The following is a 72089-nucleotide window of genomic DNA, read 5'->3' on the forward strand; positions in this document are numbered from 1 at the left end:
GCACACGTTGCAAAGACAGACACAAGGACAAGAACTGTCCTGTTGGCATTTGCAAGCACCAAGGCAGCCTGTAGTGTTAATTAAGTTAGCAGTGCCAGCAGACAGATTTAAGTTTCCAAAACCCAAAGAGCTGCTACTATCATCACCTTATACTGTGTTACCACAGTAAACTAATAAGCAGTGTCAGACTTTACCTGTTCTCATTTTAAGTTCTTTTTTTGAAACGGAATGGCATCAGCTGCCTAATATTGCTTGTGTCCTTAAATGTTCTACAGGGAGGTCTTTGGAAAGTCTTACGCTTTTGCTAAGTTATTTCCTGTAATATTGTGTGCGATGAGTCTGGAAGATAGTAACATAGATTAGCACTTCAGTGTCTTGCGTGCAGAAAGACGCTCTGTTAAAGATGGGGGATGGATCTCCTGTTGGAGGACAAGCGTTCAAGGCTCTGTTTCACAGTAGGCTACTTGCATGGTTTGGAAACATCACTTAAAGGCAGATATTTGTGTGCTGTCATCACTGCATACTGGTGTGTATATCCTTCTCTCTTTTAAAAAATTAATCTGGTCTTTGCACACTTTGTCTGTGGCTGTATCTCTGTGCCTTTTTTTTACAGAAGAAGAAAGTCATGCTCTGTACCCAAGGCATGTTAGAGAGAAATACATTAAGGACTGTGAGGTCATCTGATGCTATTTTAATAGGGACTCTATAAGCATTTTAAATAATAGATTCTATTAGGCTCTGAGACCAGACTGCGTTTTTTTAAAATGAATTTTGATTGTAAAGTCAGTGAAGTAAAAACGTGCTACACCCCTCAGAGAGACCTAAAGTACGCTTCAGGAATGAGGGAGGAAGGCTATTTTATGGTGTTGCAGAAGTATCATATTAGCTCATTAGGGATTTATCCTGATGGAGCTGCCTCTGGTGACTCTTGTGTGGCAGACCTCAGAAACGCTAGTTTGCCAGGTCTTTGCAGGTAGTTTTTTGTGAGACCCTACCACAGGCTTCCGTGCTGCTCCAAGGTGTGAAGGGAGCTGCATTGCACCCTGTACCGAGCCACCTCCGTTTGCAAAGTCATTACCAGCTCCAACTCTTACCAGAACTGATGGTCATGTTATGAAGTCCAGCTCCTTAACAAGTGGCTGATTTAGTTTATGGCAACAAAATGGGAGCTGTATGGCATGGCCTCAGCCTGCTCCCAGACAGGTCAGGGACGATGCGTCAGCAGCGTGCCAAATCTTACGAGTGGTGATGAACAAAGAGCAATCCTAGGTTATGTGATAGTATTGCACCATCTTAACTTATGTGACAGTGGGTATTGCAATGTCTTATCTTTTGCAGTTCACAGAAAATAAAAAAAACAAAACAAAACCATGATTAGTCTCAATATATTTAGATATTTCAGTAAATATTGTGATGGTTTTTCCAATTGTTTGGCAATAACTATACCCTGGCCTTGTGGGTTATGTTTTCTTCAAAGTTGGAGTTCATTTAAACCTTTATGAAAATAATATATTAATCACTTGATTATAATTTTTTACTTGCCATTTTTTACTTTAGCCGTGAAGCTTAGCATGGAAAGGGCTGCTTCTCTAAAGCCAAACAATCTCTCCCCATTTCTACCTTCCAGTCTGAGAGTGTATCAGTTACGTGTCCTCACCAGAACCAAACTTGTCATGGGGAGAAAGCAGAAAGAAAAGAAGAAAAAAAAATACTGAAAATCTTAGACTGAAACTCCTTTGTGCAGACGAGGGCAAAGGAAAGCTCACAGACTCAGGTTTTAATAGTGATTTTGACACTTTAGTTTGCATCTCTTTTGATACTTTCACCAAACAACCTTTCTGTCTCATTGCAATGTATTTTAAAAAGAAAAATGGAGAGAAAACTTTAAAAGTAGTACTGTGGCTCCACTGCCTCTATCTAATTAAAATGTAGATAAAAGACTAACCAGTGGATAAGCAGAGGCCATGCTCCTCCAGTTCCTGAATTATCCTGTGATCCAGTCAGATCCTTTCTAGTAGCCTAGTTCCCCCATCCAAACTTTGATGCCATTTCACCTGATCATGCCTGCCTCTGTTGGGCCTCCAGAGTCTCCCTCTGTCTCCACGCTTACAGTGAAAGCTAAATGGTAGAAGATGTTTTCTAGTGCACTTGCTTAGACGTTTCTGCTTTGGAGGTTTTAGAAGTGGTAAATAGAAAGCCTGGCTTCTGAAATAAAATAGGTGACAGTATACTCTTCCATGGAAGATTTTTTCCTGTGGCTGTGAGACCCTATTCATCCTCTCAGATTGTGCCTGCACCTGCTGCGCATCTTGTTCACTGTTTGTGAGACCAAAATGAAAAATAGTAATTAAGCAGCCTGGATAAAGCATTGCATTATTGCTATTGACAGTCTTGGAGAGGTGATAGAGAAAGCATTTTTTTCTGAGGAAAGTTTGATGTATTTGCTCTAGAAGAAAAAAAGGCCAAAAAAAAATCTATACTTTTATTGACTATTAAGATTTTAATTGTCAGCTACCACTGAGCACTCATATTTGTGTGGGTTTTGTGTAGCAAGGCCTGATTTCTGGGTAGGTTATGGCCAGAGGTTGGTTGTTGCTTTCTTTTCTTTCTCCTCCTCTCTTTCCCTCTTTTCACATGCAGAGAGAAATTTGAGGGACTGAAATATGTCAATGAGGCAAAGCATTAATTGGTGATCTACTTAAATTATTCGTAACTCTCATTTCTCACTATAAATACAGTCCTGTTTTATTGCATCCATATGAACATATTCTTGTTTAGAAAGAAAAACTGTTAAGTGTTATCAAAGGCTATTCCTCCTACTGAAATCCAATAAGCTTTATCACTGTGCCATCTCCATTACTTTTAATAAAAATTATTGTTTAATTGAAGTCATCTTGCTACTTTTGTGTACACTGTTTTGGCTGTCACGGAAATCCATACTCTGTCTCAGACTGCAGACTTACAACTATGTTAACAGTTACCTAATTCGATGTTTGTACGTGCACTATTACTCACTGTTAGATGGCATCAGTCCTTGAAAAAGCTGTTAAAAATGTGTCTAAACAATACAGGGTAATAAATCTGGGCTATAGTCTTTTGTAGTAGATCAGCTGATATGTCAACAGTTGGGGAGTTTGGTAAATCAGTTCAGCCAAGTGAGCCAGGTTACCGCAAGGATTTTAAATACTTTGCTAGCCAGTGAAAACTGAGCCAGAACTGGGTTACACTACAACGTTAGCAGCTTCTCGAGAGTCCTGAGATTTTTGTAATAAACAGCAGCATGACTGAAGTACAATTAGGGCATTTGCCTATGTCCTCAGACTGGTCCAAGCAGCACCTATACTGATAAGGAACAGATGCAGCCTTCTACCTAGTGACGGGAGTATTCTGAGGGTTCAGGCAGAAATTAACTTTTCCTCTGGAAATTTTATATAATATCCTAGCACTTCTTCTATGCTAAAAACCAAACCAAATCAAAACACATATTTCCGGACCAAAATCTGATTTTTCCATAGCACAAATCTATGCCTAGGTATTCCAGCTTAACATATCCTCAGGGATATCACTTTTTAAACAGGGGGACTAACGATTCCTTCTTTAATAAACATTTTGTGTGGGAGCACATCTCTTTCCGCAACACGCAGGCAGGCGGATACTGGTAAGTAGAGGCAGCTTCTCAGCTCTTGACAAGGACTGTTGGGGGAAGCACTTGGTGGCAGGACACTGGAGACGAAGGTTGAAAGGAAGAAACTAGATTGCAGAAAAATGCATAAGCATGCGACAGAATGCGCAAATGATGGCCAAGAGGCAGACTGGCAGTCCCGAGAAGCGGTCGGGGCCAGCTGGGAGAGACTCAAGAACAGGTCAACGCACAAAGCCCAGCACTCCCGTTACCTGCTGGTATCACCAGGAGAGGCTCAGCTCCTTACCAGCCGCTGCGTTTCTCGCCAAGGCTGATGCTACTAACAGCAGTCACGGCTGGTGCACAGGGGTTGAATTTCTCAGCCGTTTTCCAGCATCGGCATGTTAAACTGACTTGCCCATCTTGAATTTTAAACAAAAGTTTCTGACTCCAACTCCACCACTGCATGTTGCTCAACAAATAGTTTTAATTACTAAATTTGCAAAAAAAAAGAGAGATTTTTTGATAACCTGCGAACAGAGAGAGGCAGCTTTCTCTGCTTATTAATCTATATGTTACAAATCACTTCTAGCTGCTGTTAAAAAAAATCCAGCTTGACTGATGAAAGTTCATGTTTCACACCTTTTTTGGCAACACAGGAACAAGATATAATTTTACTTATTAAACCCAAACTCTGTTGTAATTTTGTTATTCAGAAAGCTTTGCAGTAAATTAATCATCTGAAGAATTACTGGGCTGCTTTGTTTTAAATCAATCTAAGGAGTACCCAGAGGCTTTTTTAAAGTGGTTTTTTTTCAGAGCACACTGTAGATTCGGATGACTAAAGAAATATTTACTAAGAATATTAAAAAAAGGCATTTGTTTTCCCCTCTCAGAATAAAACAACCCCCTGCCACATCTTCATGAGGACCCCACGCCCCAATAAGTAGCACCCATGACTCGCCTCTTCCCTTGCACCTCAATGAAGGGTTTTCGTGTGGAAAATAACGAACAGGGTGTCTTCAGCTGCGTCAATATCTAGCATCTCCGTCAGCACCAGGTAACACTGCTCAGATACATCTCATAAATCTTGCTGGAAGTCACAGGAGAAGGAGCAGAAGCGCAGGGCCATCGGCCATGGGGAACTGAAAGGAAAGACCCGTGCAAACGCCAGCGCCAGCTGAGCCACCCGCTCGCCACTTCACATGGCGCCTAATCCAGCCCACACCAGTCCAGGCAGTTTTACAACATATTTTTGCCAGCTGTGTGCTAGCAGTCTGATAGCAAAAAATGCCACACTGATGTTCATATCGCCAATGCACTGGTTGCCACTGAGAGGAAGAAAGATATTGCCACCTGGATGTCTCTGTTGCTCGAGAGAACAGGCACTTTCTGCTTCTCCAGTTTCAAGACTCTGACATGGCAAATTGTTCTTTTTTTTTTTCTTCTTTTCTTTTAAATTAGCCTTATTTAATAAAGGATTTTGCTGGATTACTAAATGCAATTGCATTTAGTGATAGTTATATTCCATTTTGCAATGTATTGTAAGTAGGTAAATATGTAACTAAGCATTTTAAAAAATGAAACCATAAGAAAAATTTCAATTGCAACAGACAGACTCTTGCCTGCCTACACACTGTATTTGTTTAATGTCGATTTCTCTTCCCGTAGTAGTGAAATGCCACATTCATATTTAAAATCTGAAGTATTGACAAAATCTTATGAGCACATAAAGCTGTTTTGGGAAAATAAAAGAGTGCCTGCCGTGCTGCAGCTACAAAAATGAAACAGCTCATCAATTTAGAAAAAATCTGCCTACAGACAAGGCATTCTCCAGCCTTCAGGAAACCTGATGCTTTTCTCACGCAGGAAGAAATCCTCACCACGCCGAAGTCAGTGAGAAACCTCCGCTGACTTCAATAGAGCCAACTGCTATGAGATTGACAGGGCTATCATTATGCTTTAAAATTAAGCTTATGCACTTGCATTCACGAATAGGAACCGTAACAGCAGAAAGCCTTAATGCAACAGTTATAAGGGAAGTGAAAAATCCAGAAAGAATATGCTGCAGTTTGAGATTAATGTGTTACGAAAAATCTGATTTTAATAGAAGGTCAAACCTTTAAAAATTTTTTTTCCTTAGCATGTCAAAATCTCACATTTCTTCAGCTGTCACAGAGCACGGTTACAAATGGAGACAGAATCTGCTGATTGAATTAAAGTGTGGTTTCTCAGAGATCGAACCAATATTTATTTTGAAATTACTCCTAAATTATTAATTACCCACTTAAAAGCATAAGCAAACCTTTGGCCTCACAGCATCTCTATAATCTTTCACAGTATAAAACCAAAAAGTTTCTGATATCTGTAATTACTTACCAAAATAAAGGACTTTTTTGTGTGGCAGTTTTGTTTGTAAATGTTTTATTAAAAAGAAAAATCTTTTAATGCTATTAGTCAATACATGTGTAATAATACTTAATAAAGTATCACGTAGTAGTAGGTATTTTGGATTCAGGAATGCAATGGTTTTAACTAAATCATCAGAGCTCTGTTCCGCTCCAGTCTCTTCTAAATTGTCATTTTTTTCCAGAATTTAAACAAACTCATTCTTTGTCAAGGTACGTCATCCTTAAGGCCTTGCAAACTTTTTAGTGATTGAACCAAAACAAAGAGAGAGCTCGGCTTTCTTGATCTGAAGACCACGTTGCTCTTGAGCTTAAAAAGGTGCCTGCGGTTTTCAAGCAGTTAGTGGCAAATCAGCAAGAAAGAAATCAGAGAAGAAGAAGGGGCACTTGGAAATCAAAACAGTAAAGTGCACAGTTATACTGTCCGAAATTGTATTAATCTGATCCAAAGAACTTGCTGGACTGTGGATATTTAATACAATTTGGCTTGCATGGAACATACAATCACAATCGGACAGAAAGGATATTCTTTTTCTTCCTGAAGTCATCTACAGGATTTATGGAATTCAATTTTCAAGGGTAACATACTGCAGCTCTTTGGATATTGATCGGTTTCCTAAGTCCACAAGGAGATGGAGAAGGGGGGAAGGTGTGGAGGGTTGCAAGGTGTCCTCGTGCCTTCTCTGTTTTGTTTAGATGCCAGTACTCTCCAGTTCCCCGTCCTCCAGCCCTAATGCAGCATGCGACCTAGAAATCATAAAGAGTTTCTCTTTATTTGTGTACTGTCTTTGAGTTTGCTGGGATTGCTCCCCTGTTTGTTCTCTGCTGGTAGCCTTGAGGGGGTCCGTCTTCTCAACAGGTTCCTCCTCACAGTCCTGGATTTTACTGGCTGGGGTGTTGGCAACTGACTCCAAGGAGGTGCCTGCCTCCTCCAGGTGGCTGTAGCCCTTATTGCTGCTGGAAGGCTCAGACTGGGAGCTCTGAGAGTCCATCCTGGCGATGGCAGGAGGGGCTGAGGGGGGCGACCCCCCCAGATCCAGAGATTTGGAGTAGCTAGAAGATGCCTTTACCAAGAGGCTGGAGTCTGGGCCTCTGCTGACAGCCGGGGACCGAGGTGGCTCAGGGAAAACGGGACACCTGGCATCGGGCAAGCAGCTGGTGCTCTGCCGCCTGAGAACCAGCTTGTGCCTCCTCGTCCCACAGCCTCCCTCGATGTAGCTGCTGCTGAGGTCGGTCAGGCTCAGTTCAAACTCCCCCCGTGGGATCTCCCGGGCTCCCCGCTCACCAGGGGGCCTCCGCCAGCCTCCCCCTCCGCCGCTCGGCGCCAAGGGCAGGAGGGCGAAAGCGCTCAACGAAGAGCCGACGATGGAGCTGGCCGTGCTGCGCCGTCCCCAGCTCTCCGGCGGGCTGCAGGGTGGGCTGGCGACAGCGCGGCCAGCAAGGGCAGCACGCTCCCGGTAGATGCTGTACACAGCCTCGGCCAGGCTGGGTGGCTGCGGTGGGGTGCAGAAGGAGGAACGCCGCGGCGAGGACGCCAGGTCTGGCGGGGAAAGGGAGACACCCAGTCCTGGTGGCCAGGAGCTCTTGGCCAGAACGGCCGCAGCACCCAGGCCTTCACCGCCAGGCTTTAGCTCCAGGCCCCGGGACTGCACGTAGTTGACAAAGCCGTTGAGAGGGGCTGAGGCCGGGGTGCCTCCGTCCTTGGCCCGCAGACTGTGGGCATCGATGACGGTGGAGTAGAGGTCACGCAGGTTGATGATCTTGGTCTTCTTGTCGCGGTTCTCGTGCAATACCGCATTGGCGCAGATGAAGAGGAAGATGCCGATACCCATGATGAGGGGGCCCAGCACCTTCAGCTTGTCTGAGTGCAAGTAGCTCGAGAAAAGACGGAAAAGGAAACCCACCGAGGCCTGTGAGGACGAGGAAGGTGGGGGGGACTGTGGGGACCCCCGGGTGGCAGCAGTGGTGGAGGTGTTGGCTCTGGGGGGTGACTCTGGATGGATCCCTGCTTGTGCCCCTTCCTGGCTCCGGGAGCGGTTCTTGGGGGTGCCACCCTGCGGTGCCAGGTGCCGGCCCCCGCTGAAGCTGCCTTCTCTGTATACCTGGCTGGGCTTCGGCCAGTAGCCCACCACAGCCAAGGCGATTCCCACCAGCAGTACCAGGATGCCACAGAGGGCAATGAGCCCCGAGAGGGAGCACAGCTTGAGCTTGCCTTTCACCACCACCACGTCGTTCTTGCGCTTCTTTTTGGCCTTGCGTTTGCGTCTGGGGACTTGGCTTTGGGGTCGCAAGGGGTCCTGTTTCCTAGCTGAGATCCTCAGGAGGCCTCCAGTGGCGATCATGGCTGGCTATCCAGAGCACTGCCCCCTACGGCCACTCCAGCTCCTGTAGTGAAAGGGAGAAGAGAAGAGAAGAGGATGAGGACCAGGGTCAGACGTGCAGCACAAGAGGTGTCTCTGTTTGCTGCTCCTCGTTCAAACTCCTGCTAATTAAAACCCTCAACAACTGGGACGGGGGTTGACACCAACAGGCCGATCTCCCTTGCCCACACAGCTCCTGCGTGTGAGAAAGAGACAGGCAGACTGACAGCATCGAAGCAGCCATGTGCCCCACTACACTCTTGCCAAACAGCTAATTAATTTCTTTACACTCCAGGTAAAGGACTGAGGGAGTGGTATTTGCTGGTATAAACAAAAAAATGATCTTGCTGGTCTCAGAAGGAGCTTGCAAAGCACCGGAGCTCAGAGGATGCTGAGCCCCACTCCCTAACAGGGTCTGGGGTTACACTGCACGCTGACTGCGGTTAGTGATGTCATGCAGGATTTGAGGGGATGGGGGAAATAAAAGCAGGAAGGCAGTATATTTGATCTATAGATAACATTTGCTTCATTACATTACTTACACATTACTGGGGGGAGGGTTAAACATATTACTTGCCTTTCTTAAATGAGCGGGAAAGGAATTACTGTGAAATGCACAAGGGAAACATTTGAACACTGGAAAGCGGTGCCCTGTGAAAGTTTCCTCCTAGCCATTTGCACTCGATCTGCAATATTACAGAAATTCATCTCCTGCCTGCGGTCCAGAGGCATCCCTGGTTTGGGAACATGTGCAATGCTCCAGGTAACCGTTATGTAACGGCGGCGAATTCCTTCCCCGCCCCCAGAAAGGGGAGATCGTGGCTGGCAGGTAAGAGATGGCATGTCAAATCTTATTAAAGGAGGAACAAACCCTTGCGAGTCACCTGGGGAAACTGGCAGGGGACTAAACATTGAGCATTTATGGCTTTTGTTTTACTGGACCATCAGAAGTCATCTCTCTGTTACAGTGATCTTAGCTACAAAATGCAGTGTGTAGGAGCAATTCCTGCACTGTTGCGATTCTTTTTGGAAGATATTCCTTCATGCTACCGGGGAGCAGGATCACCTCCCCCCTTTCTCTTTCTGAGTGTCCGATTATTTTTTCCTTGAGGGAGCAAAAGATGACAACACCGAATATAACACGATTCGCAAAGTTCAATTAATTGCACTGAAAGGCGATTAAGTAAGCACCTAAAAAAAAAGAATCTTGCTCTCCTTCCCCCGTTCAGCTTTTAAATCTCATTTCTTTTCTGTTCTATTCCCAGATTTGCCACGTATGCGGTAATTTTGTGTCCCATTTGCTCCGTCTGTATTTTCCCCAGAAAAAGAAGGGTGCTGTCAGCGAGGACATTGTTAAATTACTCTCCGAGGTACTGCACGCTCAAAACAAAGAGCAGAGACTTGTCTTCTCTTTCCTATCGCTGAACTATTTATTTAAAAGGCAAAAAACAAAAGAGAGCATTTTTTTGTTGATGCAAAAGTGTAATTATCGGGGCACGCTTTGCTTTAATTGCCGTTTCGTTGATCTCATTCTTTCTGCTGCCCACTAGCCAGCAGCCCGTCTCCTCTACCACGGCGAAAACAGATGGCTATCGGCTCCGAGGAACCTTCCCAGTTCGGCATCGCCTGGCACTGAGTTTTGGCGACGGAGAGAGCAGAGCTCGGCATGCGAAGGAGGGCACCGTCGGAGCGCCGGCCATTGCCAGTGACCGCAATGCCATAAAACAACCCGGGACTCGCAGGGGCTGGAGCCACGTTTCGCACGAACCCACCGCGACCTCCATCCACACCCCAGCCCGCCGCCGCCGGCTCCTCAGGCGAGCCCTCAAGCACTACCCCGACCTTGCTCGGTAAAGACCAAATACAGCCTTAACGGTATTAACAGGACCCGGTTTAACCCCTTCCCACCCCTCGGGCGGCACAGACGGGGCTCGCCGGGCTCCGGCTGCCGGGGAAGGGGCCGCCACGCACCGTTTTAAAGAGGCTCCGGCACCAGAGCCCGGGGTTGCCGCTGCCTCCGCTGGGTGCCCCGCGGGCAGGGCGGGGGCTCCGCGCCGGCCGGGCTGGCCCCGCAGCTCCCCGCCGTCGGGGCAGGGCGCCGAGCCCCGCCGGACGGCAGCCCCGAGCTCCGGCCGCTCCTCCTCGGGGCGTCGGTCGGGGGTCGCCGGCGGACGGAGCCGCCGCTGAAGACGGCAGCGGCGGGGGAACGCGGTCACTTACCGAGGAGGACCGGGGAGAAGTCCGCGCGGGAAGCGGCCGAGCCGCCGCGGGGAAGAAACTTTCCGGCCCGAGCGGGCATCCCCGCGCGGCGCCCGCCCCGCCGCCGCCGCCGCCGCCGCCGCCGCCCTCACGGCCCCGGGCGGGCGGGCGGCGGGGCTGGGCCAAGCGCCGGGCGCCCCCTCGGCCCCGCCGCCGCCGCCGGCCGCCTCAGAGAGCTCGGCGGGAGCGCTGCCCCCTCGCCATGCCGCATCCTTCCCGCCGCGGGGCCGCCCGCCGGCAGCGCCCTCGCCGCCGGACCCGCCGGGCCGGCGGAGCCGCTGCCTGTGCCGCCGCCGCCGCTGCGGGCGGTGCGCGGCTGCCGCGGCTGCCGGCCGGACTCGGCGCCGTTGCTAGGAGACGGGAGCCGTGACACAGGGAAATTGCGGCAGGATGGCCGCGGCCGCCTCCCCCGCCCCCGCCACCTGCGCACCTGCGCCCGCCCGCCGCCGCCCCGCCCCGCCCCCCGGCGGCCCCGCCCTCGGAGGCCCCGCCCTCAACCGCCACGCCCCGTCCTCAACCGCCCTGCCCGGCCTCGCCTCGCCTTGCCCCGCCATGTTGTGCGTGCCGAGCCGCGCCGTGCCCCGCCGCGCCGTGCCCGTTGACCTTTTCTCCCCCGCCCCGTCCGATAAGTGACTGCCCGCAGGCGAGGTGCAGCTTCTCTTCTCCTCCCTTCCTCCCCGATGTCGACCCTCCCCCCCGCCCCCGGGGCTGTCTTCTCCCGAACCGCGTGAGGTCCCGTCTCCTCTCACCACCTTAGTCCTGCCCGGGGTTCACCAGGTCTCCCATTTAGGAGCTCCGTAATGGGAAGCGGGAAGACCCTCGGTCTCCTTTCCACCAGTGATGTCTCAGCAGCCTCAGGCTCAGCCACCCCACCCTTGGTTTTTCCCCCCCCAAGTTAGCAGGAATGCCTAGGGAGAAAGCCAAGAAGCAGATGAAAAGATGAAAAAAGAGGATGAAAGAAGAAAGTGGCAGCTGAGATTCGTCAGTGGTGTCGCCCAGGATCTCTCGTTTTCAGCAGAGACCGGGAAACGATGTTCCCTTCTGAGCTGCTTCGTGAAAACTGATTAAATTGAAGCTATCACCTAAGTGAGACATAATCTAGCGTGTCCCATCACACTGTTTCTCTTATTCACGAGAGAGATTACTGCTGATTGCTTTAGTTGAGTCTTGTTACAGGTCTACTGTGAGCTGGAAAGGCAGATCTCAGGCAGGTATCTCAGTAAATACAGAAAACTCATCCTGTGGCTTGGGTTTGCTCCTAACGTAGATTGCGTGGTTTTCTGGGGTGGATAGACAAAACCTGCCTTTTTGTACAGTGGCCTTAGATTCCTCTTGAAGCTGGAGTGTGACCTAGCCTGGGCCAAACCAGCTCTCTTCTACCTCTGCTTGACCTCTTGTGTGGGAAGACTATGCTGTGTCTAAAACAGCCTGCCAGAAACCAAGGAGCAGTAAAGAGAACGTTTATGGTGTCAAACTGTGTTTTTAAAAATAAAGGATCCAACACGGGTTGGGAAAATTGTCAGAGATTATACATATTCAGTTAAATTGTATATATTCCAGCGTCAACAATTCTGCGATTCTGTGTTCACCCAGACTGTGCTATTATGTGTCTTTCACCCCAACTATCAGTGCCTGGTTTGAGAACAAACAAATCCTAAAGCTGAACATATGCATTTTAATGTCACTTGCAGTCTGTCTCAGCAAAATCCCTTGGGACGCATTTCTTTTAGTACGTATATAACTTTTGGTTATGCAACAGGCTTGAAATTTAAGATTTATTATTTAAGAATTTCTTTTAAAAGTGTGCTTTGAACGGTCTCAATGAATCCGAGTCTTCTGACATTCAGTAATTTGCTTTGTGTTCAGCCCAGACTATCAGAGAAAACCAAACATATCACATCTGTTTCCACTGGAGACCTGTATCACATCAATAATGCAGCATCACCAGACTCTCCCTGAAAGGCTCCTGTGTTAGAGAAAGAGGAAGAATGAGAGTGATTTTTTTAAAGGGCAAAGAGCTCTTTTCCCTATCTGAGTCATATTTTCTATTTCTGTCAAACTAAACCATTCTATTTAGCTATCTTTTTATACAACAGCCTTTCCGTATTTTCATTGCTAAAGTTTTGAGTGATTAGGCTATCATCACATTCACAGTTTTCAAATTACTCTTAGCAAAATGTGTTGTAGGTGAGGCCAAATCCTGGAAAATAAGAAATATGTTCTTGGATGAAAAGCTGCTGAAGGTGGTGTTCCGCAGTAGCTAGCAATGCAATCTTAATTTGCTCTACATGGTAAGGACCCGTTGTACAATGGCAGGCTGAATCCCTCAGAGCAAGTTACCTTGCCGAGTTGTATATCCCTACCTATCCTACAGATTCTTGTTCTTGTTTAACAAATGCATTGGGAGCTTTAGTGAAACATTTATTTTATTTTTAGTTGATATGGATTTTTGTGTTCCCAGAAGTAGAATGGTTGCAAAAGGCAGCTTTCCTATTGGTCTGGTTTACTGGTTGCCTGAGTTAATTTGTAACTGTCGGTGTTTGCATTGACTACTGAGCACTGCTGGCAGGCTCAGCTCCTGCCTTATTTGTATAACTTTCTACACGATGCCATGCATTTATTATTAAACTGTGGTGGACCTAAATAATTATTAGGAATTGCAAACAGTTATTGGACCTGGGTTTTCTTTTCTCCTTTCTCCTTTCTCCTTTCTCCTTTCTCCTTTCTCCTTTCTCCTTTCTCCTTTCTCCTTTCTCCTTTCTCCTTCCTTTCTCCTTTCTCCTTTCCCTTCCACTTTTCTTTTTCCCCTTCCCTGTCCTTTTCCTTTTCCCTTTCCCTCTCCCTTTACCTTTTTTTTCCTCTCCTCTCCTCTCCTCTCCTCTCCTCTCCTCTCCTCTCCTCTCCTCGCCTCGCCTCGCCTCGCCTCGCCTCGCCTCGCCTCGCCTCGCCTCGCCTCGCCTCTCCTCTCCTCTCCTCTCCTCTCCTCTCCTCTCCTCTCCTCTCCTCTCCTCTCCCTCCTCTCCTCTCCTCTCCTCTCCTCTCCTCTCCTCTCCTCTCCTCTCCTCTCCTCTCCTCTCCTCTCTCTGTGTATCTATATAAAAATCACTAATTTTTAAGCATATAGTTGCTTTTGTTAGGTTGTTTGAGCATGAGATGGTAACCTTCATGTGGTCTTTCTTGGGACATGCTTCAGTACAACAATGCCATCAATTTTAGTATATCTACTTGAATAGGTTCCACCCCAGGCTGGCTGGGTATGTCAGCTCTAGTCCAGGAGATGTGTAGCCAAGTTAATACATCTCAGCCCTCAGCAGGCCCAAGGTCCAAAAACAATTCAAAGGACAACCTAAAGTACTTGGTGTACTTATCTGAAATACCGTAGCATCTATGGGTTCCAGCCATGGACCTGCGGTTCCCAGTGTAGAGACCCTACAAAACAAAACCAGAGAGAAGGCCCTTACTCGATATACTTGCAGTCTGAGCACAAGATTAAAAGGATAAATATGAAGGATTCTTAGAAGAGTAGTATTAAAAGCGTAAGAGAGACATTTTGCACAGGCTTCAGGTTTTCCCCAGTGATTTATCTTTACAATTTCTCAGACACAGAGTAACAGAAGTATCGAAGGGTCATTGCCATCTTAACCTATATCCTGCTAGCAGAATGGCTTCCAGTCATAACAGTGGCTCTAGCCTGAAAGCCCGTTTTAATTGTAGCTTTAGCTATTTTTAATTAGCTAATTGATTACATTAATAAAAATAAAAGCTGATGTACATTTTGTACATACGCTTCACAGTATATTGTGCTACAATCCAAGGTTTCCTGAGTCTTTATTGCTGGAATTCAGAGCTTCATCTTATTCGATAGCTAGGAAAGTTGTAAGACCATCACTCCCAGTCTGGCCACTGGTCTCAGAGTAAGTGTTTGTTTTGTCTTATCTTAGCCCCATATACTTTTTTTGTTTGTTTCCCATCGCAGTGGAGATTCTGATATGATTAATGGTGGAGACTCTGGTATGATTAATGATGATTTGATAACTGATGCAGAGGAAAAGAGCAGCACTGTGAGTGAACTATGAGAAATCATCCAGACTGAGAAAATATATGTTTGAAATCCTGACAGGCCTACACCAAACACAGAGAATCCACATTGTGTATTAGATTCGTCCGGTTTATTTGATATGTGGTAGAATCAGAGGCAACTTTTCTTTTCATTGTGTAGCAAGCCTGAGTCTAGATAATCCACTGAGAGCAAATGGCAATTTGCATGTCTGCTCTTCTTTCAAAATTAATTAGAGCAGAGATACACATTGCTGGGAACATTTGCCAGGGTGAAGGAAATACACAGCCATGAAATCTGGTGACTGAAAGGTAAAGGGAATCAATACTTTAAGATGAGCAAGCTTTTTCACAAAAAAAAAAAAAAAAAAAAAGAGGAACTACTAGCTTATCTCACTTCAGTACTTACTGACATTCTCTGTGAATAGATTTATATTTTAAGGCATTAATGACACTAACCACTTTATAAACACATACATTTTTAATTGGCATCTTGCAAAAGGCTTGAAACCAGAGGAGACTGAATGTGAAATGCTCCTGGGTCAGTTGTGACATATTGCAGGAAGTCTGTGATGGTCGCACCCTCAGGTTATGAACCGTGCTCAGGGGCAGATGTCGCTCAGTTGCTTTTAAATGTTCTGCGCATGACTTCTCAGCTGGCTTAAAAAGAAGTAGGAACCATTCAGCCATGTTATTTGCCTTCACTTTTGATTTGTTGATACAAGACAACTGCAAATAACTGCAAAAAACTGTGTCTGTTATTTGTGGACACAAACTCACATAAAGGCTAATCAAGAACACTTCCCAAACTATCTGCCTGGAAGGTAAGACCAGTGTAGCATTTCCCCCAAATCATTGCAATTAAATTTTTTTTTAATGTCGTTCCCCCTCCGCTTACCTCATTGCTCTACAATGTAAGCTCTTTGAGATGGAGGCCATCCCAAAGCAACTTGACCCTAGCTGCAATGAGATATCTGTGTACAACTGTTTCATGATTAGCACCTTCTTATTGTTTAAATATTTTTGTTGTCTATTTGAAGGTCTACAGCAAATGATGTGAATGTATATTTTGTGAGACAAGTTCATAAAATAGCTTATTTTATCTTCAAGCCTTAGAAATAGTATTTTGAGTCAGTGGGACAGCACTTGTCTATGAGAAATAATGACGAAGTATATTGGACAGAGGGTTGGAAAATGTTTTTATTGTAAGTGATATTAAAAGTACATTACTTGCATGCCAAAGCACTTGTTGTAGGAGGGGAACATTAGAATGCACCAATAACATATGGCTCCCGCTGTCTTTTTTTTCTTCTAGGGCAGTAGGTGCTAGGGAGATTTTTAGCCTTGGTAATTTAAAATTGTAGACGTTCAAAAATAAACTTGATACCAGCATTTTTGCAATTCTGTGCAAAGGTTTTTCAACAAGGAGAGAGATGCTCATGCCTTTTATCTGCATTGCTCATTGCAAGTCCCGACATCAGAGAGTTCTGGCGATATGAAAACAGCTCAATCAAGAAGTGGTCAGGGAGGAGTGGCGGGCAGTTTGCCTCCTCTGCATGGGGATAGGACGTCCATGAAGCAGAGTTAGTCCACCCAGTCCATGAGCTGGGTTAGTCAGCCACAAGGACCCACCGTCACAGAGAGCCTGACTAGTTAGCAGATATTCTACAATTTTAATGATGTCAGTGTTTCCCCCTGTTTCTTGGGGGTGCACCTGCTGCTTCCCAGCATACCCTCAGGCTGCTGGGGAGCAGGGCTGTCTGTTCATTATACAAAATACACAATGCCTGCGTTAGATGGGGAAATTCCTGACTGGTCTGGTGAGACACTGGAACAATGCAATCAAGCATAATCACACTTATAATTAATAATAAGATGATTTGCAGCAATCTACATGAAAGCACACTCTATCAGTCAGGAGAATAAAACAATGATTGCATCCTTCCTTTTTAAGAGAAGGGTTTTCTCAGACCAGCACTCTCTGCATACTTACATATTTGTGCAGTTTGATAGGTGTCTTTGCCCTACATTACTAAAGGATTAACTTAGCATTTAATAAATGGAAACTATTACAGTATCTTTTTTATATGCTGTCAAGAGAGATTAACCCAAATTTTTGACCTGTTTTTTTTTTTTTATTTCCCTTCCCCCGTGACCTGCAATCACAGTTTTTTACTCTACACTGGACATCTGATCATCGCTGTGGAAAGACAACAGGCTAACATAGAGTAGTCATCCAATAGAAATAGTTTTTATGGACTATTAACACAATTTGTCACAACCCTGATGAATGGTCAAGGTCCTTAAAGCTCCATGCTTCGTTGCTATCACTTTCAGAGTGATACAAGATCTGCTCAAAACTGAAGGTCAAATTTGCCCAAGATTTAATAGTACATCTTGGGAACATAAAGGAACCCAGAAAACATATTAAGACTCTGATGGAGGAACCCTTGGGTTGGCAGAAGAAGAGAGTTGTCTTCTTTCTGTCAGCTCTTCCACAGCTTCTCTTTAGAGAAGGGACATTGGGTTAAAGTCAAGGGGACATCTTAAATGTGCTAGGTACTGTTACTAACCAGCATAGGTGTGAACAGCCTGTGGATTTCTTGCCTGTGACAGGAGCTAAACCGTTTCTAGGCTTAAGGTAGCACAAAAGTGAATGGTAGAGTTCTTTGAGCTCTGCCGTGCTCTGGACCCAAGTGCCAGGGTCAGTGTGCTCATATATATTCTCTTCAGTCACACTTAAGTTATGTTTTAAATTATTCTAATTGACAAAGGTAGCAAAGGATATTTTCATAACTTAATGTTAAAACAGTGAACTTTGCCCTAAAGTTGTAGAATGGTGATTTAATAGTGATCAGAAGGTGCTAAGTCCTAAAAGTAGACAGAAATAAAAAAATCATCCTATTCAGAACTAGAACTTGAACTCTGTAGTTAAATGACACTTAGGGACTCAGATCGTAGGCCATTGTTTATTAAATATAATTCATAACACTTTACATGGAGGACTTGATCACTATTCTTTTGATATTCATGAGACATATTGTACCTCTGCTTTGATTTTGAATGTTACTGTTGCAACATTCAGTTATGTTAGTCAAATGCCTGGTATTACACTAATCGTTCTCAATCAGTTTCATAACTTTAAAGGTATCAAATTATATAATTCAAATAAAGTACGACTTGCTAAATTGCTTTTCTGCATTGATACAAGCAAGCTGAATTTACAGAATGAAGTGGACCTACAGGAAACATAGTGGTTTTGCCAAAGCTGGGGAATATTCACAGCAGAAAGCCATATTCTTTTCTTTATTATAGGAAACTTTACCACGGAAGAGTGAAACAGAATAAATGAAAAAGAATGAGCAACATCACAGTGCTTGCTGTTCCTTTTGCTTTCATTACCAAATAACTCTCTTTCCTTAAAGAGAAAAAATAAGGGAGCCTTTTAATTGTGCAGGCTATAAGGATGTTGCTTGCTCTGATCTTTTCAACGCTCCCACTGGGGTAGGTTATGACCTAGTTAATCTATATATCTGAACAAAAGTCAATTAACTTGCTATAGAGTTTCACCAGAGACACTGAAAGGAAAATTTGGCCTGCAGGTGCTGTGGGATTATGTATGTGAGTAAAGCAACCAGGCTTTGGCCCCAAATGTCAGGCACTAACTCTACTGTCCATGTAGCAAGGTAAGAGCTTTGGGAGCCTCTACAGGCTTGAGTGTTCCTGAAAAACACAGATATTCCAGGCAGGAGGAAAATGCATGCCTGATCTTGTGATGTAGAACATAGCTGATTTTCAGTCTGTGTTTATATCTTTAGTTATTTTTAGAGAGTTACTTTGCTGAGTTTTGTTTATAGATATTAATGGTGCAGAGAAGGTAATTGTGCCCTAAAGCACTCAAAAAGACAGAACCTGGAATAATTTTTGTTTTTCCTGAAATTTAACTGTGAGTAGATTGGGCTATTGAACAGAAGGATGGGAAGGGCCTTTTCATGCTCTTTTTTCTCTTTGCTGGTTTGAATATTTTGGGTGTGAAATGAAGCTTGTCACGTACGCTGGTTAAAAAGCCTCAACTCCTCCATTTATTATGCATTCTTTTTTCGGTGAATGCTTATTACTCATGCATAGCCAGGAGTATGAGGATCACAGATGCATTAAGAACTGTTTATTTAACTTTAGAGTAACCAATCACAGCTTAAGAAAATATTAAACAGATATTTCCAAGTAATACCTGCAGGTATAAATCAGGCCATGGCTAAACAAGTAACTGTCTCTATCACAGCTTCTGATGAGGACTCAACCACAATCAGAGCACTTACACTCTTGGTTACTTTTGCTGTTCCTAGGTGTCCTCACCACAAAAGGCTGTGTCAGTTCCTGTCTCAAATATAACATATTGCATCACAAGTGGGTGGAATTTGTCTCACCTAACTTTGGAAGGCTGTAACATGCCTACATCACTTCTAGAGCGTGACAGATCTGGTCTTCTGTAGGAGTGGCAGTTTGAGAGGAGTGGTTTTCTGCAACTACCTGTTTCCTCTTATTGATTATAGCAGAACTCTGAACTCTAGATTTCGATGTTGCAGATTTTCACATTGCAGACTTTTCCCTCTGCTTATCTGTACTATTTACATGACTCCCTCTGGAGCATTTTTGCATAGCATCATGAGAGTTCAGCAAAGTACTAGATCTCAGGGTCAGGTTCCCCAGATTTCTATTCTGCTTCTCATAACGCTTTCTCCATCACAGTATCTAGCTATGTACACACTTCAGTGTCTTCACGCGTTTCTTTTTACTTATGGGTCCTTGAGGGAATTCTGCATCTGTCTTGTAGATTGGCTATCTTTTCCCTCTGTATTCAGAAATTTAAATTATTCCTGATTAGAAATTCAACTGATGGGTGTGCTGAAGTGTAGACAAAAATTTTTGAGGGAGATGAATGGATAGGATAAACACTTCAGAAGAATGAGAGGTTGTTGCATTTCACTGAGCAACATTTTTGAGAACAGCAAATAACTCCTGAGTGGCAGGATCACATTGTAGTCATAACTTAAATAACAAGAAGCGGTTGCAGAACATTTGGGTGTGAAAAGACATGTCCTTGAAGTTGTATGATGAGCTTGCCTCAGCACTTCAGCACAGATACCAGAATAAGAGGTGCTTCGCTAACAGGGAAAATTGCTTTGACTGCGCTCTGAAACCCTGCTATCCTAATCTACTGTTGCTCAGTAGGCAGTATGCCTGAGGTTGGGAAAGCTATGGAGGAGGTTGTAGGTAACCATGTGTGTAAGACCGCTAAGCATATCCTTATTCACAAGGCTGTGATCCTGGAAGTGTTTCACAGAGAAATTTGAAGCAGTGATTATTCTGAACTGAGGTAGGGGTAATACCAAATGTTAGGTGTGGCCTACGGACACCTACTCTGGTTCTGGCATTCCTCACATTATCCCAGTTATTCATCCACTCAGAGTCCTCATTCCATCATTAGGCACATGCTGCTGAGTTGCCAGAGTTAGTTTACTCACTATAAAACTGCAAAAAGAAGGTGCATAAGGTTCATTTTAGCAATAAATGCGCAGGCAGTGTTATTCTTTCTTGATTGGCATAAGCAACATATCAGGGACTCAAATGCCTGCAGAGATTCTGAAATGTTTACAGTATTCTGCCTAACTGAGGAGGTAAAAAGGAAAAAAAATCCCGAAAGATCAGGTGTGATCAGCTGAAGAGAGTATTACAGGACTTATCAAGCAGGAGACAAGCCACACTCTCCTCATCTGAAAGGCAGCATAACACGCTGACCATGAACTATGGGTGACTAAACTTCATGTAATGGATCTAAACTCAAAGACTGCTGAACTTAAGCTTAAATCTTAACTCTCTTAACTTTAGATTTTGATATTTGCATGATTCTATGTATGCCCTTTCCCACCACGAAGGTAGACAACATCAACTTTAGTTAAATGCATCTTGAAAGAGACAGAATCTGTTAGTTTGCTTAAAGGAGAACTCATCACTTGGGACTTCATGGTGACAGGGTCTCCATCTGAGCACCATTACCTGTCTCCCAAAGTCAGGCTGGTTCCCGAGGGTCCCATGACTGCATCTTCCCTAGAGGTACCTCATAGCACAGAGGGCCATGCTGGCTTGCAGCAAGTACAAGTATTTTATCTCTGTATATCAAGAAACCACGCTCTTCGTCATTCTGGTTATAGGGATAAAACTCTGACTCCCTTTCTGGTCCCTCTGTGGCTGATGCTTCTCTGTTTCAAATATAACATAGTGGAGAGGCTGTTTTTCTTCCATTTTCAGTTTTTAAAGAGTTTCTCAGTACTAATGGTTGGAAAAATCTTACTAAGTATATTATCTTAAATTTTGCAATAAAAGATCATTTTGAAATTGTCAAAAGGACATGCTTACCTAAACTTGTTAAATAAAAAAAAAAAATTTGAACCAATTATTGCCTAATAGTTTTGATTTTGGAGACTTTATCGCATTCACTGAATAACTATCCCTCCCCCATCCTTAAAATGCTCCTGCAGCTGATCTGGACCCAGACTCACCCCGTCTCGCACATAGGCCTGTGAGTGCCTAAGGCAAACATGCAGAGGAATTGTCTGAGGAAACTGAAGGGTCATGAAAGGGACCAATACTCTAATTTGAAGTCTAGGTGGAGTCCCCATTTAATTGAAGTATAGAATAATGGAGCAAGGCTGATTTGGATAGACTTTCTGATGGATTCTGAAAATGGGAATATACTAGTTCATTAAACATAGCTATGTTGCAAGCAAATTAAGCTGATTTGGGTTCTTTATCAGTGGAAGTAAAGACAAATGTCTTTCCTGTGTGTTGAGACAAAAGGGATGCAAAAATATTATCTGAGCAAGGAAAACACATCAGAGGGTATTAAACTCTGTGGTGACAAGATACTGGGATGGATTTCTATCCTCCAGAGCTTTGTGCAGATATTTCATAGTTAGTAATAAAATAAATAGGATGCTTGGCATTTACAGAAAGGTGATCTGGGAACCAGTGGAATAGATACGAAATTTCTTTTATCAACTTTTCACTAATTGATGTGAAAAATCAGGGAATGGATTTTGTTCCTAGTCATACCTGCGTAAATCTTCAGTAATCCTGGTCTCAATGAATGATGAAATTGACGTAACAGAAGGTGGCCTTTGTGTTTCAGAGAAGTGAATCTCAAAATCTGTATGCTATTAGTTTAACTTCTTGTAACACCTGCGTTTGTAATTTATTTATTTTACCTAGAGGACAGCTTAAAATGTTGTATGTCAATCTACACACCACTCTAAACTCACATCTGGGATGAACGAAATTTAAATATGAAACAAACTGAACTGAAGTTATTCTAAGTGGACTATTGCCGTATTAATGAATAATAGATGAAATGAACCTCTCTGTGGGCTATAATCACCCAACAGAGTGGAAACTTTGAGGCCAAATTTCTAGAAGATTCAGCTGAAATTTACGGCTCCCATCTAAACAACCCTGTGGACTGCATAAAGCCTTTCCGCCCTTGACACTGGCAGGCCACATCCATCTGCAGAAAGCCCAGGGTAATCCATGCTGTTATGAGACCCACAGTATCGTATGATCCTGGTACATACAGTCATCCTAAACCTTCTGCCACTGTAGTGTGGAGGTAAAGCTCATGTTAACATGGGCAGCGCTGCTCTGTTGAAGCGTTGTCAGTGAAGTTGCAGACGGTTCATGACATGGCAAGTGACCAATTTCTAGCTTGTTCTTCCGCAGCCAATCTACTCATTTCAGAGTATCAGCCATGAAGAATTTCATATATAGATATAATGAGGATATCATGGAACTGGCAATTTCTAATTCCACTCTCACACTTCTCTAGAGCTGTTGCTGTTAGCTCCCACTTGGAGACAAATGTCCAACACTTCATACGTAGTTGACATGAAAAGAACTGCAGACATGAAGCAGAAACCTGACTGGGCTTGCAATCTAATTTGCAGCAATTTCTCAACCACACAAACTACAAAAACCTATTAACAAACAGAGATACAAAGTCAATAGAAAGCTGCTGTAAAGGTGTTCTACACCACTTTGTAAGACATAGCTGGGATTTGTCTAGTAAACCAACTAGTTAAAACTAGAAGTAAGGGAGTATTTCAATTAATCTTTCGTGAGAAGTAGAACACTGTCTTGAAAAACAGAGAGCATGTCCATATTTTTTCCAATACTTTTCTCTAAGTGTTTAACCAAGATTTAATAACACTGTACATTTTGTCATTATAGTTTGGCTTCAAAGAATCATAGAATGGTTTGGGTTGGAAGGGGCCTTTAAAGATCATCTAGTCCAACCCCCAATGCTTCCTTAAAGCATGGGTTTACAAAATGCTCAACAGGCCTGTTGTCTACTACTAGACAAAGAGGAAGACTGAGATTTAAAAATGGATTAAAGCTATCAGTTTGGAAAGCAGCTAAAGCTTCCATTGGGCAGATGCTCACATATTTTTAAAGCATAATTTGTATCTGCAAGAACTTACCAGTTTAGCCAGCCTCTATTGAAGAAAATGTAACTGCTCCCTACATTGCTGATAAACGTAAGAAAGAGTCAAGCTTCTTTTGAATCCATTAACCAAAACGGTTGTTTGTAGCCTCCAACTTAAACAAAAGCACCCATAACCATTTAAATCAAGGGGATTTTTCTGGGTATTGTTCAGTGTTTTTGTGCATATTTGTTTGTGTGGAACAAGCAGAAGAAACAGAAGGTGCCACAGAGAAGCAGAAAATGATCGACCAAAGCCAAGGGACACAGTCTGAATAAACATTGAGAATGTGACCCTAAAATGAATGCAAGCCTACAGCAAAGCCTTAGGATTAATGCCAGCTGGAAAATGATCTGGAAGTAAGGCCAAAGTGCTAGTTTCCTTCTTTCAAATATCTGTTTCATGCTTTCCAATGTAATAGCTTGGGGTCAGAGAAGGGTCTGTTTGCTTATTTAAATAGAGGACTTTTTGTTATGAGGAAAGGAAAACTTAAGAAGTGATATAGAGCCTTTAAGCAAACGTAGTAACCCTCCTGCAGATGCTGTAATAATGTGAGATTTTGTTATTGAATTTGGACCATCTACAATTAGGAGCTTGGTATTTACCTTACATATTTTCTGTGGTTTGTTTGTATCAACAGAACTGTGCAAAACTCATTCATCTTCAGAAGGTGACTCAAAGGTAATTACTGCCCCAGCTCTGAAATTATCCTTCCAACTTTTGTCTTCCTGTGGCTATTTGCTTGAATAGACACACTCTAAACACAACAGAGAAATTAATACATGATATTATTGCAAACATTTGCTGCACCCATTTCTTGAAAGCATGGGTGAGTCAAAATTAGGTAGCCCACAACAGAGCTAAATATCATTTAGTTTTGAAAAACAATGCATGGCATAAACATTCAAGATCAGAGCTTGAATAAAAGGTTAACTCCCAAGGCAAGACTTTTAAAATCCCAACAACTCTTACTGACACTGGGATTTTAATAAGACAAAATCTTGCTTGTGGAAAATAATAAACATGTGGGCAACAATGACCCTGCTATCGATATATCAGGTATGACACCAGTTGATGTATGTGGGAGATACTGGTGAAGGGACAATATGCCAGTCTGGAAATCTATTTGCCTTTCAATCCATTTATGTTATTCTGTTTGGCTGTTGTCTCGAGTGATGACAAACTTAGTCTTTTCGCGGCTGAATAGGTATTCTATGGGACTATTCCTTTATGACAAATTATGACTCAAATTTTGTGCTTGGCTGAAGATGAGCAATTAATCATGGTGGTCATTTGTCACAGGCTCAGTAACTCTGGAGAAACAAATCTTCGTATTCAAAGATGCGTGGAGTCTGCTCATACATGTTAGCTGTTTCCACTTATATTTTTTGACAATGATGCCATTCTTTTTTTCTTCTTTCATATGGTAAAGAGCACTGGGAATCCAGTGGCTGTGGGGTGAGGTGAGTCATGAACTCTGTGCTTTCAGTACTTACTGTAATAATGAAACACCCCCCCCCTATTTTTTCTCTCCATGGTGTTACAAAATGCTTAAAAATGTGGTGAGAAAGAGCCATGGAAGTGGGCACTTGCAGTTAAAAGAACAGTTCTTTAAACTTGCGAAGTTTGATTTACTATAAATAATTGTTCCAACATTAAGCTCTCTTTGAAGATCTGAATCAAATGCTATTCCCAATTTGGTAAATGTTTTCAGGAGCTTGTTATTTTCAGCCAGCAAGGAATTGAAAACAAAGGTGGAAAAGAGGTGAGGATCTTAAAAGAAATCTTGACAATAACTTTGTTTTGTCATCCTGCACAAATGCTTTTCAAAAGCACATAGGGGAAAGCTGCAGTTTAGAGAATAAGGACTTAACTGGGATTCAACTGAAAGGAAAAGGAAACAACTGCGTTTTTGATTCAGCTCTCACATACTTTAGTTGCACTCACAGCTGCACTGTATCAAATATAAATTTACCTTGGTGTAAATGAGAGAAGGCTCAGACCCAAAGCTTGAATGTTTTGGAAACCAGCAGCAGACTAAGTTGCTGTAAAAACCAGATGCTGAAACACTGGGAGTTTAGAGCCTATTTTGTTTGAACAGATCTCTTGATTGTCAATAGCAAGAATACTCAAAGGCTGGTCTTCCCTTGTTCTCTTGCTTTGGGCTCAGTTTTGTCACATTGAATAATACCTGAATTTGTAAGTAATACACTCTCTTGAGCGGAGCTCCTTGCCTGTGCTTAACGTGGGCCCTGCTTCACGTGAGGCTGGGCCAGGTGTCCTCCAGAGGTCCCTTACAGCTTCAGTTATGCCACAACCCTGTGGGTTTTGGCCATTGCTTTACATGAGGAAAGTGGCAGAGTTTGATATCAATTCTGATGTAATTGGTAGACTTATTTTTACTACATGGGGGCAGGAACAAATTTGTGCTTCTTTTTCTTTTTTTTTTTTTGATTAATATGCATTGCGATGTGGAAGGTTTTGTGCGTCTTCTGCACTTTTTGGCTGCTGTATTTTAAAACTTCTGAATTTTCATTTGGTTAGCAGTGATATTACTATTGTCAGCCAATATGTAACCATACCTAAATTATTATTTTTACAGCTCCAGTACTAAATTTGGCCTAACCCATTTAAGTCATTTTTAGAGACAGATTTGCATTTGAGCTGATTATGTGAATGCCAAGTTTCAGCTTACAATGACTGAAAACAGCTGAATAGTGAAATAGTGAGTGACACTGTTTATAAAGGGAACAGCTCCTGACCCTCGATGACAGCTCGGTGAATATGATGATACAATCATTTGACGATGTTCAATCTTGCTCACAGTTATTACTATGTAGGTTCCTAATTTGTTGCCTTCTTCCATCATCAGAACATCTTCCATCAATGTTCTGCAACTCACATTTTTACATTGCTGAATTTTACTTCTATCTGTTTCCTCTGAGCGATATCTTGTGAAGAGCTACAACATTTATAATATCACTTGCATTTATTTTCATAAGGCTACACTCTGCCTTTGGGCATAGCCTTCAGACAGAGATGCTGCAATATGTTGTGCCATAGCAAGGATAGCCCCAGGAAATAACATGCTTCAGATATTCCAATCAAGCATATTTTTCCTTGTTTTTTCCCTTTATCTGGCTTGTAAGTTGCTATTAGCCTATGTAGCAATGAGTTTGGCCAGTCCTTAAATCCACTCACCTGTGCTGATCAGTGCATGTATGTGTGTGTGTGTATATCCATAGTGAGTGTGTGTGGGACAAGCATTAGTGCTTTACAATAGGTGCATTACTGGGGTTTTGGAGTCCCCCCTTCCCCCCCCATTTTCTTAATCTCTCTCCTGTTCTACATGTTCTTGTTCATTCCTGTGGAAGTGAGTCTGAGCTCCGGAGAAGGCAGGCTCAAGTTCACATTCACAGTCCCCATGTTCCTCTCTGAGTGTTTGTCCCACACCAGGGCTTTAATTTACAGGGAGCAATGCACAACTTTTTGTCTCAGGAAGTCTGACAAAAAGCTCTAATCCTGGCATATTTAGTCCAAAGGGCAAAGGGTGAATGTCACCAGGGCGTTTCACGAACTACATAGTCTATAATTTTTCCTGAAGCACATCAATAAGATAGATAAATTTTTGTATTTGCAGCATTTCCACCCTCTACTTAAAGAAAAAAAGAAAGAAGTATTTTTGGGGATATCTTTATTATTTCCCTAAACTGGATCCTGAATTTTAAACATAGATGCTCCCTTACCCATTCATATGTGCATGGCTGAACAGATTTAAAACATATAATACTGAAAGATAAAATATACATCCATTCATCCATATTTCTGGGTGTGTAGCATTTATTCATGTTTGTCTGCAGAAGGGAGTAAGGAGCTAGAGAGAAGGAAGGGCCTCTGTTCTCTCTACAGTGTTAAGCGTAGATCTGGTACTCAACATATTAAAAAAAAAAAAAAAGGCAAAAAAAAAGCTTTGGAGAAAATAACTAGCTTTACCCAGGAGTTTTACCCATCATTTTATATCCTCTTGGTTTTGGGACTCCCAACACAACATGGATCTATTTTTGAAGGAAAAAAAAATTTGGAATATCCTTGTACGTATGATCTTTATTAGTGGCTGCTTTTTTGTGTCTAAATTCACAATCTTTAATGTCATCCTCTGATTTACTGGGGTCATACCAATTTTCTAGCAAAGAAATCTTGACCTGTCAGTTATTGACATATGTAGTTGAATGGGATGGGACAGCCTTAAGAGTACTTGACCAATTGGTTCTGCTGTAGCTTTTACATAGCCTTTGGTTTAGCCTTGTTAGACATTTTGTGCCTCAGATTTTATACACTGTTTGAAGTGTCTCTTTATACATTATTCATGTTCCCATCAGCACAATATTGAATTTTGGCATCCTTCCAAGGATTGGTAACATTCAGTTCCAAAATGAGACTGAAAAGGAAAGGCGGTGGAAAAAGATCATATTTCTCATTTTTTGCTCAAATTTATCTGACCGTTGACCTACTTTATTTTCTTAAATAGCAGGAGAGATAAAAGTGGATTGATGAAATAATTTCTACAGATATCTGAGTGCAAATGAAATTAAATGGAGGGAATACAATCTTAAGGAGACTGGGACAAATTCACCATTGGGATTATGCCAGCCAGGGGTAGTATAGACTTTATTGGAGTTTTCTTATAACAGAAACTGAACAGGTAAATTTGTATTAGTAAAAAGCCACTATGATCTTTCAAAAACTAAAGCTTGGGCAGTGCTACAAGGAGCAGACAAAATTTGAGAAGGTGATTTTTTAGCAGTGGTACAGGCCTTGTAAGCACAGCTTTATTACGCTCCTTCAGGAACTTCTGCATTAAGCCCTGGATGCAGTAAATTCTGATGTTACTATAAAGCTAATCCTTATTTTCAAGGATAAACCATGAAGGAATATTAATACCAGTGCCTTCCCTCCATGAGGATAACATTCACATGGCTCAGACTTTGCCTCCTTTACCAGCAGAGAATACCTCCTCCTGCAGCTTTGGCAGACATGATGCCACAGAGCATGGTATTCTTCTAGCTTGTGCTAACTCTAAAATTGAGTGCCTCTCCACTGATTCGACAATATTCATCAAAAAGTCAGTGGAAGGTAACCGATCTTGTTAAAGTAGGTACAAAGTACCTTCATGCTATTGTCCTGATCTGTTTGGATTACCTACTATGGAGAAGAAACCTGTGCCTTTTCATGACGTTTAGCAAAACAACATGAAATACTTGTTTGGACTTCAGTGGAGTGAGAAGCCAACTAACTGTGCACTCAAACCAAGAACTATATGGGCAAAAGCAAAAATTATCAGCCATGCTGATGACTGCTGTGTTTGCTCTCCAAATCTTCCTCTTGCTCGGTGGGACAGCCAGGCCACAACTGCTCAGAGCAATGAAGAGAAGCATGATCAGTGTTCACCTCTACCCAAAGGTGATAACACTGTCTGGAAAATGCCAAAACTAATAATACTGAGCAACTGAGAACTGGGTATTATTTTTTCCTGTTATTTAGCAGGATTTCCAAAAGGTTGAGATATAGATATGGGTAATGAATGGAAACAGCTATAATTACATTGGGATAGAAACATAGTTGTCACAGCCTGGAATTCAAGCCAAACTGGGAAATATATTGTGGAATGAATATTTTTTTCTATATATTTCACATTAATAATGTTATAGCTCTTCCTCAGAAGCATCTAAGATTAGCTGATCTCAGAGATAGGCTGCTCAATAAGATATCCAGCTGACCTGGTACTGCCTTCCAATGCATATTTCTCCTGTTTGTCCACTAACAGCAAGCATTTGTAGAGAAAAATCATCATCAGATGTCATCAGAACTGGTGACTGTTACATTTATGTCGATAAACTAGAATAAGTCACATTTTGGTTAGTCAGAATTACCACTGAAACGGATTACAGAAAGGACCAACACAATTAGAAATTATTTTTTCTCAGCAATGCTGACTTGGGATTGGAATGTAATTATTCTTGCTTCCAGAGTAGGAAATTCTTGGCATTTAAATTTTCAGGCACCTTCTTCAGGCATATCAAAGAGACCGTGTAGAACACACAGGATAAAAATCTATGTCTCATCCTCATTAGGGATTACTTTCTCCCTTGCACTGAGAGCTGACCAAGAGCAGCATGCCTTAAATTCAAGTTCTTCACTGTGACCAAGCATGCATTCAGGAGCAACACCTTAGGCACTTAGACAGATGAATGACTCTGAATACTCCATATGATCATTCTCTCATTCACCACTAAGCGTATGCATAAGTGCCATGCTGAGCAAGGCCTTCTGAATGCTTCACTCTATGTGGTATCCTTGGCTTTGGTGCTGTTACCACCATTTTCTGGAGATTTTTTTTAGTCTGTCTTTTTAACCTTCAAAATTTGTCTTTTCTCCAGGCTTTTAGGGAAGACTGGGTTGAGAGATGAACAGCCTTCAGCTTATTTTTCCTTGTGCTAACTGTTGAATATTTATGTGCTGAATTGTGATGAGCTGTCCTTTCTATATTGCATATTACTGGGTATTTTAATTCATGAGATGGGATTCAGAGCAGAGAGGTGCTTCTGGAAGTTTTTATAGCTCTAAATAAATAAATGATACAGACAAGTTTTAGTCTTTTCATCTGCCTCTTCAGCAAGTGTGTTTCTTTCTCCACTCTTTATTTTGTTGTTCTTCTGCAGGGTCCAGCTACCTCAGTGATAGACACCATGTGAATCAAAATAGGTAAAATCACAGTCTTGGTATTCTCTCTTTTGAGAGAAGAATAAAACAGAATTGAGAAACTACTCTCCTTTTTCGTTTGTTTTCTTTGTGAGTCTCGAATGCAAATAGTTTCACCAGAATTATTCGGACAATATTTCTCAGCTGTCCTCAAAATACCCGCTAAGAAGTTCTCCCTCTTTGGCTTCTGCGCATCCTGCATTCTTCCCATCATGTGAGTATGAGAAAACCTCTTAAAAATGTGTCACGGCAACAAGAGCTTTACCTTTTGATTTTTATCTTCCCCCATTCCCAAGCTGTTGTGTTTTTCACTAACCTCAAATGTTTGCTTTTTGTAAAAACAAGGAAAATTGCAGAGATGTTCAGAAAATACGATCAGTGTAACCTTTCCAGTATAAATGCAACATGCAATAAAGGCTTTAAATATCAGCTTAATAATCATGAACCTTTCAGCTTTGTTTGATGTCTAAGGGTCTGATTCTGCAAAGACATGTAAACCTGGCACAGGATTAGAATCATGTACTATTGATAATGCCCTTGAGTTGAGCAAATGAGTTGGTCAAATACTGGCCAAAAATTCTTATTAAACAATGAAAAATATCAATGTAACATTCATTACATACTTTAAAAGCTGTGGTGAAAAATGTATGACTTCTTTGGCTTTTCTTTTTTTTAATGATTGTGTGTTGTAAACTCCCTTTTTCTCTTCCTTCCCTTTTTTTCATTTTTCTATTGTGCTTCTGAAAAGGACAGGGGAAGAACATGAAAAGTGATTATTTACTTTTGGATGCCTTAAAAAATGGGCACTTTTTTCTTTATTAAAAGATCTTTTTAATAAAAGCATAGTGTTTGAACCATTACTGTTACCCAGACTTGTCAGGATTAATCCTTAAGATACTTGAGAATAGAAGAAAAATTAGCTTGTGGCTGAGGCATAGGTCTATCTAAGCTCATTGTGTAGTCTTGAGGAAGTCATATTGTTTGCCTGATGCCTACATGCTAAGGGATACTAGACTTCTCAGAACCACAGGGGTTGTGTGATATGCAGCATATTCATGTTTGAAAAGATCTTCTGAGCTCCTGAGATGGAAAGATCTACAGCAGTGGGAAGTATTATTATTTCTTAAGGGTATGTCGAATGATCACAGGAGACAAATCTTCTAGTCAACAGGAAACAACTAGAAATTAAGGTCTGTTCCCTGAGTTGTTCAACCACAGCTTTGCTTCTCTTTTTTTCAACAGTTACAAAATTATGAAAAGCTAATTCTACCACAGGGAACTTTGAACTTTCATACCAAAGGATCTTTATTCATGTCTTTTTGTAAGTAGTGAGTCAGGGAATATTGTGCTTTGGGAGCACAGACTCACTGTGCTTCGCACTGGCGAAAGCCCTGCTGCAGTAGTTACATCCTTTTATGTCATGGGTAGGCTCACATTACCAGGGGATTGTGTGGAGAATAGCAGACCCTGGGAATTGCCATATACTAGCTGTTCTTTAGAAACTGTAGTTCCACTACAAACATAAAATCCACCAATGCATGTATTTTGAGAGAGTGTCTGGTTATCCATCCAGCTTAATTCCTCTGTAAGAAAGTAGGGTTTTTTGCAATATTTTCTACACCTTAGTTATCTACAGAAAAAGGGGCACAATCTAGCTTCAAAACTTGTCTGCCAGTGCATTGGGAAACCCTCAGTATTTCTTTCTTCATTTTTTTGACTGAGCATGTGGAATGGAATGCAATATGACCAATAAATAGTTTCATTTAAGTAGAGGTGCATCACTGGCTAGAGTTGCTATAGCCTGGACCTTATTGGACAGTGCACTATTTCATCAAGAACAGTATCTAGAAGAGAATTAAGTATTATCTGATGTCAGTGTGTTAGGAACTTAGAGGTAGAGCTTATAGCCAGAGTCATTTGCTCTGTGTAGTAGAAACCAGTACTATTTAAGTATTTAAAGACATCTTGTTGAAATCAGCGTACAACAATATCAGAGAGAAGTCATTTTGGAAGCCTTAGGGAAGTGAATGAGTAAGTATGGCTGGGATGGCAGAGTAAGGTAACATGAAGCCTCCAGCTATATAAGTGCTTCTTTCTTCAACAGTCCTTAGTTTTATTTAAGAGACCTAGAAGAATATGTTTAATGAGCTCCTGTGTGTATAGTGAAACATTAAGGCACACATTTCTTCAAGAAAGGTGGCTGAGGCGCCAAAAGTGTAGTATATGTAGGACTAGCCTGTCCTGGTTTTGTGCCAGTCTATGGTTTTGTTGAGTTCAAAAGCATTTGGATTAGAAATAGTTTGTTACCTTTATTTGTCATAAGCTACTTGGGAGAAAGATTTTTAATGAGTTAAACGCTGCTTGGTGCTGAGACACTGCAGACTTAGGTTTTTATATGGCTCTGTCACAGAGAAGTCTAAAATACTACACCAAATGAAGAGAAAGAGAAAGACCATTTTCTCTGCCTCATCCCCTGGGAAGAGTGAGTCTCTATATGGCTCTTTCTTCCTGTTCCTCTCCTTTACCAGCATTTGTTTTCTGAGAGGATGTTCTGTGTTTTACCCTTACTTTCTAACGTTTGATAGTCAGTCTAAATGAAATAAAAAAGCAATGGGTTTTATAATAGCATCATTTGGTAGAAGCTGGAAGCAAAACAGAACTGTGCAAAATACAGCTCCTTCAAGACCAAAATGTGCGAAGAAAGTTTGCTGAAAATTAACATTAAAAGTGTTTGAGCAGGAGAGAAAGAAGGATGCTTCTGATTTAGGGATCAATTCTGAACAGCATGTGGCCATCCTGAAGAGGTGGACGTTCAAGAAACTTTAGAGAAGGGGAATCAAATAAATATTTGTGCTTAATTTATGCTGCCGCTGAGAACCAACTGAAGTGCTGGGCAACATCTATATTTTAGCTACAGAAATGAAGGATGCCAAAGGAGTGGCTAAGTCAGCCCACTGGTTGCCCAACCTGGTGTGGAGAGAATCTGAGCTCTGTTTTATAACAATAGTTATCAGTGAGTCAGTAACATAAAATAAATAAGCCTGAAAAGTATTAAGAAAAAACATATTCCTGAGGATCCTTTAATTCAAGGATATCTGATCTCCTTTCTTAATTACTACCTGATGCCACTAAGGTGTGTGTGTGAGCGTGTGTGTATGTATATAATTACGCATATATAGAATAGATTGCATGGAATCTATTTGGCAGCAGTTTATATAATCATTCAAATCCAATTGTTCTTGCCTTTCAGCAAGTAATAATAAACCATTGTGGTTGCTTCATATGATCATTAGATTGTGTTAAACCTGGACATAAGAAAATGGAGTGAGCGCAATGTCACCTCTCTGCCCTTATGAACTTAGAGTGTGTTCAGGTCTGAGGAGAAGCTCACAGTTTCAGGCCTCAACGCTTGTCACCTGAAGACCCTGTGGGCTCTGTCCTTTTGGATTTTGGCTGCGTGCATGCTGTATTTAATTGTACTTTGTATTAAAATTTGTACTTTGGGGTCAGTAGTCTGCTCTTTTGACATATAGTATGTGTTAAGTGAGAAAAGCAAATAGATATGTTGGTAAAACCTGTCTTTTTCTGATCAGGAGCTGTGAACGGACACAGGGGTTTTTTTTGCATCAGCTCTTCAAAAATCTTAGTTGGTTCCCTATTTATTCTTAGTGAAAAAATGGCAGGGCTCTCTTTTGGGTCTGCTTGAACATCAAAATCCTTGATCATTGAAAAATCCTTGATAAAAAAGAAAAATCTTTACTGCACTTCTGAGAGAAGACACAGCACAACAAGGCCCCTATCTTAATGTACTTGCTGTTTGCATTATAAACATGATAAATCAAGCCAGAGCAGCAAACAGAAGGGAAAAAAGCCTGACTGGGAAACGCAAAGGCTGCAGCCACTTGGTTGGTTGCCCCCGTGTGACACACGCCATACCCACCGCGCCTCTGCTCCGGGGTTGTCACACTTGGGAGCCCCTTGGCTTCTGCGCCATGCCCCTACCCCTGTTCTTTGTCATGGGGTCGAACTGCCGCAGCCCACATGTGGGCTGCAGGCATTTGGTCTGAGGGCTACGCCTTTCTTGGAGGTGCACAGGGGCACATATGTAGGTGTGCAACGTAATGGCGTACCCAGAATCTTCCCTGGTTGGGGATAATGTCTGTCAGAGCTCCTGGGGGGCTACAGGGGCTCCCCACGGGGTCTGTCAGGGCAGGGCCTGGCAGCCAGTGCACGTCACACCGCCCTAGCCAGAAGCAGGGCAGCCGGCAGGCGCTGGGGCAGCCCCAGCCCCGGGCATCAGGCACCTCCCTGGGGATGGGGACGGGCCGAGGCCGGGCAGGGACGCGAGCCAGGAGCTGGGGCTGGGGCCCGCTGTGGGCAGGGCCATGCTGGCTGGGGGTAGCTCAGGCCAGGCCTCGTGGGAGGCCCTCAGATGAAAGCAGCTCCCCCAGGCCGGGGTCAGCCCTTGCCAGGGCCTCTCTGTCTCCTCATAGGAGCTCTCCTGGAGCACAGGCTGAAGCTGAGCAATTCCCAGGCTGGCCTGGAGCCCACGCGCCATACCCCAAGGAGGGGGAATGATGCGCCCAGGGCCCTGACAGCCTTTGCCAGTTGCATGGCAGATCTTGGCAGAGTACCCGCCACTAGCTGAAATCTGCCAGGGAAAACATATTTAAGGAGGCCTAACTCCAGAGACGTCATCCTCAGCCCTCTCTATCGCAGAGGTAGAGAGAGAACTCATTGTAGGCAGGAACCGTCCTTGGGCCTGCGGGGTACTGTGGGGACCTGCCTTTTACAGGCTGCAGTTTATTCAGGGGCCCAGAGGCAGGTTGTTCAGGCATTGTTTGGGTTCCGCATGTTTAAACAAATATAGTACTTATTTGCAGCAGAGACTGATGAGGGTGAATGTCTGGGAAATGCTGATTGAGAGACACTTCACGCTTGGGGTTGCCGTGGGTACGGCTGCATGCGGTGTGGGCTCCCAGCCTTGGATGCTCTCCTTTGCCTGAGCTCAGTAAAGAGGAAGGAGGGGAGGCAGGGCTGGAGAGTGAATCAGATGCCTGAAATTAGATGCTGTGAAACCTTTTCTTGTTTAATACCTACCTCAAAGGATATCTGAAAGGCCAGACTACAGTCGCAAGAAAGGCAATAATAGTCAGTGTTAAACTCTTATGTAGGCTCTCTGGGCTTTACATCTGCAAGAAAATGCTCCACACTGCTCACACCCTGCCTCCTATCTCCCCAGAGCAGCTGGTGCATAAAGCTTCTGGTACCACATGTATGCAGCATTGGATCCTTAGTCATCAGGGGGAACAAGGCTGACAGCAGAGGTTGATGCCTGCAGAGAGAAAACAGTTACCAGCTGATGCTTCAAACAGCAGCTGCAGCATCCTCAGATTCACCGACTCCCACTCAAAGACCTTGCCTGAATCTGTTCAACATGCAGCAGGCAGGGCATGTGCATCCATGGAGAAGCCTACTCTAGACAGAGAAACAGCTGGCCGTGGGTATGAGAAGGTCTTTACCCCACTGAGACCAACAAGGAAGGAGGTGAGAGCTCTGCAGGAGGTGGAGAGGGAACAGAGTCCTTCCAGTGTCAATAATGTCCATAAACCCTTTGAGGGGGAAGGGGCAAAGCACTGAGAAATGCTGCTTTTGAGAATGGGAGAGGTTGAAGCACGGATCAGTACTAATGCAGTGGAAATCGAGGAAAATCAAGGCCTGCCATCTGGTCATTCAAGAGGTGAGGAACCCAGGCTCGCATTGGGGAGGGGGATCTGCGCTGGAGCCAGGCAGACTGAGCTGGGACCCCGTTATCGGGTTGCTGCATCTTTGGCTTTACTGTGTATATCTGGTAGGAGACTATTGGCATTGACTTTCGTATCCATAAAACTTCAAAACCTCTTTCCAAAACATACTGTCACAAAATACACTGTGCTCTCTACAAGACTGTATTTGTGTTTTTAAGTATATATGTGTCTATTTTCCTGTATTTATATGTTATATCAGTATACATAAATAGAGGGGACAAAAGAGGAAATACATGACATACGGGTAAAATATGGGGCTGTGGTCAAGCATTTGTGCTGAATAGTAAAGAAGTTCAGAATAGAAGAGGGCAATATTTTTTAGTCACTGAGAAGTACCATTATAATTTAAAAAGGCTCTTTAATATTGTGTTGTTTGGCCATTATTTTCCAGAAGGACATACATGATATATGACTGAATACCACAAGCAACTTCTATGAAGGAAGTATTTTCTAGTTGTCAGTAGACAAGCAGTGTAGCTGAGAAGAGGATTTCATCACACTTTCTCCAGATTGCCTAGCTGGCAGCCTCTGCTCACCTCCCAGTGGCCCTCTGCTCTGCTGCTCTGGCAGTGTTTAATGTTCAGCCTGAGAGACAAAGGAGGATTGTCCTTTCAAAATGTACATACATCAGCACTGCCTGAAAGAGAAATACAGCAGGAAACACTGATTCCAAATTGCTGTTTAAAGTGCTGGCCTTCTTCTGAAATGCAGACAAAACAGAAATAAAACAGAAGCTAAAAGCGGTGATTTTTGTTCAAGCAGAGAAAGGACTCCCTTTTGGCACCTTTTCTAAGGCATTAAATGTACCCAAAGAGCAGTTGAAATGGGGTGAGAAGAAAATAGTACTTCTGATATAAACAACTAGGCATTGGTAAAGCAATAACTACTCTTTTAGATACTGGTTTCCGCTGAACTGGAATCTGGGAGGTAAAAACTGTTTCTCATTCTTGGTGGTAAATCTGCTGGGCTAAATCTGAAAACAAAAGGTCCAAAATCTCCAGGCAAAGCTTGCCAAGTCTAAAGAATCCTACTAAATGTATGTCAGCTGGACGCTGATACACAAGCTGCTGCACATATATTGCACAGAACTATGTCAGCCCCTTATGCAAGGCCCTCAACACAGGACACTGGGGTTTTGTGGCTGAGAAGTGGATCTGGATCTGCTCCACTGTTTGGTGTGGGGAGAACGGTTATTGCAGACTAGATGGGCAATACTGGGGTATTATGTATGATGTGTTTGCTCATTGGGATTTTTTCTCCTACATAGCCTGTCAGTAATCGGAGACCAGAACCTGCATGGGACAGTTTCTGGACTAAGATCGCTTGATGTATTAGATAGATCTGAATTTTCCCATTGAAGCCAAGTGAGCTGTGGTGGTTGAGGATCTGATGCTTGGAGTCCTTTAAAAAGTTCATACTCTGGATATAGTTCTAGATCCAACATTGCTGTTTATCCAAAATGGTTAGCAAGGAAGTAATATTATTCAACACACACACAAAAAAGAGAGAAGTGAATTAGCATCATCTTTAGAAGCTTCTTAACCAAGATTTTCCGCATATATTCATTCTGCTTGCTGGAGCAGGGAAAGGTGCTAGATCATTACTCTTCAGGTTAAAGATGAATCACGCCTCTGCTGTGCTGCTCCTCAGACGTTCTTTTATTACACTCCTGGAGTGATAATAGATATAGATGATACCCCAAACTCCCAAACTTTCTCTGGGCTTAGTGCCAAGATTTAATGCATTAAAAATGAGAAGAGATATATCTTACCTTTACTAAGAAAAGTTTTGTTGGGGGTACAACATGTTGTCCAATTCTAGCAGAGATGTGTCCAGGGCTGCCATCTGCTACGCTGAGCCTCTGCCTTTCTGACTCTAGTCCAATGCCAATTAAATCTAGCATACAGAAAGCAGAGGTGAAGTGTCCAAAACAATCAAGAGAACATGAAGATCATAGAAGGAAGTTCATGCCTCATTCATATGTCAGTAAGGATCTATCCACTAGCAAAGGGCTTAAAAGAAAGAGCAGAAGAAGCAGTCTAGAAAAAATTATAGTGACTGCATGAAAACAAAAGTGTTACTGCATTGGCATTCCTGAAGGACTTCAGTCTTCCCTTTTGCTTAGAGTAAGCAATAACCACCTTATCTCACAGCACTGGTATGAGCAAAGGTTGACTTTTAAATGGTGCTGTCTAACTTATTAATGAACTAACAGTCAAACATACACTTGTATATGCAGAAAAGATGGACTGGAAAATTAAACTGTTTTCAGAGAAGGCCAAAAAGTAGAGATGCAACAGCTCATGCTGCTGCTAAGCATCTGATCAGCTCAGGAACCACAGTGCCCTGGATGGTGTCAGATGCAGCCTCAGGCGTGTGTGCTGGGCATGCATCATTAGTACCACTTTCTTCTCTTCTATAGCACAGGATCATCAACAATAGGCCATTCATTTAAGGATTGAAAGGCAGCTGCAGGTGGTTGTCTATGAGAGCTAAGGGCAGAGCATAAGAACAAAAGAGAGGCTATATTGTTCACACCATGCACAGGGTACTTTTTCTTCTAGCTGCGACTGCTCGGATCACTGCAGGTTATTTTCTGAGATTTTTGTAATTTGTTGTGGTGTTGCGTAGGATTTGTCTGGTGTTTGCCTATCTATCTATGCAGTGCTTGCCTGGTTTCTTTTTAAAGCCATGTACATTTTTTCACAGCCACAATAGCAAGGAGTTCCACATGCGTACTACCCACTTGCATGAAGAACCATCTGCTTTTGCTGGTTTTGACCCAACTCTTGCTTGTTTGTCCTTAGTTATTGTATTGGAAGAGGCAGTAAGCAATTGGTCCCTGCCTACCTTCTTCATGTTGCTAAAGATTTTGTGGACCTTTACTATATGCCCCTAAGATGCCTCTTTTCCGGAATGAAGAGTCCCAGCCAACTCAGTTATTCCTTTTATTGAAGCTCTTCCTGCTTTTGATTATCCTTATTGGTCTTCTATGAACCTTATATGTTCTTTTGCAGATGAGGAGAGCAGAACTGAACACAATATTCAAGGCATGGGCAAAACATGGATTTATACTGCAGCATGATGTTTTCTGTTTTGTTCTCTGTTCTCTTCCTGATAATTCCTAACATTTGTTTTGCTCTTTTGACTGCTATAGAACACTAACCTGATGTTTTTTATGGACCTATATATCATAACATGAAGGTCTTGCTTCCAAGTGGTAATGGTCAGTACAGAGCTCGTAATTTTTTGTGTGAAGCTAAGATTGATTTTCCCCACGTGCATCACTTCACATTTATCTACACTGAATTTCATCTACCAATTTATTGTCCAGTCACTTGGCCTCTTAAGGTAAAAAAAAAATTAATCATGATAGATCTTGTTCTTAGTGCCTTGGATAGCTGTGTATCATCTGCAAATTTTGTTATCTCCCTGCTCATCCTCTTCTCGAGGTGATAAAATTTGAGTATCTTAAACACACAAGTTCCAGCACAAACCCATGCAGAATGTGACAAGGGACTGCACTGAGAAATGACCATTACCCCTATCTTTTGTTTTGAGTTTTGTATGCAGTTTAATTTTCTATGCATGCTTAATTTCTTTGTCTTTGATGAAAGAGTTTTTAAGAAACCTCTTGGAAATCCAGGTGTATCAACTAGATCACCTTCACCTACATACTTGTTGACCCCCTTCTTGCACCTTAAAGAAGCTGTGTTGACTGCTCTCAAATCAGGCACTCCCTGTGGATAGCAGGACTCTGATGAATGCTGTTCCCTCCTAACATGTGGCTGATGCTGTGCTTCTATAAGTGACTCATTTTTGACAGGCAATTATTTTAGCCAAGCTACCATTTCCAGGCCTCTACAATAGCTCAAGAATAAGCATTCATCAGTTCCTGGAAGCTGGCCATGGCAATCTCATGTGGATAGTTGTCATGTCAAATCCACCAATAAATACATTTGTTGTGAAGGTCTGTGAGGCGTAGTCCAGCTGATTTACCCTGATGAGCATCCACAATGTCCAGAGCATTGTGTGTGTGTGTGTGTGTGTGTGTGTGTGTGTGTGTTCAGAAAGTAGGAATGGTACTAGAGGCAGGATGTCCATTCCCAGAGTCGAGATACACACTCATACACTGCAGAGGACCCAGGATTGTTATAATTCTAAGGGAGGCCTCGTCAATGGCCTCACAAATCCTCAGGGCAGCTAATGCACAACACTGTCAGCCACACTAGCAGAGTATACATCACCTGAAGCTCTGGCATACACCTCCCAGCACAAGCACCACCCTGTTTGCCCCACAGGATATCAGCTTCCACAGTGTGAAGGCACCCAACCTGCATGCATCTTTGCAATAGCAAATTGCCAACTACTAGCATGGTGCCCCAGTACCTGATACTTATCATGAACTCTTTGTCTGCATCAGTTCTCAATTGCTATAGTAACCACTGAGTATACTTTCAGGGCAAGTCAAAGGTCATTGGGGCTGCTGGTGAGATTGTTTTCATGCTAGCACAGAAAACATCATGAGGATTAGCACACCTCAGTCCCTGTGGGAAGCTGTTCCAGCTCGACTAAAGAGCAAGCAGCTCTGTGATATTCCTGGGTTTGGACTCTGTCATTAATGAGGAAAGACCATGCGTTCCCCTATTTTAAGATATGCTGGCATGGTAAGCAGAGCTGTAAGGCACAAATCACCTGTACTCCTGCCTGGCTCAAGGGGTGTAGTCTCCTCTCTCTCACACCTTCCAAACACCTACCAGATTTAATCTTGGGGTATTTTTTTCACCATTAGAAGACCGAAAAACAAGAATAAATATTTGCATATAAAATAAACTGCTTTATTGTGAATAATGCATGTTAATCAGACTCCATATATTTTCATGTACGTGTTCCAGAGTGAGGGCATAGGCACAGGCTGACCACAGAGAGCTGACACACAGGCTGTCTCTTCCTCAGAGGGACCACCTAGAATCCCTCCAAATCTCTCTGGATGAAGCGGGCTGAGATTTCCCTCTGTGCCACAGGCTGGGCATGTTCATTAGGGAAAGAAGGTGTACAGGCAAAATTCAAGCATCTCTAAACAAAGAGTGCTCATTCAGCACCAGCAGGTGCGTGGAGGAGCGTGGACCAAAAATGAGTGGTAGACTTGTTTTAGAAGGAGGAGAGACCTAGCTGCTGGTAACCTTGGGGATGGTGACTTAAGACCCTGCGAGGAAAACTCAGTCCAGCTGCTGGATGGTGCCTTTTGACAAACCCCAGTCCCTAGCCTTCTTTGAAATGCTGGTGAAATGCTTCCAAATGACAGCTTACTACTTCTCATTTTAACAGAGTTGCTGCTATGACTGTGGATAGTAGCAGGCATTGCTGATCCCATAACTTCTCTAAAGTGAAAGGAAGTCCTAGCTGGATCATTGTGATAGGTATTTGGTTACTGTTCTTTGCAGTGGAGGCTTATGGTGGTGTGGTGTGGTCCCTCCTGATAACTGATAGAAATCCCTCTGTGTGATAAAACAGATGGGTCACTTCAAAAACTCAGGAGAGAAGCAAGCAGAACTCCGAGGCAAAAAAAAAGAAAAAAAAAAAGCAGACAGGTGCTGGTATTCAAGCACTTTTGCTAAACCCAAATAAGATCTACTGTGTGGGCGTGGGAAGCTTCCTTTGGGGTGGGAGTATCTGTTGCAGAGGGGCATAGGGGATGCTTGAGCTGTTGAGATCTGTATGAGGGATATGTTGCTGGAGCAGAGGTGTAAGCATGTGATATGAAGCTGCTTCAGAAGGGGCTTTCCTAGGTAAGAGTCATTTGGACTAGGTGTGGAGGTAGATATTGATCTCCTTTGTGTTGTTACACATAGACCTATTGGTTGTAGCTGTACCAGTTGGATTGCTCTCCAGGGGCAGCTTGAAGGGGTAAGCTGTGGGGAGGGATGAAGAGGTGGGGTGGGAGAAATTTAACAGGGTAAGAAAGATAGCTGTAAGCTAAAAGTTCCAACAGGCAGCCTTTGGCTCTGTCTTATACTGGATGCATTGGGTTAAGGAGTTTTTGGGGGCAATGAGAGAGAAGGCAGTAGTCTAAAATTGTGTTTATATCTATAGTGACAAGCTTATGATGTCCTCAGGGAGCTACCTCTGATCTCCAAAATTTTACACTAAAATAATAGAAAATTTAAAAGAAATTATTCTAAGAAGATATGCCTTTCCATGGCTATTGGTTTGTTCAATGTAATCTGAATACGCCTGTTGTGTGTAAATACTCCTGGCTGAGTCTCAATCTTCAGTGAAAAACATCTACATGGTTTCGTATCTGGAGGCGTCAGACTTTCCATCTCATTTCCAAGTTGGACAGTTCTTGTGTGTAGCAGAAATGACAACTGGAACAAAGAAAGAGGGGAATTAAGAAACCATGAGAATATGTGCTTTATTTATGCCATATGAAATAAAATAAAAGCTTTCATGCTTTTCTAAGCACACACAAATCTCACTTGAATTATTTTTAAAGCACTGAGTTATCCTATCTTTTACAGTGTGTAAGTGAAAACTCCTCACAGTCCAGATGGAAAAACATCTGAGCATTGCTCTGTTTTGCTAATAAAAACATTTAGAACATATTTATGAATACTGCTTTTACTACTCAACCTGCTGAGGATTTTCTCACAAACATATGAAGTCATTTTCTGGTAGATCTTCTGCTGTAACTTTTCATAATGATGCATCAAAGCTTAAAAGCATTCATCAAGGAACACAAGCATTTATATTAGTGGGCCTAAATTGTTCTTGGCTCGTGGTCATCAGAATCTCTTAAAAGTACAAAATTTTGGCTTAGTTAATATAGGTAACCGTGCTGGTTTTGGCTGGGATAGAGTTAATTTTCTTCATAGTAACTAGTATGGGGCTATGTTTTGGATTTGTGCTGGAAACAGTGTTGACAATCCAGAGATATTTTTGTTATTGCTGAGCAGTGCTCACACAGAGTCAAGGCCTTTTCTGCTTCTCACCCCACCCCACCAGCGAGTAGGCTGGGGGTGCACAAGAAGTTGGGAGGGGAAGCAGCTGGGACAGCTGACCCCAACTGACCAAAGGGATATTCCATACCATACAATATCATGCTCAGCATATAAAGCTGGGGGAAGAAGAAGGAAGGGGGGGACGTTTGGAGTGATGGCATTTGTCTTCTCAAGTAACTATTACACGTGATGGATCCCTGCCTGCTGATGGGAAGTAGTGAAAATCCATTTTTACAAAAAGTGAGTGGAGAATCCTATGACCAGGACTATTCCTTTTTTAAATATTGCTTTTCATTATTATTATTATGTTTTATTAGTATTTTTGTTAGTATTTTATTTTATTTTAGTTATTAAACTATTCTTATCTCAAAAAAAAAAAAAAAAAAAGGTGGTGCACAATGCAATTGCTCACTGCCCGCTGACTGATGCCCCAGCACCGATCCCTTGACTGCTTCCCAAAAAGTATACACAAACACATGTAAATATTCAGGTCTTGTATGCCTGATGCTCTTGTATATAAATTAACTTAAGGTGTTTTTTAGTGCTGGATCAGTTTGAACATGTCTTGTTTCACCATCCCATTGGACCTGTGTGCTAGGCCATAGCTATTCCCAGTGCATATCTACCTTATAGTACATTACAAAATGCTTTCTGAAAGATTTCAGCTGGAATTCATTTCCTAAATGTAGGTGATTTGAGTAATACACCTATGTGTCTGTTCTCCCAATACAAATCTTGTAATGTAGAAAACCTAATTTCAGAGTTCTCCCAATACAAATCTAGTAATATACACAACCTAATTACAGAGACATTTTTAGCTGCTGAGTTGTAAATGTCAGATTTAAAGCTGGATACATTTCACCGGCTATGGGAGCTTAGACACTTAACTTAGTTAACACCTGTATTTAGATTACTATAGTCTTCAGCTGAATGCTCCTCTTAATATATTTTGATATTTTACCTTCCACACCTAATTGTCAGCTCAGACCCTTTTTATTCCCTTTTTTCCTTGATTGTCAGATTTGATGAGAAGTCTCCTTTAGGGTTGTTTTTTCTGAATATAATGCTGGGTGATCTCAAACATCTTTCCTGTTGCAGCCTAGAGATTGGGTCCACATCTACTTTTCTTTTTTTTTTTTTAACTCCTTTTTCAGTTCTATTATGGTCTTTTAAAAGCACTAATAATAAATACTTCTGAGCTGCTTTTCTTTCTCCTTTTTTGCGTCTGGGTTTCTTCATTATCTAATAGAGTGCTTCTGAATGCTGCTTTACATATCTTTATTTTCTGGTGGTGGCCAAATCCCTAGATAAAGTGGTTTAGTAAATGCTGTGCTTGACTCCATTATCACAGAGTTTAAGCATGTACTACTAGTGAGGCTTTCTATGCAAGCAAACTGTGAAGCTATTTAAATCACTTCCATCCACCATATTTTCCTTGTCCAGCCTGTGACAATTCAAAAACTCCAAGGTGAAAGAAGGCACTCTTACTCCTGCTGTGACCCTTGAATCAGCTTGAATATTTGTTAACAAAACATTCTTAGTTTGTAACATGTGGTAATGATATTAATATACTTCCTGGGGAGATTTCACTTCTACTGAGTGCATTTCTCTCCTTTTTCCTGGTGCATCATCTGTATGGTGAATCAAATACCTTTAATAAATATTAATAAATATTACATTTACCATATATTCAAGTCAACAGGGAGGATATTTTGTCATTAACCTGCTATGAGATTATATTAAGTGGATCATAATGATTTACAATCAAGGACAATTTTCCATACATTTCTGTGTTCAGTTATAAATGTAGCAATAGGCTTGGCAGAAAAATAGCAAAGAACCTTTTAGAAGATATACTGTGTTACAAAAACTATATTACAAAGAACAGACATGCATCAATCACTTTTTAGAAGCTGGTCAGGTAATTCAAAGCAGTGTGCAAGAGCTGACTTTGTGGCTAAAAGAGCTTCAAATTAAAACAAATTTTACATAACATTGGGCTAGTTCATATTGAATTATTAAGATGGACTAGATTATAAACAGAAATGTGCATTAGCTTGGGTTTCTTGAGTAATATATGTTTTAGTTAAGCTAGATCTTGCTGTAGGGGATTGTGGATAATAAATACTTTTCCAATTCTCTTCTGGATAGTTCCAGTTCATGCCTGTGTCCATACAAATAGTTGCTGGCAGCTTTGTGTATTTAGGCATTTTAAGAGAATTTATTCTATACAAAGTGGAATATAAATAAAAGGCAGTCAAAATGAAATGTCAACAAACATTTTCCCAAGTACCACCCCAGGGTGTGATATTGAAGGAAAACTCACGTACTTTACTGCATGCCAGACTCTCATGTCTTGTGTCTCATTCCCTCCTCTCTAATTACCTCTTTACTTCTGAAATTCTTGCTTGACATTGACACTGGCTTAAGCGAGGTTTCTCCAAATACACTCAGGGGTTATTGCATCTACGTGTTCTTTGATTCTTGCCGTGACTTTAAAGAAAGTGATTCTGGCTTTTTAAAATGGAGTTTTCCTCACTTTGTCTGAATTTGGTTTTCATATAATATTCCATTATCGGCTTCCTCCTTGCTGCATGCCATATGGCATGACAACAACGTGTAATGGCACATAGCACAGTGATACACAAGTTTGTATAGAACAGACATCATAGTATTGTGCCATGAGAAGATGCCGTTCCCAAGAACAGTATGACTGTAGTTAGGATGAGATCCTGCTAATAAAGACCTGCCTCGCATATGAGCTCAGACATGGTATGCAATTGACTTGATTTGATAGAGGCTTCACAGCGTTTTCAGCCTCTCTGCATGTCGCGCTCTGTATATATATGCCCACAGCCAGGCTCTCTTCTGCTACTCTTGTCTTTATACACCTTTGTCTCTGACCTGCATCTCCTGCTGGATCCATCCTGTAACTCACATTGCTAATTCTTCACGTGCACAGGCTTTGCTTGATCGGTTTACTGGTGTGGTTGTAGACTCGTGGCTGAGATGCCTAAACTCCTTAGCTGGGTATTTGCCATGTGTTCTCCAGTGCCTATAATGAAAACTGAATGTCATTGATTCCCAGTGCACAATGATTAGGGAACAATAGCTACTGAATGCTTTAGCTGCCATGCTGAACCTTATCAGGGGCTTTGAACACTCTCTGAAATAAAAGGAAGGATCTCTAAGCATAGGATCAACATACTATGGTTTGCTTTCATCTATTCAGTGAAATCAGTCCTCAGGAGTTTCCCTGGAAAACTTTAGACTTGGTGAAGGCTGTTGTGTAGTTGGAGGTAGACTGTTCAGGCTGGGGAAGGTCCAGTGTAGTAACAGGGTCAAGTGGGAACAGCTATACAAATCATATAATGTGAGCAGGTTAAAACTGTGGGAAACAAAGGCTGCTCATCTGATTGGAGTACACAATTTTAACGAAGAAGTACATAAGTTAATGGAGAAATCCACTGTGCGTGAGGGACCTTGCTCCCAAGGGTCTCTAAGCCAAGAAGATTGCCCTTCCCTATGGGCAGTTCATATGGTATGTGCAGAATTCAAGCACTGCCTTAGCCTCACATGTTAAACAATTGCATATGTAAGTATTTATTCAGAGAAGAAAAACTTAGAAGTTAAAATGCAATCTGTGTCTGTGTTTGTAACAGATGAACTAGAGCTAATCCTCGGGAAACAGGTCATTCTGACCTCTTTGCTTTTCAAAGCAGGAAATTGTGGAGATTCATTTAGATGCAGAAGGGAAAAATGTCTAGAATTTAATCTTTTAAAATACACATACATAGAGATGCATGCAATAATGCATTTATCATTCCATTTGAAGAATTTTGGTATTGATACAGAAACTTCTTGTTTCACATAGAAAGAGAAGATTTGCTACCTACGAAAAAGAACAGATATTTAGACCAGAGCAGGACAGCTAAATCATGTCACTTGTGGAAACTTGTTTCCTTGGAAATATTGCAAATATTTCTCCAAGTAACTACTTCAGAAATCAGTTCCATTGGGAAACAACAATGTGAGATAATGACTAATGAAACTAGACAATGGGGAAAAAAAGGAATTCCCTGCCTTAGAATATCTGTTTATTAATTTCTATGTCCAGATTGCATAAGGACAACATCAAATTAAACCTGTTACTTGGATGAAATATTTTGTGTTCCAACTGTAGTATTTGTAAACACTGTAAAAAGAGGAGTCACAGTAGGTACATAAAATATTGTAATACTGTTGGTATGTCACATTTCTAGGGCTAGCTAAAAGAAGAAAAAATAGGTTTTGCCTTTTTTTTTTTTGTTTTTTACTTCTACCTGCCAAGGTCATAGGGTGCAATTCAATCCACTAAAGGTAATGAAAAAACTCCTGTTCATATTTGCCCTTAGATAAATTGTATTTTGCTAAATCTACACCAGATTTATCTTTGCAATTAACACTGAAAAGAAAATACTGTAAATTTAAGACTTGCATTTCTAAAAAGGAGAAAATGAATTGTTTTTACATAATGAAAATGCTGAATTATAAACACTCTCAATCATGGTAGATGTAAACACACAGGCAGAATTGATGTTTCAAGTGTCTTTCTCCTTATGTGAAACTGCTTTAATCACTTTAAAAATTACATTAATTTTAATATATTTTTAATAAGTTCAGTAAACTTGTATGATGAAGAGATGGCAATCAAGCTTCTTAATTTTGAATATTAATATCCACAGTGACATGAAGACTACAAGAGTGCAATCAGTTAAAATGTCACTTTTGGGGGAATTTATTGACTGGCCATAACACTGAAAAACTGATGTATTTTGCTCAGTCAAAGTAAAAAATAGTATTTGAATCTCAGAAGCAAATTACCCTTTTCAACAGCACACTGGAATTACATCCCAAATCTTTGACTGTAGTTGGTGAAGAAAAGAGCCATCAGGGAAGGCAATGCGTCATGAGAAACTATCGTATTCTGCAGTGACAGATCAATAAACTTGAAAGAAGAGGGAGAAATGGAAGCTGAGAGTTGACATATAATGTAAATACATCCCATAACTTTATAAGATTGGATACTCTAAATGTAGGACTAAAAGTTAGCTGCTTTTAATGAGTTAGCTGCTCCTAATGCTTTTATGACAGAAAGATTTTGCTACTCTTAAAGAGATGTGAGAGAAAAATAGAAAATCAACAATTCCATTCCTTAATGACATTATATAGCTAAAGACTACTGTGATGCTACTGCATCACTGTTTATTAGGGATGCAGTGTTACTTCTTTAGAGGCATAAAGACATACCTCTTTGTTTATGTGGACCTTCGTGAAACATCACACAACTTCTTTTAAGAATATACGTCTAAGTAAGAATACCTGTTTCCCTTTATAGTCTTCAGTGCTCATGTTTATGGGCTACAACATTTGTTATTCTGGAGTGATTTTCCTCATAAATATTGACATGAGAGTATAGACCATTAATTATGTAACAAAGGACACCCATCAAACCAAATGAAACCTAATTCTTACTTTACTAATGGATATACAGTCTAAAGAGTGCTAAAGCACTGTAAATATATTTTTATTCTGGATCAGTATATTTGCTAGGGTATATTCCTCCCTAATTTCATCAGAGAAACACAGTGCTGTGGGAGTGCTCTTGTTCAAGCCTAAAAGCTTACGTAAAATAATTGTTAGTGGATATTTGCAGATGAAGTACCTTGGCATCTGAATATGCTGTATTCCCCCTTCTGCTAGCAATTACAGGATGCTTCACATGGGATGCCAGGTTTTATGCAGTGTTCTTTATTTGTGGCAAATTAGGGAGATGTTCTGAAGCACTGAGGTTGCTAAATCTATTTACCAAATGCCAGGTGACTGCAGTTATCATTTTATAGGTGAACAACAAGAACTAGCCAATTGTGCTTTGAGTGTATACATCCACAGCAGTCCAAATTACACCAGCAGTAGTGCTGCTATTTATACAGGTGGTAATAGCACTACAGAAAATACCACCCACCTGGGAATAAGAGACTGTAGTAAAAGTCCTTATTTATCTGCCTATCAAAATACTCTAAGGCTGACTTCACAAGAGGAAAGTGTTTATATTATCAGTGGAAAAACTGTACCTATGTTCTTTTTATGCATGGAAAATGGACTGTGAGCTTTTCTTCAGCTGTGCAAAGGAAAATCACTGTGAAAATACAATGTACTTGGTTGTGAGTAAAGCTACTGAACGGGTATAGACTTGAATGCATGAGGAGCAGGTTTTAGAAGATCAAGGGTAAAACTCATTTATGTTTATAAGGACGTCTGTTCTTACCCTTTCGTGAATACATACTCCGGCCTGTAATGGAATGATAGCACATTTTAGCATATAGCTACAAGTGGATTACTGTTCTGTCATAGGACATACTAACGACCTATGTAGACAACAGATGACCTTGCTTAGAGTAATGGTATCTATCCTGCTCAGTGGAGTCCTGCTGAGACCCCAAAGCAGTTAGTGCATGCTACCAAACATCTCTATGTGCAGTGCCTCCCAAGGCGGTGAGGAGGCTGAACCAGCTGTGGTTGTGCTGGGTACAGTAGCTTGAGTGTGCTGCCATACAGTCCCAGCTCTATGCTCTTGAGATCCTGGGGAAGCAGAGGTTTCTGCACAGCGCTCCTGGGAGCTCCCAGAGGCAGGGTAAGTGCGGGCAGGAGCCCTCAGGGACCTCTCCGCTCTCTACAGGGTAAACATACCCTAAATCAATAGGGCATTCCCATTGTATTAGAATACTTAAACACTGTTTAGTTGGCTGAAGATGAGAAGTGCTGTAGCCGTAATGATCTGATGGTATCACTCCACATCATTGACTTCTAGGGGAGAGAGAGACAAGGCCACCTGTTGTAGCCGGAAAAAGTAGTCAAGCTTACAGGCAAGTAAGCCATATACATTCAGGTATATAGCTCTGTTTTGGTGAACACTGGAATTTAAAAAATCTCTCCAGGCTTGGCTAGTAGAACAGATCTTTTAAGAAATTCTTTGGTTCCTCAAAAATTATGGTATTAGCTATTTGTTGGTGTAGTTGTAGGACTTAATAAGACTTTCCAGACAGTTCCCTTCAGCTCATCTCAGTTCACCATTGAATGAACTATTCTATACCAGTATTTGCAGTAAGTTAGCGTTGTCCCCACCATTTCAACTCACACAACTCTCTTTTGTAGGTCCTCAAGAGTCTTCAAGAGTGAATTTCACATTAACATCTTCATAATTGCAAAAGGTGAGGGGGACCAAGGGACTAATCAGTCAAAATATATAGTGAACATTTCTTCTAATAACTATTATATTTTCTAAGTGGGCTATTATGGATTTTACACCTTTGCTGATAAAATTTATTTTCTCATAAGTGGTTTTGAATTAAGATGGGAATAGGACTTTAAATGGTAATTGTATTACTTTCACACTACATATATGTGATTGTTTTGGCCTGGAGCCCAAGAAGAGCTAAGAATTTTTCTCTGCCACAGGTTTCAGCTTTAGTATTTTTCAGACTCTTTAACCATTTGCCAAAAAGCTACAGATTCCTGTTCTCTCTCTTTCTATGTGTTTTGAGTTCTATAGCTTTTTGGTGCACTCTTCTATGGGTTCTAGTGACTCTAAGTAGTTTAATTCTGGAAGTGGGATTAAGTGAAATATGCACAGATGGCTAAAGCAGAGGCTTGGTCAGGCTATTTGTCATTAAAAACAACTGTGTTTTGTCTTGGCTATTGCAGTCACTGGATCAAAACCTTGTCCAGGGAAAATTAAGGGTACTAAAAGGCCTGCCTGACCAGATTGTTATAGGCATGTGAATGTAGTTGATCGGTGAATATAAATACACTTCTGGACACCTAATTTTCCTTCCAATTATTGTCAGCCAACTGTGGACCTTCAGACCCCACTAACTTGTCACATTTGTCATACCTGGGTGACCTACACTGGTGTCTATAGAAACCTTACATAGGAGGGGGAAGTTCTGAATGGAGTAAAAGGTATATTCCTCAAGGTAAGTGTTAGGGGACAGAAATTCGTGAGAGAAGTTTGTCTGTTGTTGGCACTTTAAGTTGGATTAAATTTGAACTTTTTAAGTTAATTTGTTTAGGGCCAAGTGCTGGTTTAATGTTTAGGATTTAGAAATGATTAGTTCATTATAGGGTTGATAAAGCATTTTAGCAGAGATGGGATGAGCCAGTGATAGCTGGGAGAGGAATCGAACATGGAAAAGGAAAGTGTGTGGAAGGATCTTGGGGACAGGACCAGGAGCAGTACATGATGCTGTTCCTGGTGCCTTTGCAGGAGAGATATCTGGAGGAGAAGATGCTAATGAGAAACAGTTTGCCTGCCAGTCCTGCACCTGCCAAATATGTGCTGTGTTCCTTGGTGCCTCTGCAGCTTGGCAGTATCAGAAGACCTGACTTGCCTGTGGCAGATGTAGGCAATCCGAACAAGTGTCAGTGTAAGCACACCAAAGGCTCGTTGCAGGACAGACTAGTGAGTATCACCTCACTTGCTGAAGGTAGTGGTGGAGTTTGTGATGACCTGCATAACATCCCAGCCTTGGCCTAGGCTTTGACAAGCCATGATGTTCAGGTTATAACTGAGATGATCCACATACTTGGCATTGTAAAGGCTTATATGAATCAAGGAGAAACCCTGCTGTACGTGCAGATTACACGCTCAGGCCAAAATTGGCACTTGCTTCCCTCACTGACGTGGTTTTATGTGTTTTATATTTCTCCTCCCCAACTTGCTTTTGCAGAGAACCACACTTACTTCAATCTGATTTATCCCAAATGCTTAAGCCTAATGTGCACTGGAAGGACATCATCACAAGGTGCATGAGTGCACATGAGTTGCATTGGGAACAGTGGTGGTATTTGCATCATTTCAAGTGTACCTTCTGTACACTGAATTACAGAAAGTAAGTTCAATATTTGCAACATGTTGCACATTGCATGATAAAGGCAGGGATCACAATATGTCTTTGCCATCGAGGACAAGATCCCAGCAGGTAGCTTCATTGATCCTTCACAGATCAGGCAAAGAATTCAAGAATAACTTGCGAAGGTCAGATTTTACTGTTTATGTTGCTTGGTCCAAATTGTGATAGAGCAATAAAGTAACTATGATGGAAGGGTCAAGAAGGAGAAGTTCAAGAGAAGGCAGGGAAAGAGTTCAATCTCCTTTTCCCCAGTTCTCAGAGTGTGATGATTTTCCCTATCTAAAGGTCTGTGACAGATTTTTAGGCACTAAATGTTCATTCAGGTACAGACTCTTCTTCTATGAGCTGATAATGTAGGAACACATGGCACTGGCCTAATAACATTCAAGAACCAAGACACTTCAGAGCAGTGAAAGTGAGTCATTTGAAATCACCATGATCCATGGTAAAACTAATGGTGGGAGTGTCTGTCAGATCAGGCAGCCCTGACTGTGCTCCAATTAGCTGTGCTTGTAATTGATGTTACAAGTTTGAAGTCTGTTGTGATTCATGGTCACTAAAGTTCACAGCAGTGTGGCTTTTCCATTTTAAGGAAAACACCAAGAATTGCTTTAAAATACTTATGACTGTGATTAATGGGATGGGGAGGTGACTGAAAACCCAATATTTTAGTAGACTGGCAGAGGTGGGGAATTAAAAAGACAGAGGCCATAGCATGCTGAACCTCTAAGTTACTTAGTATGCTCAGACACCCCGTACTGACTACAATGGGGACACTGTGCTGAATTCCCCTTTGGACATTTCCAGCCAATTACCAGGCAGATTCTTGGCTGGCTGAGTGTTTTATTTTGGCCTCTCAGAATATCCCTCGCAGTTTTAACCAGGTTGCATAGAGTCCTGTGGATTCCTGCTGTAGAGAGATAGATGTGCATCACAGGCAGTTTTGTATTTCGTTAGAATTATGCCTCTTTTGACAGAGACTAAACCACTGACACGTTATTTTAATTGCTGCAGTACGCAGGGTGTTAGTGATCTCTTAGGCTCTCAGACTTTTATCCCCACTGGGTGCATCTGGTACTTCCTAAAGTCCACATATACTGGCACAATCACTACAGAACTCAGCCAAAAATCTGCACTGTGCTCTCCATGAGGGGCACCTCCAGCACCGAAGCACAGCACAGCCATAGCGAGTAAGAGGGCCATGGCCCTTTTACTGTGCCTTAGCAGTCTGAGGAAGCCTTCTGAAGCAGCCCTGCAACTTCTGAATTGCTTGTACATGCTCAGAGAAGAAGATGTGTAGGGGGATGGCTGTTACTCAGGGTTGTGTGATTATCCCAGAAACATGAGTCCTTGTACACAATTTTTCACCCTCCTGTCAGCAGCAGAAGAGGCAATCTCACCGCTGAGCACAGAACATTTCCCCTTTACTCTCTCCTTGTTACGTCTGAAGAGCCCTGCGCACAGGGCTTTTCTTGGGATGGCAAAATCAATGCTGCTAATGCTCTTAAGAAACTTTAAGGTGAGCTGGCTACCTAAACGAGCTAGTTTAAGGGCAACTTGGTTATGTCTGCACGATTTCAAGTGACTGCAGTGTAGACATCTCTTTTCAGGTATGCCCATTCTCAGCTAAAACCACATTGGAACGTATTGCTTGCTATATTATAATACAATTACAATGTGTAGACCTATACTGGCACTGAAACAGCATAAAATAAGATTAGAATACTTTTAGTTTTATGTCTGAATAACAGCATCAGCCTGAAATCCTGCTGTGGAGTTTAGATGACGGGCAGAGGTACATAAGGGCCTGTGAATATTCTTCTACTTTATGCCGTATAACTTCTCTCCTTCTGGCAGATCTCACTGAATGGCTCTTAAATTGTGCGGAGATACTTGCTTTTGTGTAAGTAGCAGCATTCTGTTCAATCATTTTCTGGAGAAAGCAGCATACAAAAGACAGCCTTTCCTAACCCCTCTCTGTTTCCTTCACCTCCAGGCCTCCCTGCTTCACCTTCAGTTTCTCTCCCAGCTGGAAATAGATTCTTATGTTTCTTTCTAGTGATTACTAACTTTGCAGTTAAAAATTACTGGCTTCCTGCAATGCCCAGATGATCCTAGTGTAAAAAAGGGTGGTAGTTCAATCGCCTAAGGGTGATCAAATCCATTTCCCTCATTTGGTATTGCCTCCTACTCATTCAATTTTGGTCTTTATTGCAATGAGAAGAAGGAATAAAGTAGACTCCTTTGGACTTCTGAAATTTCCCTTAGCAAAGTAACTTCTCAATAAGAGATAGATCAAAAAATAGCTTTGGTACTGAGGTGCAGATTAGGGAAAAGAAAAGGTCTTAAGACTGTATGACTGATGGTGTTGCAAAGCCTAAAGGTAGGTGCCCAGCTCCAGGAGAAGAGTTCACAGGACCACTCATCGTCCCCTCCCGTACCAAGAGCTGGGATCCACAGCAGGCACCAAACTGAGCCGAGAGATCCTGTGGCTAGGGAACTGCTTTGTGAGGCTTTCACCCTCAAGGGTGCCTTTGAGAGACTTGGATTCAGGTATTAGCCCTCTCCTTTAGGATTAGGTGCTCTTGGACAACTGCTTTCTTTTGAAATGTGTGTGTCCAGCTACCGTGGGGTCTGTCAGGGTGGGTCCTGGCAGCCAGTGCCTGTCCCACCGCCCCAGCCCAGAGCAGGGCAGCTGGGAGGCACCGGGGCAGCCCTAGCCCTGGCCATTGGCCACTTCCCTGGGGACAGGGATGGGCTGAGGCTGGGTTAGGACATGGGCCCGCAGGTGGACCCAGCTTGGTGGGGTCCATGGCCAGGCATGGAGACCAACCCCAATGTGGTGTTGCTGGGGCAGGGGCTGATGGCCCTGGGGGGCTGAAATGGGGTCCTGGGCTGTGGGCAGGGTGGGGGTACCCCGGGGAGGGCTGGGCAGGGACAGGCAAGGCTAGCAGTGCCTCGGGGCCATGGCGGCGTGCTGTTTTGCACCACCTTTTGCATTGTAGCCAGGTAATGAGAGCATTCACTGAAGGACGAGAAGGTACAGTCCCCAGCCCTTCCCACCCAGAGGGGTCTCCATTTACCTCTCCCATATTACTGGAGAGTACCCATGTGTTTCAGCACTTCCACCCTTTTCATCCTTCATGGTGCAAAACCCAGTCTAAGGTGGCCAGCTCTTCACATGCGCTGCAGAGGGAACGACTTTACCCAAGTCAGGCTTGTGAAGCCCACCCTAGTGTCGAATCTGGGAGGCCATTTGTCAGTACGGGTCTCCGCAACTTACCTACTACCATTTCAGCACCAGTTACTGTAAATGTATGCATGTATCGCTGCCCTTTCATGGAAAAGGTGAAATTTACACTGTTATACCTCATAACTTTAGAATAAATTTTATTTGAAAATTTACATTTTATTGAACTTTTGTTTTCATCTCATTAAATGTCTGCTTTAGTGTCAATACCAGTATATTAAAGCCATGGATGACATTGAAAATCATAATCTTCCCAGTGTGCTAAATGAAGAGGATGTAAACTAGAGAGCTTTCTCAAAGTCATTGTTCAAAATTTCCTTATAGAGAAGTATATGAGCCAGTAATATCATAAAAACTCCCTTACTTGCTAGTTCTGAAGGAATTGTGAAGGAAATACAGGTTTAATTACTCCAGTGAGCTTTGGAACAAGCCTAGCACTGAAAATAATAGAAGTTCTCAAACCACTGAAACTTTTATATAAGTCCACTCTGAACCTTCATTGTGAATGTAAAGTAAACTAAAGGAAGATTTCAAATGGTAGAACACATAATTCATTTAATTTAAAACACTTTAATTGCATGTGAAAATGAAAAACATACGTTGTGTAAGTAAAATGCATATTTATATACCTGTCCCAAGTGATTTATCATCTTTTTAGAGTGTCGTGGTTTAACCCCAGCCAGCAACTAAGCACCACGCAGCCGCTTCCCCCTCCCCCTCCCAGTGGGGTGAGGAGGAGGAAAGCAAAGGAAAAAAAAGTAAAACTCGTGGGTTGAGATAAGAACAGTTTAATAACTAAAGTAAAATATAATACTAACAATAGTAATAATGAAATATATTAATAATAGTAATGAAAAGGAATGCAACAAAAGAAGGGGGGGGGAAGAAAAAAAACCAGTGATGCACAATGCAATTGCTCACCACCCGCTGACCGATGCTCAGTTAGTTCCCGAACCGCAATCCGTGCCTCCCGGCCAGCTCCCCCCTGTTTATATACTGGGCATGACGTTCTATGGTATGGAATACCCCTTTGGCTAGTTCAGGTCAGCTGCCCCGGCTCTGCTCCCTCCCAGCTCCTTGCCCACCTGCTTGCTGGCAGAGCACAGGAAGCTGAAAAGTCCTTGGCTTAAGATAAGCGCTACTTAGCAACAACTAAAACATCAGTGTGTTATCAACATCATTCTCACACTAAATCCAAAACACAGCACTGTACCAGCTACTAAAAAGAAAGTTAACTCTGTCCCAGCCGAAAGCAGGACATAGAGGTACGAAGGATGAGGGGCAAAGGACACAACACACAACAGGGGAAATTCTGATTAGGTATTAGGATAATTTTTTCACTATGACATTGGTCAGACATTGTACCAGATTGCCCAGAGACTTGTAATATCTCTATCCTTGGAGGTATTCTCGACTGTAATGAACAAGTCCCTGAGTCCTCTAAATTGGCTCAGGTTTGAGCACTGTCTGGACCAGTTGATACCCAGAGGTCCATTTGAACCTATATCATTCTATGGCTGGGTAAGATTCAGAGGATTGCAAGTGCAAAGAGGTGAAAATCAGGGTTAGTGGAAAAAGTTCTCTAGCAAGCTTTGGACCTTGGCCTTTCATTGCACAGCATACATTATTTTCAATGAAAAATGAAGTAAAACTATGATGTAACTACAACAATTCCAATTCAAATTACCCCAGCAGCATGTAATGGATTACTATCAAAAAAACATATTTTGGGTCCTGGAGACATTATTTTTACAAAGGCTACAAAGTAATATAAAACTGAAGAACTACATATTCTACAAACAAAAACCCCCAAGACCAGTATTTCTGCGTGAATTTTTGCATACTGTTGTCATTCCTGGGAAAGGAAAATAAGAGATTTACTGGACAGAATTAAAAGAACCAAAGATAACATTAAAAAATGTTTACTACAGTGTTGGGCTTTACTCCTGACACTTGAAGTGCTGAGTGAATGAGAACTGAAGGTGTCCACTGGTGCGAGTGGAGGAGGCACAATACAGGCTCAGGCCTTTGGTGATGATGGGTTCTACGCTTTCATAAAGCATCAGCTGTGGATGTTGGGATCTTTAACAGGTATCTTTAATCATTTCACTTGATGAAACAACATGGCATGGTCTTTAGCCTGTCCTTGAATTGACCTGATTCTGCAAGCAGATCTGATTTGGATGTCGCAAAAGTGACAGGAACATGGAAACGGTGTGAGAAGGTGAAAAATGTATCAGTAAATTACTGAGTGGCAGTCTTTCCTGGCTCATTTGAAATGCTCCTGCCCTCCTCCTTCATATTAAGTCTTAAAGTTATTGACATTACCTAATGGCTGGAAGGGTTTATGCCTGTGTTATTATTAACGTGTTTGATAATCATCACACAGAGCAGTGGCACAGGGTGATTTTTTTTGACAGCAAAACAAAAATCCTATCAAGGAAAGAAAAATTTAATTAAAAACATTATAACTAAGACTTTTTTGTGTTATATTTTTTATAGCCTCAGGCAATGCTGACTTGCCCAATATAATTTTGGCGTTGTTTATACGGCTTATTTTTGTATTTATGCAGTTCTCCCCCCTGCTGCTACTGAAGGTGAATAATAATATATCTACTTTCCTTGGCTGAGTCCTAGACAAACACAGAAGTGGTTTACCACACTGTTTGAAGATGAATGGAAGGTCTGAGGAAGAGCAGGGCTCTGTCAGGGCTGGCAGGGAGGCAGATGGATGAAGTGGTGGCTGTGTTCCCTCAGGAAGGAAATTCTGGAAAAGAAAATGGGGCTGGAGAGGGTATTTCACCTCCACAGACAATTCCTCTTCCTGGAAATGTCCTGCCCTTTCCAAGCTCTGCCATGTGGTCTCTCTCAGCAAAAGATAGCTAGCTATTTGGTATTTTCTCCAAAACTATGGAAGGTTATTTTTTTAAATTTCAGTACTAGTATGCTATATAGGACTCTGTCTGAAATTAACTGGCAACTATTGTAATCTGTGAAGAAACAGAATTTTAAAATAAAGGAAATTAGAATAGAAACAGGCAAAACACTTGATGCAATAAATAATAAATGTAGTAATTACATTTGGGATTAATGAGAGTAGGAAAAAATATTAGGAGAGAGAGAGACCATGAGAGAATCAGAGAAGGAAAATGGAGAGGAAATAGCAAAACCCCAGCAATTATCTTTTAAACAATTTTAAGTGATGTCCATATGTTTTGTGAGATGTGACATGTACAGAAGCTGTGGGATAGAGGTTACAAAAAGAACTGGATGATTTCCATGAAAGTAGCAGTAGCAGTCTGGATTTCATTTTGAGTCCCAACCTTTGTGTCTTTTACCACAGCTGACTGATCAGATCACGATATACCAGAAGAAATATGTTGGAGGCACATCAGCCTTGCAGAGTTAATAACTTCAGCTGAGGGAAACAACATGGCTGCATTTATACTTTAATTAGCAGAGGAAAATCACATCAAGTTCAAGGAGTTATGCCAATTTACACTAGCAGAGGAGTTGGTCCTTAATATTTTGGGATAATCACACTTGAGTGCAAACTTATAAATATTTTTAGCAGTCTGTATTCTAGTTGCATTATTGCAACTAGATTCAATACAGTAAATTAAATAAACTAGTAATGTAATTCAAAGCCTGTTATGAGGGCTTGTATCCTGTTAACTGGGTCTGAAAATAAGAAGCAGCTAATATGCAAATGTCACACCTTGAATTAATTACACATTTTAGATGATGAGTCTGACCCATACTTTGCATGTCTCTCCGCTTTTTTTGTGCCTGTTAGTAATCAGAAGGGTTTATAATATGAATATGCTTGCCAATCACCTGACTTATGCTAAAACACTGCATTATGTTTCCATATAGATGTCTCAGGCATGCGTACATGAAGGTAAAAAGGCAAAAAGAATTCTTGTGTTCATACAGTTTTATGCTTCACTTGAATGCAACGATAATGCACCCTTGACACTGATTTGTTCAACACTGACCTTTTTAGCATGTAAATAGATCATCTCCCTGCACAGTGCAATGAACAGGATATAGGGTGATTGATTTAGAAGAAATTGCCTTGAAAACTTCAGGTGAATGCTTTTATGACGAAGTCTGCAGGTATAGCATGGCCAAATATAACGTATATGATGTGTTCATGAAGCATGCAGTCTCAATACTGTAGTCTCTGACTACAGAGAATGTCTATAGTCAAATGGCAATTCACTGCTTCTGTGGTTGTTCAGAGTGTTTTTATTTGAAAAGAAAAGCAGTAAAGCCAGATGACTAGTAGTACCAAGTAGGTGATAAATAAATGCCTCTATATTGTACACATTTATAGACTGACTGTGTCAAAACTGATGAGGTACGATCCTTTCAGAAACAAAAGATTTCCATGATGAAAGACAGAAATAACACAAACATAGGAATTCTTTGTCATAATTTATTGCAAAAAATATCTCCTAGCATGCAGATCCTTGGATTCCTGCAGTCATGAAGCCTTTATTTCTCCTTGTGAAGGCAGTCTTAAAACTTTTATAAATGTGGTTTGCGTATCACGGAGCCAGGTTCAACTTCTGCAGGGTTGTTATTGTGGGGTAAGATGGAAAAATGTCACTGAAATTTTGGTAGGGTCTAAATTTTCTTTCCCCTATGAATTCCTGCCTCTTTGAGTGTTTTGACAACAGCTGGGGTCAGTGGCCTCTACTGCTGGAGAACATCTCTGATGATAGTCTCTAATACTTGTGAAGATAATAGGGTGTGGTGAGACCTGGTCCTGCCTGTATTTTAGGGGAATAAGGAGAAACTGTAACACAAACCTACAAGTTCCTGGTTTTTGCTGATCATAAATATCACCCCTGAAAAGAAGAAAAACTTTGAATAGCAAAAGGAGATCCCATTTTTCAGTAGCTAGAGCTCCAAACCTTGGCAGTAGCTGCTCCAAGATGTCAGGTGTTAACACTGCTGGTATCAATCAGTTCTCTTGTTGGAGCCTGTGTTTTCATCAGAAACATCACCTGAAGCTGACACACAGGTCAGTCCTCTGTGCTGGCAAAAAGTGGAACAATTTGCTAGACACACCAGATAAAAAAATGGTATTTGTTCTTCCTGGTAAGGTGAAGGAAAATGCCTGTGACACTGAGGAAACAGTAAGTTCCCCATCAGCTGAGACATCGTGATGTCGGTCTCTGACTTTGCATAAAGGGGCCTGCATTTCTGGCAGCCATGATACGTTGGAGGTAATATGCTTATCATCTTTTACTGCTGACACCTTAAGCCACTGTTGCATAACCTTATTGCCTCTTGTCCGTTTTGTCAGGAATAAAAATGGAAAGGTTGAATTTCATCATGCAGTACTAAAGAAAATGAAGAACTATTCATAAAAGTGCAGCTACAAATGGATTTGACTGCAAAAGCTTTTAAAATATTTTATTTTAGTTTGTTAATAATTGTATGGTGAACACTTCTCTGAAATTAGAAAGACAATATATAATATGCTGCCTTACATTTAATTAGAACATTTTATAATACCACTTGTAGGAATAGCTTTGGACAAAATGCAGTTGAGTTGTTCTTAATTTGGTCACTGGAGGACTGCCATTTTTTTTCACTTACAACAATAGAAAGAGTGAAAAAAATTATTACAAAAGCTGCTGGCCCAGAATCTCAGCTATCGCTAAACAGCTCACAGAACAGCTTAGGAATGACAGTGTGTGGGCATATAAATATAGACTTTTCACTCTTGTGGATGTGTATGCCAGGATGGTCTCCATATTTTCCAACCTCTATTTTTCTTGTAGCAGTTACTAGATGTTTAAGTCCACCAAAATACTGGAAAAAATGAAGAAGGCAAGAAAATTGAGTTCAACTAAAAACAAAAGACAACTGCCTTTTTTTTTTAAAGCATTGGCAAATGGGCCGTAAAATTTCTATGCCTATCTAGGAGGACAACGGGTACCTGTATGTGCTGCTTTTGGCTGGGATAGAGTCAATTTTCTTCATAGTAGCTAGTATGGGGCTGTGTTTTGGATTTATACTGAAAACAGCGTTGATAACACAGAGATGTTTTCGTTACTGCTGAGCAGTGCTTACAGAGTCAAGGCCTTTTCTGCTTCTCACCCCACCCCACCAGCGAGTAGGCTGGGGGTGCACAAGAAGTTGGGAGGGGAAGCAGCCGGGACAGCTGACCCCAACTGACCAAAGGAATATTCCATACCATATGGCATCATGCTCAGCATATAAAGCTGGGGGAAGAAGAAGGGAGGGGGGACATTTGGAGTTACAGCGTTTGTTTTCCCAAGTAACCGTGACATGTGATGGATCCCTGCTTCCCTGGAGATGGCTGAACACCTGCCTGCCGATGGGAAGTAGTGAATGATTTCCTTATTTTGCTTTGCTTGCATGTGCGACTTTTGCTTTACCTGTTGAACTGTCTTTATCTCAACCCACGAGTTTTCTCACTTTTACCCTTCCAATTCTCTCCCCCATCCCACCAGGGGGGAGTGAGTGAGCAGCTGTGTGGTGCTTGGTTGCTGGCTGGGGTTAAACCACGACAATGTAATGAGCTCGGCTGCATATTTTGTATAATTTACAAAGGAACACTGTACTAGGCTGGAAACAGAAAAAAAAAATCCAGAAAAACAGCACTGCATGGTATATATCAGACAAATCCTTCTTACTACAGCAAGATGCATGGTGAAGTGAGAAAGAAATTATCCCACGTGTATCGTACTCCTAAAAGGGATGGTACAGCAATACAATGCAAGTTTCTAAAATATAATTCTCTAAATTAGCTGTGTTGAAATGCATTAAATTAGGATTTATCATGAAGGATTCATCTATCTCCCGTAGCAGAATGCTTCTATGCAGAACGAACAATACTCTCCCTGGAGGGACCAGTTCTGCTTTTCGGTATCAGAAGACACCATGCATATCTAAGGACAGACCTTGGCAACTTTTGTAGTCACAGAGGACTGCATAGCTTTGGGAGGTGGTATGTTACAGCGCTAATCTTGGCAATATAACTGATAAAGTGCGTGTTTTCAGCATTTTCTAGCATTATTGTGCTCTGTGAGAGCCGCAGATGTGTTCTTTTAATTTTTTCAGGAGCTCAGTTAATCCCATGTTTAATCTCACATACACAGAAGCAGCAAAGTGGCTGAAAAAGAAACTGCATAATGCTGCAGTCTTCGCCGGAGATAAGCACCCTAATTCTCCTCTCTGTTACACTGACTTGATGCCAATGTTACTTCACTAACTTCAGTATAATTCCCTCTACCCCTCATGTATAACTGGTTTGACAGAGTATAGAAGCAAGTCCAAAGGGGGATGTTTGCAGGAACTTTGTGCATTTGCTGTATTGCTCTTACATATTAAGTATGATGTAGTCCGCTTCAGGTATGTCCCCCATAAGAACTAGATAAGCTGGAAATGCCTCAGTTGAGCAGCAAAGAACACATTTACCATTGCACACAGGTAATGCTACCACCTCAAGTAATTGCAAGCAAATTAGTATAACTGTCTAAATCAGTGTTTCTTTTACTGGAATTCTACTTCAAAGGCTTTACTCATCAGAAAGCTTTTCTTAATGAAGGAAATCGACATTACACTGAGACATTACCTGGAAGAATGCGTTGAGCTTACTAGGCATAAGCGACTTGAAGTGCAATAATAATCCCAGGACAGCAAATGAGACAGGTTGATGTTCTGGTTAGCAGTCTTCTCTGCAAAATTTCACTTCACTGGCTCTTCTCAATGTTAGAGCCTGGGCCCTGCAATGAAAACCGAAAACAGACTGTAGCCCTTTTCCCTCCTGTTTTGGAAAAATACTTGGTGAATCATTAAACAAAAGATTTCATTCCTTTACCCTTGAGAAGCTGGCTGTATTTAAGAAGCCAAGGCTAGGATATATTGCATATCTAAGCATCTTCATGCTACCTTGTTGGTTTTATGGGTTTTAGTGTCATTCCAAGATTGCCAGAAAGAAAATAACTACTATGGGAGCGTGATCTTCTTAAAAAAAGGATAAGGAAAAAAAAATTCCTCAGACATACATTAAATGTTCTAGACCTGTCCGACTTCATTGGGGGAATAATTTTTCTTGGAGCAAGTCACAATAAATTCTGCCCTTAATTAACCTTCCTACTGGCACACTGCTAGGCTGCCAGCAATATAATCTTCATCCTTTTGTCTCGTAGTCACTGGGCAACATTTATTTTATCTTATTAAGCTGACGTGAATGCAAGGTGCTAACCACATTATCTTGCGCTGTTTTTTCACTACGACTAACTCCTAAATTCCACTCACCTTTTGAAATTCAGAACCTAGGAAGAAATAAATACCTCTAATGAAATAAAGTTTTTAAAAAAATGACTGCAAACCAGAAAAACACAAAATCTTTTCCCAAATTTTACAAGCAAAGAGCAAAAATTGAATGTGACCTTCCTGTGCATGGATACCTTAATATGAAAAAGATACAATATGAAAAATATCGTAATCTTTGCCTGGATAGTTTCTGGCCATTGAATACACAGAATGTTGCCCACAGCAAGAGAAGTCAATTCAAATGTGAATGTTCCCTATTGAATAGAGCAAAGAAGTAGAAGACTGCTAATGGCTTTTGAGAAAGCATGTGAACAGCCAGTGTTTGAAGATAAAGGAAGAGCAGTCTCAGGTCCTGGAAAAAACAACCCATTAATCAGTGACAGTAACTGGGGGGTTTAAATGAAGAAGCATTTGGCAGACTCGGATGCTAATATGTGCAGGCTCCACCAGGCACTCTGTCTAATAGAGCAGCACAAATAAAAAGGTATTAAAATTGCTGTATTCAGGCACGTCTGTCAGCACCGCAATATCTTTTTAACTGATGACCATATGAATTGCCATACTAGATCACAACAAATGTTCATCTAGTTCAGTGCTTGGCTTCTGGAGTTGACTAGCCCCTGACTGGCTGGCCAAAATCCTCCTCCTCCCCCTTCTGTTTTTGGCCTAAAATGTATGTTGATAACTGCCTGATAAAAAATCTAGTATACAATCTCAGTGAAAGAAAAAATAGGTTTTTTAATGTAAAACACAAATGCTTCTGTTTTGGTGGAACCAGAATTTTCTTGAGGATGAACAGTACGGAGAGGAGAGAGCAGGCATGCATAGAAAGAAGGAATCTCTTTGAGGAACAAATTTGAGGTAGTTAGTAATTTTTTAAATTCTTGAAAATGTGATTAAATACACAGTCTTAGGTCAATATATATGGCAACACACGGCTGTTATATGACATCTGTGAATGAATCAGAAGTGGCGTGCACTGAAATTTGCAACTAGCAAGCCATTTTGCACAGTTTGCCTGTATCATAAACTCCCCAAAACAGGCCTCTTGTTTAACATCAACTTAAGGATTGCCTTGGAAGCCTTGTTCCCTTTTGATTCTTTTTGTTTTCTCCTTTGGACTTGTGTATACTTCATCCACGTCTTCAGATCACCCTGAGCCTTGTCATGCATTGCTCTGTTTATACGCCATAACACAGAACAGTGTTCTGGGTTTCCGAAGTCAGTTGACACAGCTTGTGTAAACTTTCCTTTCAGTGCAAAATGATCATGAGTCTTTGTTTCCAAAACATGTTTTTTCTCAGCTACGTGAGCAGAGAACTTAAGAGAAACTTATATCCCATTTCTGACTTTGTTGGAACTGCTGATATCTGTATTAAGCTGTTGTGTTGGCATACAGGCCAAAATAAAAAAAAAAAAAAAATCTGCTTATTTTCTGTTCAGCAGAAAGAAGCAACTTGATTTGCATTTTCCATCACCAGAGCAGCTAACAAAATTGACAGTGCTACAGTGTCTCAAAACCTCAAAGCATTAAACCAGAATAGCTGTATTTGTGTTAACATCTCATAGTGAATAAACTGATGTTTTTACATTGAGTTTTGCAGTCAGGCCTAATGACTAGTGATCTAAATCAGAAGTCAAGAGCTCTGGATTGCATTATGTCTTATTCTGTATCTTCGGGATTCTCCTGGGTAAATCACTTTCTCTGTGTGCTTTAGTTTCCCATCTGTAAAATAACCTTTGTGAAATGCTGTGAAGTCAGTGGTTTCTCAGCGCAATGCAGGGCTCTGTGTTACTACTGCAGCAAGTATGCTCTTGAACATCACTTGCTGGATTCCTGTAAATGGGATGTGAGGGATGAAAACATCAACAGCTGGTGAATACTACACGCAACTCTTCACATACAGCTGTGGCATTCTATTGAAGCCAGTCGTTAGAAGTTTATACCAAGTCTTTATGTCTGGTGTTTGATCCTGTCAACACTTACAAATAAAGACTTGCAGCACCAACATGTGGAAAAAAAGGAAGTATTTGCTCAGAGTTTCTCTTTAAGTAAATGTCAGACAAGTCAACATGTCTCTGAGGTATTCCCAATTGCACTGGGGCAGACAAGCTCATTTAAATCTGAGAAATGAAAAATTTGACTGCAGAGGGCCTTTTAATATTTACTGTAGCTGGGGGTCAACAAGAAGTGATGAACCTTGTCTTGAGATAAACTTTGTTGTGTTGTTGTATTTTTAAACTGTAATATTTGTGTTGGGTAATGTTAGGAGAGAGGGTGCTCAGAGGTATGGCATCAGGTTAGGATGTTGGAGTGCTGGATGCAGTTTTGAATTTTTCACTACTTTGCCCATGATTTTGGTTACATCATCTCGCCACTTGTGCCTCAACTTATGAAATGGGACTTGTGATCCTGATTTGCTTGTAGTGTGAGATCTAGAGGTTAAAAATAAAAGGAGACAAGATCCTGTATATTATTGTTATTTTATAAACACTAAGTAATAATAATGAAAGGCATTTCAAGTACATTCTTTCCCCTGTACTATCCAAAACTTGTACTATCCTGTACTTGGCTTTGAAATCAGAAAAAAAACCCAGCTCATTTTGAAAACAGACTTCTGTTTTCATTGATTTGTAAAGGTTGAAATCTGAGCTACCCCTGAGACTGCACTTACAGCCTTAAAACATGGCTGTCCCATGCTTAAAAAGTTAAAACCTCACAAGTATTGGAAAGAAATTGGTAGAATCATCTGGTAGACATCTCTCAAATGAAAGTCAAATACCTTTTTCTTTTGCAACAGCGGATGGATGTGCCTCCAGATACAGGCTGAGGGTAAATTGTTGACCTCATTCCACCAAGGGATACGTTTCCACCGGGGATCAGGACAACCTTTTGGTTTCCTTGAAGAAATGAACTCTGAGGGGATTATAAACATGGCAAGGCAGGATGTAGCTTGGATTGAGAGATCTTATTCCCAAATAAAGAAGCACTAAGGAAGTGAGAGTCATTTTTGGAGGATATATTGAGGGTTTATTGTATGGAGTTATCTGATAAGCAAGGTTTGGATCATCAGCAATGCTCCCTATGGAATCAGCTCTTCCCAGACTTACCACAGGCAGTTGGTAGCTTGAATCTGATTGCTTAGTTTTCGCATTTAAAGCTGCTTATTCTTGATAGAAACTAAAGCTGTGACAGTGCCTGAACTAGAAACAAGTTTGGCATTCAGCCTGACAGTAAGTAAAGGCATCTACAATCCATAAAGGTAGCAGTGCCAATATTGGCATCTGTCTTGTTTCTGGTCTCACAGCTCTGCTGTTGAGAGCAACGCATATTACAGCCCTGATCTCTGGCACAAAAATTCCTCCATTCCCTGGAAGAAAGGTTTGTGCTGTTGTGGTGCCAGTTTTTACAATGATGCAGGCTACTGGTGTTGGAAGGGACATAAAATGAACAACTAGTATGGATTCCTCAGGAAACCCCTAGGAAATGTATGTGGCTTGTGGGCCTTGTTAGCTGTGCTGCAGCAGAGGCACCGTCTGTTACATTTTCAGCTATATCTGTGTACATCCGCAGATGCATCACAGCCCTCCCTTCTAACAACTTCTGTTGTTATTAAGCTGTAGCAAGATGAAAGGTGTCAACTTTTCTGTTTCCTAATTCTGTAGATTTTTATTTTCAACTTAAATGCAGAAATACAATACTTTCAAATCTTCTAAAAAAGGAAACATCCCACAGAGTCTAGTAAAACTGAAGTAGTAGTCAAAATTTTGAACAGTACGATTTCTCTCCTTGATCCTCCACTTCCAGTCATCATCCTTTTTCAGTCTATAATGATCTTGCACTCTAAGGTTGGGCTTGATACCCAAGGCCGATATGATTTTAAAAGCTCCGGATTGCTATTGATACATTTTAAATTAATGTTTATAAACCCCCTGGTATCACCATCACATTGCTTAGTAGGATGGCCTAAATAAAGTCCATGTGCTTATTTCTTTCCAAAAGGAACCTCATGTGTTCAATGTAGCTGGACGACGAAGCATATCTTACTCATCAGTGGGGCTTATATAGTCTGTGTGTCTGAATCAGAAGGCACTGCACAAGGAATTGTGCGTTAATAGGAAATATTTCCAATAAAATTGGTGGTTGAATAGTCTGTTCTGGAACTTGTAGTCATAGGCTATCAAAGCTGCTAGACATTGCAATCTTTGAGCAGCTGTCTCCACTGCAAGAATTGTCTCTAATGCTCATATTTCCCTCTGAAATGCCTGCAGCAGTGATGACCGAGTGGCTGAATACTGCCCAATTTAGTCACATTCTCTGCCTTGTCAGCTGTCTTCAGTATTTCTTCTTACACCAGCTATTGTCTCCTCCATGACAGCTTGCCTCTGTACAGGTTTTCCTCTTTCATGGAACATCCTTCTGCTTTTTCCCCTCATTTTTTCCTAATCCCTTTCACTACTGAATTTGCAAACAAACTTACACGTTAGTGTGAAGATGCATGCCTTATCTTTCCAAAGAAGCTTAAGAATAGGAGCAGTTGGGAGAAACTAAGGAGTCTTATATGAATACTTGCAAGATACAGGTAGCCTTTTCTCTCCTGTGCACAAGCTGTTTGGTGTCAGTGGCTGCATGCACTCTGTAGAGACGTAAGCCTTCAGAATGGAAAAGAACTCTCCTGTGAATGAATATTGTCTATCATCCCTGTGACAGCTTGAGCTCCTTTCACAGACTGAGCTGGCTACAAATTGCTTGCCCTTGCAGCAAAAATCAAAATCTTTGTAGGATGAATCATTTGCATCTGCTCAGATACGGTCAGACCGTATCACAATAAGGGTAGTAATAAAATGTGGAAGTGGCTGCAAGAGGTGGCTGCAAGGCAAGTGCACCATAAGCACCATTTAATGTTTAGGGTCCTCCCAAAATGCCTTCCTTTACCTTCCCTCTGATCAATAACATAGCAGGAGGCACTCCATCAAGTTGGAAATGTGAATGTTAGGGAAGTCAACATCTGCCCAGCCTTGCATCCTTGCTTGAAGTACAGCAAAGTCCTGCTGCCTTGCTACAAGCATGTGGGGATACAAAGATTGTTGGATGAAAGCAAACAGTAAGAGGGAATTTTTGAGAAGGGTGATCTTTTTATATACTAGATTTTGTCTTTCAATGAAGCCTTCTGCAGAAGTAAACTGATATTTTCAAGGATTTCTGTTTGAATGAACTAAATATTAAAAAAATAACTAGTAGATATCTTTTTATCTATGATTCAGGTATTGTAAGTAATTTTATGGTACACTGTACAATAGCTATTGCATTCAGTAATCTATTTCCTCAGCTAAAAAAAAAAAATTAAATTAATTCAGAGAAAAAACAATTGTATCTATTTAATATACCTCTGTTTTAGAAATCAAACCACTCTTGATTTTTTTTATAATGCAATAATGAAGCTCCACGTTGTACTATTGCTGTCCAGAGAAGTATTTTTCTTGAAGAATCTGTAATATTATCTACAGATATTGGGTATCTAAAGTAAAAGGTTGTCCAGGGAAATAAGGAAAGCTAATACTGCAAATTTAGTTCTGTCATTTTTGAAGAACTTCGGGTACTGTAAATATTTGCATTAGGTCTTGTAAGATCTCAGCAAGCAAAGCAAAAAAAAACAAAAAAGTGTCTCTTCTGTTAAAGTCTAGTGAAATGCCTTTTTTATATACTGTACATAATGAATACTCTCCTTGTCTATTTGATGTCCTCCTGACAAGCTCCTTGATGCCAGCCCTTGAGCTACACAACCTTCTTGCTAATATTTGCCTGTTACATTTATACAATGCAAGAATGATTTCTAAGAAATCTGCTAGATAACCATCATGGGCATAGGGTATTCTTGATGCAGCTTTGCACTGTTGCTGAGGGTGAGAACATAGTCTAAAGTGCAGGAGGATATACTGGTTGCTGATCTCATCATCATTCAGTTTTCATTAGCATTAGCAATGTAGACTAAAAGAAGTATACTCTGAAAGTGTGATTTCTCAGAAAGCTGGCACTGAAAGAGGTATAAGTACCCTAAAATATTTTTATATGAGAAATCCTACTGTGCTCTGACAGGGTACTAAATGCTCCTTCCAGATTATCTGCCTATATTCTGTTGTCTCTGTCTTGATTACAAACCCTCTGAAGACATTCTTCTGTGCACAGTACCCTGCACAATAAGAGTCTGGTTCAAGTACTGCCATACAAATACTGATGTAGACTAAAAATAAATTGAGGACCAGCATAAAATAGTTCTGAAGTCTGCTAGAAAAAAAAGACATTGGATATATAGTAGCTGAATAGAGGGGTTAAACATGCAGACTGGTTGGTTCAGGATCTTTGCTTCAGAGCATTTCACTTTCATGATGGTCCAAGTCAGGTGTAGCTTGATCTTGACTGAGATCTTTTGCTTTTTGAAATTGTTTTGGTAGTCTACATAAAACTCCTAATACACACGTAATGTCATAGAAGAGATTACACTTGCTGAACAATATCAGGAGTAATGATGGAAGACTGGACATTGCCAAATTCAGCTGACACTTGAACATGACCACTGGGGACAGCTCATCTTCCAGTCTGTGTAGCAGAAAGATGAGCGCACCTTGCAGTAGATCTGAACTTAAATCAATACCAACTCAGACTCATAATACTTCCTTTGCTGAGGGAGGCCATGAGGTACCTTGGCGAGGCAGTACAAAACGTCCTAAGTGCATCTAGCTGTGCTGTAGCCGTTCTGCTCAGAATTAGGAGACTACTGTAGGCAGCTGACAGTACTGAAACGCTCAGGACTAACCAAGGTTAGAGTGCTCTTAAAGATAAAAGTCCAGGGATTAAAAACAGTGCTAAAAAACTCCATTTAGATTGCTGTGTTCACCTTTGAAAGTTCTTTCTTCAAAGGAAAAAATGATAGCATTATCTTGTATATGTTTTAAATACATTTTTAATAACTCTAAAATTCTTTCTTTATCCATTCTCTTTAGGTTTTCTCTATAAAATAGTTACTGAAAGTGTGAAACCCTCCTGATGGAGACATATTGCAATAATTCACCTTCAATTTTGTTGAACGTCTCCTTGTTCCTGGATAGTGAGGCAGAGAGAGAGAGAGAGAGAGGTAATTTCAGATGTACCTTTTCCGTAATTGTCAATTTTATTAAACATATTTCTGTTCTGTTACATTCCAGTATATCAGTTAACAGAAGAAATTCCTGGGAAACACTCAGAGTTTTAAAAGCATATTTGCATTTAATTTGAGACACTTAGAGATTTAATTTTTTAATGTTACCAGGTTTTTGTTTGTGGGGTTAGGTAAGACCAGATATTATTGTAGCTTTCATAATGGGTCTTTATTTCAAAGTCAGTTTTCTTCAAGTGCCATTTTCAGTTGCAAAGGTGCTATGTGGAGGTCCAAGTGGAGCCCAGTGTAATTCCATGGGCTGTTGTGTGCTCCCTCTGTGTTTGTGTGCACATCTGACAGCCCTCTGCTGACAGCCCTCTGCACCCATCCTGGGTGCACACCTTGATTTTTGCATTGGCCAGCAATGATCTCGTTCGTACTCCTGCCGTGGCTGCTCTGCAACCAACCAGGAAGCCTCTTTTCCTTCATTTCGATGTCACATCTCATCATGACAGTAAATGACGATGTCCAGTTACAGTTCATCCCTGTCCTTGCTGCTGCCTGTTGGGACTTAGCACCGTCCAACCTTGTCTCTGCCCCTTGCCATTGGTGAAGCCACGAGGAAATGAGCTGTTACTCATGGAGCTGTACAACACTGAAAAGTTACGCCTGTTTCCTATCTTTCCTACAACAAGAAGGATCAGCCTGGGTGAACAATCATAGTCAATGAAAGAAAACAGGGTTTTTTTAAATTCCACTGAACTTCAATGATGCTGATGTGAAATTTTCCTCAAACATGTCAAACAAATATATAAGTGAAAGCAAAGCAAAGACTAGAACTTAATACAAATTCTAGGAGAAATCTTAAAGAAGGACTCAGAACACTGTGCACATCAGCACATCGCAGTGCGCTCTTCCTTCATCACAGCTATTTTGGGAATGAAAACTTTTTGCTTGTTTCAGTTAGTAGTTAATTTTCTGTGTCTCTTTTTCAATGGGACAGCTGGCAGGGTAAGGTGCTACTCAAAGTCAGTAAATGTGGCAGACTGGCTTCTTTTTATATCTCAAACATTCATCTGCATTTCTTACTAAGTGGTGTGCTCCAGGACCATTTGTACTTGAGGTGAACTTTGCAGTATCGGTCTTTTTCCAAACATTACATATTTTTGCAGTTTTTGACTGCTGTGATTTAGAGTTCTCCTTCTGGAGAGAAATTTGAAGCTATAAAACCCTGAGTAAAGACTCTTAACATCTTAATAAGAAGATATGCAACACACTCTTTAACAATTTTCATACTGGTTCTTTAAAGAAAGATATATGCCTTAGATAACTGAAAAAAAAAAAGACCAAAACCCTTAAGGAAGAACCACTGCATTTTCTTTGCAAAAAAGTTTCAAGATGAGCATCTAACAAAAACTCAGCTTCTTCCAAACATTGGCCTCTCCAAAAGACTTCAAGACAAATCTCCTTCGTATCTCTGAGGTGTTATTGTACATAAACCTACAAGAATTTTAATACATAGCAGGATCAGGGAGCCAGTAGATGCAGTTATTTTCACTTGGTTACTAGGACATCAGTCTATGTACTTGGCTATCACTGTTTCAAACTGTTCCTGGAAGTACAA

General features: G+C 41.5%; 1 protein-coding gene across 1 annotated transcript; it reads right to left on the reverse strand.

The window, feature by feature from the left end:
- Positions 1-5986: 5986 nt before the first annotated feature.
- On the reverse strand, positions 5987-8376 carry TMEM200C (transmembrane protein 200C). Its single transcript, XM_050892113.1, has one exon. It carries the CDS (start codon positions 8370-8372, stop codon positions 6723-6725), a length of 1650 nt encoding a protein of 549 aa, XP_050748070.1. The 5' UTR covers positions 8373-8376; the 3' UTR covers positions 5987-6722.
- Between the last annotated feature and the right edge of the window lie 63713 nt (positions 8377-72089).

Source organism: Gymnogyps californianus, chromosome 2, assembly GCF_018139145.2.
Source record: "Gymnogyps californianus isolate 813 chromosome 2, ASM1813914v2, whole genome shotgun sequence".
NCBI lineage: Eukaryota > Metazoa > Chordata > Aves > Accipitriformes > Cathartidae > Gymnogyps > Gymnogyps californianus.

Excerpts from the sequence above, each read along its gene's own strand:
- TMEM200C (XM_050892113.1), bottom strand. The coding sequence starts at position 8,372 with ATGATCGCCACTGGAGGCCTCCTGAGGATCTCAGCTAGGAAACAGGAC.